Source organism: Netta rufina (genome assembly GCF_964035555.1).
Source record: "Netta rufina genome assembly, chromosome: 15".
Lineage (NCBI taxonomy): Eukaryota > Metazoa > Chordata > Aves > Anseriformes > Anatidae > Netta > Netta rufina.
Window position 1 is genome coordinate 5992269 of NC_140138.1, and position 67622 is coordinate 6059890.

At 53.3% G+C, this 67622-nt stretch overlaps 5 protein-coding genes across 6 annotated transcripts in view; 2 read left to right on the forward strand and 3 right to left on the reverse strand.

Annotated features, from left to right (window-relative positions):
* Positions 1-30488: 30488 nt before the first annotated feature.
* On the reverse strand, positions 30489-33827 carry NME3 (NME/NM23 nucleoside diphosphate kinase 3). Its single transcript, XM_084296070.1, has 5 exons — positions 33746-33827; positions 32979-33109; positions 32788-32889; positions 32451-32563; positions 30489-31590 (listed from the first exon to the last, which is right to left on the reverse strand). The coding sequence occupies exons 1-5, from the start codon at positions 33789-33791 to the stop codon at positions 31473-31475; spliced, it is 510 nt and encodes a 169-aa protein (XP_084152196.1). The 5' UTR covers positions 33792-33827; the 3' UTR covers positions 30489-31472.
* Positions 33828-42393: 8566 nt separating this feature from the next.
* SPSB3 (splA/ryanodine receptor domain and SOCS box containing 3) lies at positions 42394-48445 on the reverse strand. 2 transcript variants are annotated; one of them, XM_084296273.1, is made up of 7 exons: positions 48420-48445; positions 47833-47981; positions 45954-46131; positions 44968-45155; positions 44231-44333; positions 43573-43698; positions 42394-43405 (listed from the first exon to the last, which is right to left on the reverse strand). In XM_084296273.1, exons 2-7 carry the CDS (start codon positions 47959-47961, stop codon positions 43062-43064), a joined length of 1068 nt encoding a protein of 355 aa, XP_084152399.1. In that variant the 5' UTR covers positions 47962-47981; positions 48420-48445; the 3' UTR covers positions 42394-43061. The 2 variants fall into 2 exon arrangements, with proteins under 2 accessions (XP_084152399.1, XP_084152398.1); XM_084296272.1 differs by lacking the exon at positions 48420-48445 and adding an exon at positions 48113-48402.
* Positions 48446-48773: 328 nt separating this feature from the next.
* Positions 48774-52554, forward strand: NUBP2 (NUBP iron-sulfur cluster assembly factor 2, cytosolic). Its single transcript, XM_084296274.1, has 7 exons — positions 48774-48818; positions 49467-49585; positions 50167-50365; positions 50503-50657; positions 50902-51012; positions 51302-51371; positions 51685-52554. The coding sequence occupies exons 1-7, from the start codon at positions 48797-48799 to the stop codon at positions 51828-51830; spliced, it is 822 nt and encodes a 273-aa protein (XP_084152400.1). The 5' UTR covers positions 48774-48796; the 3' UTR covers positions 51831-52554.
* Positions 52555-53998: 1444 nt separating this feature from the next.
* IGFALS (insulin like growth factor binding protein acid labile subunit) lies at positions 53999-56062 on the reverse strand (the record flags this gene model as incomplete). The annotated part of the gene is made up of 1 exon (XM_084296148.1): positions 53999-56062. The coding sequence occupies one exon, from the start codon at positions 56060-56062 to the stop codon at positions 53999-54001; it is 2064 nt and encodes a 687-aa protein (XP_084152274.1).
* Positions 56063-61028: 4966 nt separating this feature from the next.
* The window catches only part of CCDC78 (coiled-coil domain containing 78), a gene marked incomplete at both ends in the record, with an annotated part of 12644 nt that continues 6050 nt past the window's right edge, over positions 61029-67622 (forward strand). Inside the window, 8 exons of the mRNA XM_084296149.1 lie at positions 61029-61106; positions 61342-61473; positions 61993-62079; positions 62297-62476; positions 65722-65895; positions 65984-66034; positions 66684-66772; positions 67165-67243. Coding sequence (XP_084152275.1) covers positions 61029-61106; positions 61342-61473; positions 61993-62079; positions 62297-62476; positions 65722-65895; positions 65984-66034; positions 66684-66772; positions 67165-67243 — 870 coding nt within the window. The remainder of the gene's footprint in view (positions 61107-61341; positions 61474-61992; positions 62080-62296; positions 62477-65721; positions 65896-65983; positions 66035-66683; positions 66773-67164; positions 67244-67622) is intronic.

Below are 67622 nucleotides of genomic sequence, written 5' to 3' on the forward strand. Positions count from 1 at the left end.
CCTCTGAACGTGGCTGCCAGGGCCCTGGGTCCTGGGCAAGAAACAGAGAGAAAGGGACGAGGCTGCCCAAGGGAACCCGCAGAAATCCCCAGCAGCCAGGCATGTTCCCAAGGACAGGGAGGTTTGAGAGCAGCTCTCCTGTGCCTCAGACTGCAGGGTGGCTCTGGGCACATCCCCACTCCCCAGGACACCCCCAGGATTGTCCCGTGGACCATGGTGACCGCGGTGAGCCTGCGGGCACAGCCAGGAGGAGGTGCGGGGAGGCACAAGCAGCCTCCCCGAGCAGAGCTCCGTGGGCCTCCCCTGCTGCCTCCACCAGAGCTGCTTGGGGAGCCCTGCCAGTTTGTTCCCGTCCACTTTCCAGCTGGCTCCGGGCACGGAGAGCTGCGTGTCTCCTGGGCAGGCAGCGCTGCCTGGCTGCCTGCGGCCAGCTCCGGGCTGGGGAAGAGCACCCTCTGCTGCTGCTCCGGCAGGCACCGCTGCAAGGCAGCACCCAGCTCCCAGTCTGGAAGAGGAGAGGAACTCCAAGGCCCTGGCTTGTCACCGGTTTAATAGGCACAGCAAAAGGAAGTTTATAAATCCGGTTTGCGTCCCTAAATGGATTTGCATTTGGCATCTCTTTCAGCAAGGGCAATGAAAACAGACTTTGATATCATACGCTATCATTTTACTAATAAAAACAGACCGCAGTTGCCAGATCCATCTGAGCATCTTAAATGCTCTTTGAATTAAAGAGACATTGCCAAATTTAAAGTGCATGTTCTTAGTCTAGAAACGAGCCTGCATCAAGTAAACACGAGTATACCAGCGGGGACGAAGGACGCAGGCTGAGCACACCCCGTGAGTCCCTACGCACATCGGAACGTGTACACAGCTGCTCGCACACATCCGTGTCTGGCTCCTGCTCTGCTTCTCCAGAAGGAGCATCCCCGGTTTGCTGCTCACGCCAGGCTCAGCTGCAACGAGGAACCTCCCAGGCTGCTCCCTCAGGCACCTGCCTGGGAGATCCCGGCTCGCACAGGAACCGGGAAGGCTGCAGGAGCTGGCGGCAGCCCTGCAGATCTCCAGGGGCTGCAGCCGGCCACGTGTGGAGCATCACACACCTCGCTGGGAGCCCACTCTGTTCCGGGCTGCTCCCACCTGCAGAAAAAGTGCCGGGTGAGATGGCCCCGGGGACCGGCCGGCAGCTGAGGAGAGCTCACAGCACTGAGCTGGGAGCACAGCAGAGCCCGCAGCTTTCAATCAGAGGGAACCAGTGCTTGGGTGGGAGCCAGCAGCTCCCCAGCCCCCCAGCAGCCCCTCCAGAAGGGCTCCCCGCCAGGAGCTCCCCAAAGCAGCAGCACGTGAGTGAGAACAGCCCCCGGGCTGCCTGGTGCAGGGCTCAGTGTCCCCACAGGGTGATGGCCACAGGATGGGGACCCTGCTCTTCAGAAGCGGGGATCAGCAGCTGGAATGGCCACAAAGCCTGTCTCTGCAGATTTCTGCCTCTGGGTCACGGGCTAATGCCAGCTAACAGCACAGGGAGTTATCAAATCAGCAGTTGTCGGAATGGATAAGTCTGATTGTTCTCCTCCCTCTTTGCCTAAACCTGTCTGCATACCTTCATGCCATGTTGACACAGTCTCCAAGGTTTGGAAAGACTCCTGCTTCCCCACACCAGGAGCTCAAACAGCCATTCGGAGGAGCCTCAGCCTCTCCTCAGCATCCCTGAGGATGCAGGTGGTCAGCTGCACCCCTTCTGGCTGTGTCCCCTGGGGAGCCAGGACCTCCCCTCTGGAGATGCCTGGCTCTCTCCATCCTAGGGCTCCCAGCCTCAGCTCCTCAAAAAGTGCCCTAAAATCAGGAGAGGTGACTCAGCCCCTTTCTCACCCATCGGGCAGCTGCTCAGGAATTTTCTGTCCTTTTCCTTTTCCTAAAGAAAAATGCAGTTGTGCCCAGCCACGCTTCGCAGCTCTGTGACCTTTAAGGCTGACTGTCTGCTGGGAAAGCAGGAAACAAACAGATTTGTTTGGTTCAGTTTGATCCGACTCAAAATATTTTTGGTTGTGGTCCTGATCCAAAGTGTTTCATCTCAGATCAGTTCCACATTAATCCGTAATTCCCTGGCAGGCTGCACTGCCAGCAGCGCGGTAGCTGGGATGCTGCTCCCTCCCGCGGCCCGAGAGCCCTGCAGCCGCTCCAAGCAGCTCAGGCCAGGTGTGCCACCAGGGACACAGCTCAGCAGGAGCATTTTCCAGAGCGTGTCGGGTCCTGGCTGTGGCACAGAGCCGCTCAGCACCCGCTCTCAGCCCCCAGGCAGCCCTTTGTGGCTCAGCAGGAGGCTCCTCTGAAGCAGCTCCTCGCTGCAAGCTTTTACTCGCTTCCCTCTGCCCTGGGACTGTCCAGTTTCTTTCCAGCAATTGATCCATCACCTTGTCTTCACCATGCCCCTGCCTGGCACATGTGTGGGCACAGGAGGACCCCGAGCCCTGCTTGGACGGACAAAAAACCACTTTGCTGAGCCGGTCTCATCAGCACAAGGCAGCTCATTGATCAGAGCACGGAGGCACAGGGCTGGAGGCCAGTGCTGCCAGCAGCAAAGCAAGGGCACCGTGTTGGGGCCAGCATCAAAGCAGAGCTGCAGAGAGGTTTTAGCTCTGTGTGCTTGTCCCACACTTCTCCCTGGGGCCATCCTGGCTGAAGGCAGCGTGCTCCCAGCACAGGAGGTGCTGGTGGAGCCAGGACCTGTGTGCGGGGCTGCTCCCAGCAGCTGTGGGTGGCACTGGGAAGAGCTGCTGTGACAAGGGGCGACTATGATGTCCCCCTCTTTCAGCCGTGGATGCCCTTGGGCCCAAATGGAAAGGGTTTGGGTAATGTAAGGATATCATCCTATCATCCTTCCCTGGGGCAGGATGTGTGCGCAGGTGTGCAGTCAAAAAACAAGGAAGGATCCCAATGAGCACCATGAACCTTTGTGGTCCAGCATGGCCTGCAGCCCACACGTGGGGCAGAGGGAAGGTGTTTCCTTCAGCAACACCCATACCTCAACAGCAACACCTCAGTGCCTCCATTTCCCATCGTTCTGCAAAATGCGTTCATGCACAGATCACTCTCAGCCTCAGGAGGCAGGGGTGCACACAGCCACCAAGTAAGACTTTCAGGTTGGTGCTGCAGCCAAAATCTTATGGTGTCTGGGTGTCCAGGCCTGCCCGGATGAGACAGTGAGCACATACCATCATCTCCAGCAGGCCGAGATCTCAGGAGCAGCTTTACGAAGGCCAACATCTGGAGGCTCAATACTGTGCTGCTCAGCCCCTGGACACATCCCCGCTGTCCTGCCTGCTTCTGAACCGCCCCTGCTCTCCAGGCCAGCTCCTCCACGGGAGCACAAGCAGCAGTGTTATGCCCCTGAATAATTTGTCCCCTGAGCACCCAGTTCCCTGAGCCCATCTCCTGTTAAAAGACTTGCTGCACGTCTCTTTGACTCAGGACTGCCAGCCACCCCTGTGAGCATCACACAGCTCCCGCGTGCCGTGGCACCTATCCATGTACACCCCCCGGTAGAGGGGCAATTCACACTTGGGAGGAGAGAAACCCAGATGGAAAAGCACTTGGCATGATTATGCCCACGTGCTCAAAATCACCTGCATTAATAACCTCTTCTCGGCGAGTGGGTGTCGGACAGGGGTGTCTCAGGGTGCTGGGCAGACAGTTCTGGAGTGTCAGAAAGGTGGAGATGCTGTGCTGGGGAGCCATGCCTCCTGCAGGCTCCGTGGAGGTTACAGCCCGCTCACTTGCTCATGCTTTCTGTATTCTGACTCCCTTTTAAAAATTTTGCAGTTCTTTGTCTAGAACCACCTTCGCTGCTCTCAGCGCTGAGCTTGCTTCCCAACTCAACTGTAACTTGCTTTGTTTTGTTCCGTTTATCTTTCCAAGGACACTTTGCCTGGTTTTCCTTATCTCGCCTGTTCTTCTTAGAGAGCCTTGAATCACACCAGAGCAGCCCCGCTGCTCACTGTTTTTGTGGTTTATAATGTGGTATTTGTGCTAACCGTCACCCACGCCAACTACAGACTGTCTGACCTGCCCTCTCCCTCTCTGAGTGCTGTGGGAAGGGCAGCTGGGCACACAGAAGGGAAGGGAACAGTGACCTCGCCTAATCCCATAGATCAGGCACAGTTTATTGACGTAGGATGAAGAACCAAAGCACAGTACCGTGCTGCAGGACTAGGCTAGCCTTCATCTTCTACTTTACTGCCACAAACAGAAACTCCACGTAGCCAGGAAAGCTGAGCAGTCCAGAAACAGTTTGGGTCACCTCTCCCATTGTGTCTGTCCTCTGCTGGTTGGAGTCCAGTGGGAAGTGTGCTCTGCAGTCTCAGGCCAGCTGCTGCAAATCAGCATCTGCTGACTGCTTCCAATGGCATAGAAATAGTTTACACCAAGGGAAGATCCTGTCCAGGAACCAGGAAGCATTGTTCTCATTACCTCGGCAATGCTTTCGGTTGCAAGCTATCCAACGGGGAATGGTGGAGCTGGCTGTTTTGGTCTGGTTTGCAACAGAAATGAAACTTATGCAATCACTCTATTTATGTCTGTTCATCCATCCCCAACAGCTCGGGAGCCTGCTGACCTGTTTCACCCAAATCTGACACAGAGTCCAAGAACCATAAAACACAGTGGATAACGCTGAGAAATGACCAAGAACACCAGGATGTGACGCAGAGAAGTAGCCCCCTTTCTTGGGAGAGCAGCGCCCAAGAAGGGCAGGTAGCATTAAGCACATCTAGGCCCCAGAACAGGAGGAAGGGCCACGATTTCCTCACCCTTTCAGGCAGGTTTCACAGATCACTTTTCTCCACTCAGAACACAATCCAGGGGAAACAACTGATGTCAGTGACTGACACTATAGCGCTTGAGCTGCTCAGAGGAAGAAGCACAAAAATAATACACGTTCACTATTTATCTAACACTGGCCAAGGGCAAAGTCAACAAACAGCCTTGGGATCTCTCAGGAGACTCGAAGCCAACAGTCCCAGCCTGCTCAGAATGGACACAGGACGCATTGACTTTGGCAGCGCTGGCTGCTGCATGCTGTCACATCAACAAACATCCCCGCACGGATATCTGAAGGAGGCGAACAGTCGTGGGATGCGGAGGGGGACGTTGTTTGCTAGGCAGAAACAAAGGAGAGAGAAAAATCAGTCTTATAAATAATACCACTCCATCTTACAATGTGCCCATTAATAAAGAAAAGGAGGAGCACGGCCGGGGGAGGCTGTCCCAGATGCTGCCCAGAAGATGCAGCAGTGCTGATGTGCTGTGCACAGCTAACAAGGTGGCACTGCTGATGTGCTCCCACCACCTTTGCTACTGCTCTGCAACTCAGTGTGGACCTCTGTGGTTGCTCCTCTCACAGAACACGGTCCCCTTGCTAGCTAGCACAGAGAGAGATGCAGCTCCGTGCCAGGCTGTGCCTGGAGAGCTAACCTGGGGCAGGGATCCTCCAAGAGGGTGCCTCCTCTCAGACACAGCCGCCTTCCCACTTTATGGCCCACAGGCAAGTCATCAGCAAAACACATTGGCCTGGTACAGTAGCTTACATGTGGCTCCTGGCAATGCTGCTACTGCAGGAAATCCACAAGCATGAAACTAGGGTTCACAGTGCAAATTCCACTTGCTTTGAGATGTGAGAAATCCGAAACAGTCCCTTCAGCTGCTTACATTGAGAAAGGAGACTTGTTTCCATCATCTCCAGAGAGAGAGGCTGCCTGAAATGCAATCAAGAAGCAAACGAGCAGCCCAGGCAGCAGGGAAAAGGCAGGCCATCAGCCTTGAAATGCACATCACAGCATAAAATTGATGACAGCTTGTGAAGGTCCCTCTGAATAGCAGCTGTGCCCTCCAATGTATCAACTGTTTGCCCTCAATCTGCTATCAACCATAAGCTTACTGAGAGTGCACTCTGAGTCATTAATAAAGACACTAAACGTTACTGGTCCCAGCATCAAAATAAGTGTCGAGTCCCTCTGCCTTTTCCACATCCTGTTTCTCAGTCCTCTGCCCCAGGAAGCAGCAAGTCCACACCTTGCTCAGCCTTCATTTAGCTGCTGAGATGCTCAGAGCCCCTTCTCTGCTCACTTCACATCTGCTAGCTCCAACACTGCTGAGCTTTTGGCTCTCCTCACTCCGTCCCTGCAAGCTCAGGCAATGCCTCAGTGGTCAGTGCAGCCCCTGCTTCCCCCCACCTTCAGGGTTTCCCTGTCAGGTTCCTCCACAAAGCACTACTCTGACATCAAGGAGGCTGCTCCCTGCCCAAGATGCTGCTGTTTCAGTGGATCCAGGGTGAAAAAGAAGGCAAAGCTGTGGCCCAATCCGTCTGGGGGGAATCAAGGGTGAAATTCCCCCCTTCCCCGAACAACTAAGCAGTGCATGAGCCACAGAACCATTTTAAGAGCAACAATGCCCCCTGCCTGTCTCCATCCCAGTGCTCTCTTTCCACTCCATTTTCTGGCTGCTAATTTAGACCTGATTTAGGTCTCTCCCTTCTCTCATACCACCGCCAGGACATGCAGCTCCAGGTTTAGGGGTGATGGAACTTCCAGGACTGAATTCTGCTTTGATGTGGTATGGAGGAAATGTGGCTCCAGCAAATTTTCATCTGTACAGCCCAAGCCAGGCCTCCCTCATGGACAAGCCAGGTCACTTTCAGAGAAGCATCCAAAAACTCATTTTCTTCTGTTTTCAATTGAACAATCCGTATCAGTAACTTCATCTTGCCTCTCCTTTAAACTCCTTCACCTCTTCCAAACTCCCACTGTGCCAGAGAGCGGATATTGCCCAGATCTTCCCATGGACCTGACTGGGGTGCTCCACATCTTCCGGCTTTCTCCGAGAGGAGGGAAAAAGCAAAGATAGAGAGGTGGGTCATGGTGATGAAGGAGGCCTGCTGGACAGGAAAAGGATGGACGTTTGTGGGGACGGGTGATATATTCCAAGCCATGTCCAGCACCCCCTGGAGGAGCTGGCTGCCCAAGTTCCCTTGGCCATGAAGAGGATGAGGACAGCCTTCCTTGGGGAGGCAGCCGTGTGTCTGCAGGGCAGGGCACGAGATCTGCCACAACTACTCTCTGGAGATACAAGAGGCTGGGTAGGATCACAGACATCCCCGACCCAGAGGAAGGCAGGCGCTGTAAACCTGGAACAAGAGGCTGAGAAGTGCAGCGCAGGAAGAGTTTGGGGCGATGAGTCAGAGGCTGAAGGCACACACAGGAACAGGCTATCACGCGGCAACCACTGACTGCGTCAGCAGTGCAGTCCATGTGCATTCGCTTAGTCCGTGCAAATCAGGTCATTTCAGCCAGCTCAGTGCGGTTCTGTCGCGTTGGCGAACTCGAGTTGGCTTGCAGGCGCCATGGATTAAGGGTGTGCACGCGGATGCCCCCCGCCGTCAGCTGATGTATGGCAGCAGATTCCTCCACGACAACTTGTCCGGTCTGTCCGCGCCTTCAGCTTCATGAGAAGCTTCATCAGCGGGACAGGGAGACCTGAACAAAAAGCACCCTGGGCTACGGCGAGGTAGCCAAGGAGGTCGGGGAAATCGGGTTACCAGCGGGGTTATGTTCAGCCTCCACAAGGACACGCTCCGTGCCATTTCTGCCTACCATCTTGGGCGTGCCTTCTCCAGCACCACAGCCTCCCATGTTCCTTTCCTAGGCTGGAGCCTGTTGGGCTTGGAAATGGCTGCTTGACAGAACTGCCTCGTTAGGAGGTTTCGCAACAAGCTCCCTGTGACTGTGTTAAGCGGCCTGCATCATCTGTTTTGACTTTGCTGGATTTGTCTGTGTTCAATATAGTTCTCGCAAGGGTCCCAGTTCAGCCCTCATTGACGTCAATGGGAGTCAGTCCATTCCCTTCAGTGAGAGCAAGAGCTGTCCCTTGGTGCTTGTATCTCGGCTGTTTCATTTCAATGCCCAGCTCCATACACCCTCCTACTTCAAACGATACCTTTCTCATCCCTTCAGCATGGCTGGCGGCTCTAGCCTGTCCCCTCCTGGCTGGCTGATGGGTCCTGTCCCGGACTCATTCCTCGTTCCAACACCACACCTCTCTCATCTGCTCTGCACCACTTACCTTGATTTTCTGAGCACCTCCAGCTCAGCTGGACCCTCAGCAATGTTTCCATTTCTTAATCACAGGCAAAGTTTTCTTGGTTGGCCTTTCCAACTGGACGATTTCATCCTCCTACAGGTAAGGAAGGTTTTCACTCCACTTAGCTTTATTTCTGCGTTGGCTCCTCGATGAGCAGCTCCCATCCTTAGATCTCTGTGTGGGTGACTATCAAAGAGGAAGGCTGAACTGTCACCAGAACTCCAAGCATCTGGTTTCAACACCTCACTCTGCTAAGGATCCCCGCTGAGATTTCAGACAAGCCGTTTCAATTCTTTGCTCTCTCCTGTAAGAGAGAATCGTGCTCTCCTCTCTCCAGTGGTTTTTCGTGGTGTGATGTCCTCGCGGTACTTTTGAGAGCACTACGAAAATTGCATGCAGAGAACTTCACGTCCCCAAGCCTTTCTGAGTTAGCACCATCGCTGCTTCTAAAACACTTCAAAAATGGGCAAACAAAGATGCAAAATATTAGCTGATCACTCACTAGATAAACCTTTCATCACATCTGTGGGCTGCCAGGAAAGAGCAGGAGAAAGCACGCCATGCATGCATTATTTCAAGCCTTTTCCTAGAGCACTCACTCCAGCAATGCTGGGGAGAGGATCCCGCACTCAGCAGCTCCATGGTGTGATCCAGTGTAGCCTTGCTTACATTCCCATGTTCATCCTGGAGCCAAACTGTCTGTCTGATTTACGTTATCCTAAGGGAGATCTTGAGTTAGTGGCAGCAAAGTTCTTCAAAGAAGACCCAGCTCATGGAACAAGGAAAAAGACAAGGAAAAATGGAACAACGGGAACTTTTCTCCATCCACACCCCAGCTGGGGTTGGCTGGAGGTGGCTCCAAGTACGCCGGTGGAGCCCAACACTGTGTGCTGCCACCATATCCCCCAGTGCCAGGGACATGCTCTCAGGCAAAGTGGGAGGCAGAGGGGCTGAACACAGCACCCCCACCTCCTCACGGCAGGCACGGTTTAAGAGAAGGGGATCGGTTTTATCAGTACCAGATATTCTGCTAGGAGGGGGTAGGCTTCCTGTGAGCTTCAGCAGAGAGGAAGGAACATGGCAAAGCATTCAAACAGCAGCTCCAGGGGAATGGTTTCAAGATGTGGCTCGGTCCCACTGATGGGCAACCCTGGCACACTCAGCTCTAGGAGCAATCGTATATCCCGCTGGATTTAGAGACGAGAAAGAGGAGAGACAACATTTCAAAGCTGATAGTGTCTGGGGCAGCCCTGCACATCATTTCCCCAGGAGCCTGTTACCTCTGCCCTGGGACAAGCCGCTCTGACTGCAGCACGGTGTGCTACAAAACCAGTGCTCGGGGCAGCTCCTGGGCAAACTGCAAGGAATGAAGTGTCAAAGCCAAGGCCAGCAAGCATTGCCCTCCCTCAGCACCCCACCTGCACAGCACACCAGAGGTGAGCAGGGCCTGAAGACATGCCCCAGTGCTGCTGTCCGGCTAAGGAGGAACCAGGGATGGGAGGAAGTGGAAGGAGGAGGGATGGAAAAGGTGAACGTGGGCTGCCAGAGCCTTCCTCAGGTGGGAGCTGGGCAGGAATGGCAGCGAACCCACTATTTACGAGGAGTAAAGTGTTACAGAGCACAGCTGGGCCTGGACTACCTTCACCAACACCACGGCCTGCCAAGCTCCTAATAAAACCCAACGCAGGTTGACTTGGGTTCTCCTGGTGCTCCGCAGCAGCAGCCGCCCCCTCCCAGCCCGGGGCCCACATGTGCAGTGAAGCAAGCACCTCCCCGGGACCTGGGGGCTTCCCACCCATGGCCACGGCCCAGAGGGGCAGCCCAGGAGCGGGTCCATGCCCCCGTGGCTCACCCTGCCCTCGGCAGCCCCACCTCGCCACACACACCTCCCTGCCCCGAACGGGGACGGAGTACGCCCGCAGTCTGTTGTTGTTGGTTTTGGCTCGGCGGTAGCAGGCTGCTTCCAGCAAGAGTGGTATGAATAATTGCCCAATTAACTGGAGGAACTTCCAGATGTGTGTTTGCTTTCATACCCATCCAGCCCCCCTCAATCCCACGTGCCTAATGCTGCGGAGAGCGGTGGGGGCGGGAGAGCCGAGGCTCTGCGGCAGCGCGGGCAGGGCGAGCCCGCTGCCTGGCTCAGCTCCCCTTTCCATCCCCACCTCCCTCCCTCTCCTTCAACGGGGAAATGGTCTTTTTTAACGACCCTGGGGAGAAGGAAATTTGCCCTGCCTGCCAGAGCTTGGTTATGCATGCCAAAAGCCAAGCAAGCAGAGAAGAAAGCTGATCCCATGTTATGATTTTTATCAGGTGCACACACAGTGAACCCTCTTAAGACAGGTATTTTTTGCATCCCTCCCGCCTCCCTTTCCCATCAAATAATCTCACACTCAGCAAAGGTTTTATTATCAGCCAAGCTGTTTTCACCCTGTGGGACATGCTGAAACATTTCAGGACAGCGGCTCTACTCTGCTGCCTGTGGAATCCAGTCCTAGCCCTGCCACCAGCCCACTTCTTGCCATGTCAGAAAGGGGAACCTCTGGGATTCCAGGAGAGATTTGACCAAACTTGGTAAACAGAACCAAGCCAAAAGGTGTCTCGGACGCTGCAGGTGATGGGAGCTTCCCACCATCCCTCGCTCACATGGAAAGCCCAAAGGGTGGCTTTCCCCTTTCCTCCAACTTCAGCACCTGAGGAGCAAAGCTCCAGCAAGCAGACACAAAAGCAACTCCAGAGCAAGCTGCTCCATCCGACAGTGCTCAGAACAAAGGGGCTGATTCACTCATGAGGATTCCATCTCTCCCCACTGCATAGTGCAGATGGAGATTAAAGGGCAAAATTACACCAGATGGCAAACTTCTAGACAGCTACTGTTTGGGGAAATGAATGCCATCCAAAACATGCGCTCTGCCCAACCGCAGCATGAGTGAAGCGGCTCCAGCTCAAGGCATTCTCCCAGCCCAAAACCTCAGCCCTGGGACCCTTCGGACAGGGTGGCCAGAAATAACAGCAGGAGGGTGATAACTGGAGTTGGAAGAGGCATTGCAGGCATCATGCAGATTCCTCGCATCACCAGACTCCCAAGGTTTTATCTTGCAAAGCTTTGGATGCAGCTAGCAGAGAGTGCCTGATACCCACACACCTCCCCAGCCAGAGGCAGAACACCCCTGTTAACACCAGCACACAGATGCACTGCCGTGGCCAAAGGCTCATAACAACTGCTTTTTCCCGCAACAGGCAAAGACAGAAGAAGGAAGACAAACTCACATATGTTTGTTCTACACAGTGTACAGACAGCCTGGCTCACTGTACACAAATACTTCTAAATGATGAATGATGACGTTTTCTCGAGAGAAGTTCAACAGGCAACATTAACTTTTTGGTAAGCAGCAAATAGCCTGGTGTCAAACACACTTTTCCGTGCTGAATCTCCATGGCACACATCGCAGGACCAGGGTGTAAGCTCCCACTCCTGACAAGTCTCTGGTCAGGCACAGAAAAGTCACTGCTGCTGGGAATGGCTTTCCCCTCACCCTCCTAGTTTGCTATTCAAATCCAGCCCACACACAGCACTGACGATTCGCTTGTCTCCTCTTCACAGCACCTTGCCTGGTCAAATCCAGGCATGGTGAACCAAAGTCTGGAGTGTTTGCTTCCAAGTATGAACCTCGTTACTAGAGAGCAGCTAAATTACTGGAGCACCATCCTCAGGAGGAGTTATTCGTGGCTCCTCTGCCTGACCTGCTGCATGTTGAGCAGCTTGAACAGGCTGGCATTTTTTATTCCACAAGAGGACAAGGCGTTGGAGCCCACAGGGCAAGGAGGAGGTGTCACGTGCCTTATGAAGATAAGGAAGGCAGGGCCTGGGATTCTGGCTGTGTGACTGCATGGGGCCAGAGAACGTAAAGATGAGGAATTGGATAAATGCCCAAAGGGAGAGAAAATTGGTTTTAGCTAAGGACAGTAAGGCCTTACGTCTGTCCCGAGTGCTGGCCTCTCAGCCAGGTCCAATATCCATGGGGCAGGGGTGCTGGGCCAGCCCGCAGGGTCCCTGTCAGAGGGCAGAGGAGGCTTTCAGGCTGTGCAGGATTTTGCAAAGGAGGAACAGCAGGCTTCCCCTCCGCAGCCATCTCCCTCCCACCGCCCCGCAGGGCTCTAAGTGGGCCATAAATGTTTTCAGCATGGCACTTTACCAAGCATACGCCATAAATTACAGTCCCGTGCCGATAATAAGTCAGGTAATAGCACCACTTTTTTGTCCTGCCAACTGCACAAAAGGTGGCAGAGGGGAGCAGGAAGGCGGGGGGACGCCTATTAGCACCAGGCTGGATTTTACATGCAATGGAAAGTGTTTGTTCAGCTGGAAGTGAGAACGGTCCTTAACCCAAGAGCACACGCTAATGAAAACAGAGTGTGCGGAGGGGGAGAGGGGCACCGGCACAGAGTGGCGATTCACGCTCCAGCACAGGTGCGAGGGCCACGAGGACGAGGCCCGGGGTCAGAGCACCCACCGAGCCTGCTTTTGCTCTGGCTTCATTTCACACCTTTTCGAAACGTTAATTGCAGGCTCTGCTTTGCCCTCGGGGGGAATGGAGACAGGCCTGAGAGCACCCAGCGCCGTGGGTTTTGGGGTGAAGCCCCCTTGCCAGGCAGAGTTAGGGACCTGCCCTGGCCACCAGGCTGGGACTGGGGGGCACCTGCTCCAGACTGGGCAATGCACCCTCTCCTCTTTCTTTCCCAGCGTGGGCCCAGCCTGTTCTCAGCTTTCCAGAAAGCAAAACCACGAGATCACAGCACTTGGTTTTGCACTTGTTTGCCCCAGGAAGTCTGCTGGGTCCCCACCGCTCCTGTTCCATCATGGTGGTGGAAATGCCCCCCAGGGCCGGGCACAGCCCAGCCGGCTGCTCGGGCATGGGATGTCAGCACCCAAGGAGCCTGGTGAACACCACTAAGTCCCCCGAGAAGCAGCAGAGGGGGCTGGTGCAGAGAGGTACGAGGTGAAGAAAGGCACCAAGACAACATCAAAGCCAGTGAGGGGCCTAAATCCAGCCAACACATATTTATCCATCCAGGTCTGCAGCATGTGCATCACCAACAGCCCCCGGACACTTCTGTGGTATAAACCCCTTTTCAGAAAGAACCAAACTCCTTCAAAATCATCCTCTCAGGGCAAACCCTGAGAAAACAGACAGGCATTCCCTGAGACCCCACAGGTCAGCAGGCAGGCACTCCACGGGTGGCTGAAAACTTGCAAGATCCCTCTGCAATGAATTTTCCTCCTCCAGCTACTAGAGGCAGGCAAGAGTGCCCAGCAGCTGGAGGCATCTCTGTGGGTCTGACACTGCAAGATATCTCGTGTAATAGATGTAGACAAAGCCACATGCTTAAAAGGCAATCATCAAGCATTTTGGAATACCTGAGGCAATACACTGAGGGTATGCCGTACTTTGCCACCCACAGCTATGTCCTGGTCCTCTCTTGGAGGGTGATTAAAGCCATCCAGGAGGGAGGCTGCTGAGCCCACCCTAACGAATCCCCTGTGCATACCAGAAGGACCGCCTAGGACCAAAAGCTGGCACTTCCCATGGCGTTTGTGCTATGACAGGATGAGCGCCTGTCCCCGGCAGGCAGGAGGTACCATAGCTGGGGAGAGGGAAGTGACAAAGAGTCGGGAAAAGCCAACTGCAATATGTCCAGCTAAACGCGAAGTACAGGGTGTGAGCCAGAGAAATAAGTGGCCACCCTCAAAACAGTTCCCCTGGACTTCTTGCTGAAACGTCCACCAGCACGTTCCTGATTTTGGTAGGTTTTAATCTTTGCCAGGAAGAACATCAGCAGATCATCCAGGGGGAGGGATCCAGATCTGGCTGCTGCAGATGGCTAAGAAGGTGATCACACCGCTGGGCAAGCATCCCAGCATCCTTTCTATGTGACACGCAAAGGATTCACTTAATTATCCCACGGTAATTCCCGGTTTTACCCACAGGAGGTCACACTCTGCCAGGCTTATCAGCTTTGGATGCAACCAGCCCTGTGCAAACAGCATCCCCGCGGGACCAGCAAAGCCAAAGCTTCAGTAGCCCAGCTCAGGGTTTGGCCAATCCCTTCTGCACGTCCTGGACTCCTCTGACAGTGCTCCAGCCACTCTCCTACCCCCTGTAAGGGTGCCAGCACCTCTCCAAAGCTGTTGCACACCCACGGGGACAGCTTTCCCACCTGATGGCCCATTCCACCTCCTCAGTGTTTCCTTGCTTTTTATTTTCATTTTCATTTTCCCTTTCCTTTTCCCCATCCAGCCATCCAGTCCCTCTGTTGCCACTGACAGAAAGACTCCATTACATCCACACGTGCCTAGACCGTAACCCTAGCATGGCTTCATAAGAAAATGAGGTATGTCCAACTGCATGCATTGCTGTTCAAATACATTCCAGGAAAATGAGTGGTGATGTGGAAGAGCATCACCATGCAAATAAATGGTTCAGCATCACCTCACCCATTTTTAGGCTTCAGAAACACAAAAGAAAAACACAATCAAGACACAAACTCATAGGAAACCCTGTTTCACTGAACATTGTACTCGTGGGACTATTCATTTTGTACCACATGAAAGTTCTCCAAAACTCAGGGGAGTTGTTGACTGGCAGCCCTATAACTCAGTATCTTTCATCAATCCCCAGAAAGCCTTTGCAGGCTCATTGCCCTTGGTGCAGTCACTGGATCTTGCTCTTTATTTGAGTTACTGCAGTGCTTGGAGCCCGAGCGTTCCTTGTTTTCTGTAAAAGCTGCCAGCAATGAACATCTTTCTCCAGGAACAAAAGTAGATGCGCTCAAACATGTTCCCCATCAGCATTCAGCCAGTCGAGCATGGTTTTCACCCACTCTCACGTAGCCACAGACAGCACAACAGCTTGGGAACAGGGCACTGAAGGTTATTCATGTGGCCGTGCAGTCTCCACGGCTTTAAGGCAGCTCACAGCACCCACCCTGTCCACACCATCTGCCATTTCTTCACCGTTTACCGCTCCACAGGCTGCTCTCCCCTTCACGCACACAGCGCTCCCCTTCTGACAGATCTCCCTGCGCTGACCTCAGCTCTGTGCCGGGCTCTGTCTGCTGGAATCCAGCCCCCTGTGGCACCTGGGTGACCGGAATGGTAAAACTATCAGGCAGTGCACAGACTTCGGTGACAAAAGTGTCCTCATTGTGCTCCTAAAATCTCTCTGAAATCACCACAGAACATCAGTAGATAAATCTGAAGAGAGCCTTCGATTACTTCTGGGTTTTGAGCACTGAGAGCAATTATTTGTCTAAAGGTTCAGCTCAAATCATCGTTTCTGCTTCAGCAGAGAAATTCCTCAAGCCCGGTGCATTTCCCTGTGCCGTGCTTCTCCAAAGCCTGCCGGTCCCCAGCCGGGTGCACGCCAGGAGCACACCTTCCCTCTCCCTGCCTCAGTTTCCCCCAAGAAGCACGGGAACACCAGCACTGCTTCACCTCAGAGGGGTGCTCTGAGCCCGCACACAGACTGCATGGGACACGTGCTGCTGTGACAAGATGCTATAAATACTGGGGACAGATGGAAGTTTTTCATCCTCCCACAAAATCTCTTCCAACACTGCCCACACGTCGCTGCTCCCACACCTCTCCAGCCAGTTTTGCCCTCTCCCAAACCTGCCTTCCTTCAGGTGGCTGGGGAAGGGTACATCGCCTGTCCCGTCCTGCCTGCTGGCGGAGGCTTTGGGGTCAGTGGGGGCAGAGGCTTTGGGGTAAGTAGGGGCAGCTCTCCCCCAGCACACTGTTCATCACCCAGCTGTGATCAACGCGGCTCCCCTTTGTGCCCAGCATTTTGTTGTCACCTCCAGGCCTTCTTCATGGCCCTTCATGCCTCCCGTCAGGCTGGACCCCTCTCGGGGAAGGGATTTGTTATCTGTTTGGCAAGAGCCTGCGTTACACCGCCGTGTACGTTTACAACGCCGTATAAAAGATTAGAACTTTATTGGTCACTTAAGCGTGCCGAGTTAATAATCTTTAACATGGTGGCTATTTATCCAGCCGTAAACAGCACGCGGCTGCCGAGCCAAGCCAAATAACCACCGCAGACATCCTCTGGCTTTGCAACAAGCTGGTTTCTGCCCCGGCCGTCGCAGCCTCAGTAAGAAAACAACTGTTCCAGGACCGAGCACGGAGCCACAGCGGGCCCAAAGTGCCCCCAAAGTAGCCCCAGGGCCGTGCTCCCTCACAGCGCTCCCACCTCTTCAGTGAGGAGCTGCGTGTGTGCACACACCCCATCCTGATGTGGGAGATGGCTGCAGGGATGCTGGGGCTGACAGAGCATTTCCCAACTGAATGCCAAGCTCGAGACCCCTTCCATAACTTAACCAGGAGCTGCTCAGCCCCCCTGTGCCAGCACACGGGCACACACCGGGGGCACAGCCTGTGGTTGCTGCTGCTCCCGGCCCCGGCAGTGTCAGAGGCACCGGGAGGGCCGGGGGCCTGCGGGTGTGATGAGGGGAAAGGGGGGGCTCTGTATGGAAACGCACTGCCTCCAAGCTGGGCTTGTGTCCAGCTCTGTAAGGAAGCTGGGGCATCTGAAAGCTTGTGTGGCGTAACAACAAGCCAAGTAGGATTGTCAGAGTGTCTGGGAACACTCAGAGAACAAAACTAACACAGATCGCATCTAGGTATCACCAGAAGAAAGAATTCCTTGTTAGAACCTCCTTCGTTACACAATCACTAGTAGTTAGGTGGTGTTGCCATAGGCATCTATCTTAAGATGGTTGCTTTGCAGAAGCAGCACTGAGAACTTGATTTGAAGGGCTCCAGCCACATTTTATATCAGCTCTTTGTTGCTTCCAAGCAATGCATTATACTTCTGTCCTTTGTAATTTGTAAAATAGCTGTGGATAATATTGCACAATAGCTAGCTATTGAGAGCCTTTGTACTGAATGGCTTTTCTTTCGTTAATATCTGAAAAAGTGTAGGTGTTTGTGCAGCTAGAATTTGAACATTAGGGGAAGAGCTTTCTGCTTCTCTTTTTTGCTGTTAATAATTAAATATTGCCAAGTAAAGTTTGTAGCAAGCTATCTGTGGACCTTCCACATTCAGGTGCTTCTGCTCATCCTAACTCTCCTTCCATTACAGCCCTTTGTTTCTCCCCTTGGGTGTTTTTCCATCTTCATTTTGTTAATCTGAAACCTTGAAACAGCCTCTCCTAATCAGCTTGATCAGCTGTGTCATTTGGGTTGTTAAAGTAACCTGAAAGGAGTTATGCCTGCACTGAAATTTTTGTATCCAGAAATTCAAGGCAGGCAAGCGTTAAAGCAAACCAGTCCACGCTGCTTGTGTCTTTTGCTGTCGCCAACATCACGTTATTGCGATCTGATAATACTGCCTGGGAATTTGTTTAGGTTGTAAGGGCCTCTGCTTCGGTGCTGAAGCTGGATGGAGTTAGTAACATGCAAATTATTGGCAACAGACTGTAGATTTTGGTCCTTGGTGTTGTAGCTCTTTATATAGCATTCTGCTCCACCCCTGAGGTTGGGGAGGCTGTTAGAGCTGCTTGTGTTAGGCTGTGTGGGTACGTGCTCCGAGGTAGGTGGGTATATGGTAACGCTTGGAATAGGTGAGCTGTGTTAGTGGCCTGAAAGAAGCATTGCTGGTCTCCTCTTATGGCTTTGATTTGTGACTGAGAATTAAAGAGCTAAAATTTGTTTTGGAAGTCTGATGTGTTCATCTGGGGGTGCCTTTATTTGCAGGTGTAAGTGGAATATTTGGATATGTTTGTATATCACGTAGCTTGGGGATGAGAGCTTGTAGTAGAGTTCATCTATGTAAAGCTGGTCATCAGCCAATTAGTTCCTTTGTACCTGACCAAGCAGTCACACAACCTGTCTCATATACAGATAGGCAGAGCTAATTGCACTATATTAATGTGTATGGGTGGGAGTATGTGCTGGAGGCATCCAGCTGTGGAGTCAGCTGTTTCTCTTAACAGATGTAAGCACTCTTCTTATCTCTGTTGTTCATGCACTTAGGCTTCACCGTATCTCATTTGTTCTCCTCTTGCTGAAACTTCTTGGGTCAAAGGACAGCTACCTGAGTTTTCAAACATTGCAAAAGACCAGGCGTTGTTGATTCCCACTGTCTCAGAGAAGGAGTTTGATAGCCTGACTGTTTTATCGTGCTTGGTATGGGCACAGCTCTGTTCTGTTACCAAATAGGTGTAACATCCGTGTGGCTACACCAGCGCTGGGTTATTTTGTTAGAGTTTTCCAGGAGAAAACAACTGAAGGAAGAAATAACGCACATAAAAAGATGCTCTCACGACTAGATTTTGCTGTCATTACAATTATGTTATTTCAAAATCTGCTAGGCTGAATATAATTCATTTGTAAAGAAAACTAATGTTTATCAGATTAATTCCAACTTTCTTACCTAATAGGACAAGAGCCTGGTCTAGTGACCATTATCAGCTTACTAAGCTGATTTGAACCTGTACTGCACTACGTATCTCCAGAATATAGTTATTTTGTTTCAGAACTGGGGATCTTAAACCTAAAAAGATAAATAGCGTAAGCTGTAGAGCTGGTGTTCTCAAGTCCCCTGCCCATGCAGAAACTGCCTGTGCCCTATGAGGAGAGATGCTCTTCAGAGATTACAGGAAGGACACCAAATTCTGTGTTAAACAGGCAATTTCATAGCTCAAAACACTGGGGAGCACTGCGGGAGAGCTGGGGCAGAGGAGAACAAGCAATAAACCACAAAGGGAACACTGGCTAAAAATATTTATTACAAAGGTGCCGCAAGCAGTAATCCTGCTTGTGGTGTGAGAGACTGAAATGAATTGTTTATGCTGTAAGCACTTTAATAGTATGGTTATTTAGCCGCTGTTCTCGTGAGGGTATTTGCCCCCTTGTTCTCTATACTCCGGAGGCAAATATGAAGGTTGGAAGCCATGCAGAAGTACAGGCAGATATCTTTTAGAAGTTACAGAGGTCATTGGTGTACTTGATGCATGTGAGTGCTGCCTGTCACATTCTTTTTAAATGGTTTGATTTCATTTCTTTTCCTCCTCATCAGCAGACGTGGCAGAAGGGAGCAAGTCAGAAGATCTATGCGAAGATAAATTCTGCAGTAAGGATTAATAAAATCCCTTCAGCCTGGGGGAGGGAGGGTTGTTAAGGCTATTGTTTTTCTGTTGTTTGTTTTTGCTATAATATCTCACTGTATAGAGGGAATGTTTGCTTTCTAATGTAGTTCCCCAAGGGGACAAGATTCCTGCTTTACATCTCAGTATGCCTGTAAGCCATCTCTTCCAGCTGAGAGACGAGCATTTGTGGATCCGTGCAGTGACATTTGGCAGAGCAGACATCAGATACTTTAAGTTCCTTTAAGTTTACTCAGAATGAGCATGTGGGTAAGGAACACCATCTACTGCAAGGCGACTCATCTGTCCTGTGCTCTGAGCCCTCAGCTGTCTTAATGGTCCTCTGACAAGGCTAGTCTTCCCAAAATTTTACCCACTAGTAAGACTAGAGATTAACAATCTACTATAATAGTAAAATTAAAATCTCAGCAACCAGTCTGTGGTTATAAAAGCCATTTGATTTTTAATGAAATAAGGTAGCACTAGCTTAGGATTCTGCAGTGATTGCTTTTACAGTATAAAATGCTGTGTCTGTACCTTTGCTGCTCCAGGACAAGTGTTCATGTTACTCTTGGGATTTTGGTAGCGTGTAACTTTTGAAATGCTGCAGAAATAAGAACAATATATTGCTTTATTTTGATATAAGTTCCCTGAAATGTAATTGTTGGCATTCTGCCCAAGATTAGATCCTCCTCTAATTCTAAAGTGTATTTGGAGCTGGTTTGGTGTTGGTGTCTAGGTTTTCCCTTGTGTGCCAGATAATCTAACTTTTGTTGTTTCTGAAGAGGGGTAATCCATCACCAGGGTACTAGATTATTGAAGCTTTTCTTTGGGGCAGTCTTGAGAAGAGGGAGAAGATACAGAGGTTCACAGAGCTGGAAGAGAACAGGTTCTTTATAAATTGACAGCTTTAATTTTGTAGTTTTCATAATGCTTATGTTACTGTAAATCAGCTCTTGTTTTCCAAGGGGAAACCTCTATGCCTTTAGCACTTGCTGCAGAAGATAATAAAGTAGTCTGATACGATAACGATTTCCTACTCCATTTTCAGCTGCCAGCTGAAATTGTGGGGCTGCAAAACTTACCCTGGAATAAACAAGTTCTGTTGATAGCTGCTGGTGTGCATGGCGTGCACCTCCCTCCTTGCTTACTACAAAGGCAAAGAAGACATGCAGCAATTTCTGTAGGCTCAGAGTAAGAATCATAACATCACAGATGGTTTGTGTTGGAAGGGACCTTAAAAATCATCTTATTCCAGTCTCCCTGCCATGGGAGCCACTAGACCAGGTTGCTCGAAGTTCTTTAGCTTTAGTGTATTATCCAGTCCCTAGGCAGGTATAAAGAATCAAGTGCCTTGAATATTCACAGAGCTAGTAAATCATAATCATTTTAAATCACGTCTTGCTATATGAGACTTCTTATTTTCATTGGGGAGATATTAACGGGGTAGTTATCGACATGGAAGATTACACAGCAGAGGAGGTAACTTGTAGGGACTTGTGTGTTTGATTAGCCCAGGGCAGCTCGTTCAGCTGCCCATCATCTACCTTTGGTTTCCTTTAAGCACTCTGACTGCTGGACTAAGGCTTTGTATGTTAATATATTACACTAGGATATCTTAAATCAACTTAAACACATTCTAGCATTTAAATTGATAGAAAAGTTATATTCTTGTAAGTTTCCACACCAATATTTGTAGTGCTTTGATTAAATTGCTTTCATTTCATTTTAAAGATGACATTGGGAATTGGGTCACTGGTCTATTACCTTGATAGACTTTAAATGGCACACTTCATATTTTGAAACTTCTGGTTTCAGAGTAAACTTCTTAAATGGGTAACACTTAATTCATTGTATCGAATAGATCTGCTGCTTACATCCAGTGTTTTGTTTTGTGTAAAGGAAAATTCTCCCCTTAGTTGGTCCTCATATCTGTAATGATATAGGCAGGCCAGAAGCTCTTGATCTATGTATTTGATAACATTTACTATCCAGTGTCCTCTTAAAATGCTCTGTTCTTTAGCATTTTGCACCCTTTGTGGAACCATTAAACCTTTTCTTCTCTTCCTTTTTTTTTTGCACAAGATTTTTTTTTTTTTTTTTTTTTCTTCAGACCTTTATGCTGTTTGTTTTGGGAGTGCTTGGGTTTTCTACCTCTATGGTATCTTCTATTAAGTACAGCTCATGGAATCAACAGTGATTGAGTATTAGAAGTGCTCGTGTTGTCCCAGGACAGGAGATGGGAACAAGGGGTTGCTGTTTTCTGTTGAAATGTTTGTAGATATAAGGCCTATACATTCTCTTAAATTTAAGCTACTGTCATTTATCAGGCCAGCATAGATTATCATGTTTCTGAACTTTTTATTATAATAAAATACATGCTTGATTAATCAGAGATAATTAAAAGTCCCTGTTTAAGAAGACAATGTTACCTGTGCTTTCACTTATAAATGAAAGCATGAGATTCTCAGGCAAACCTTCAGTGACTATGCTTCATCTGTAATGGTGACATCCACGGAGAAATCATCTAGATGCTTAAAATGATTTGCCCTGTACTCTTACCAGTGCTGTCAGACACTATCAGGTCTTCAGCAGTTTCTCAGGGAAATCAGAAGTGAGTACTCATTTTGTGTCAACAGGTTTCTAGACTTTGTCCCTAAAGAGCATGAAAAACAATGGGGAGCAAATATCTCAGCCCCTGTTGTGAGTGATAAACTAGTGTTAGAGCATTATGCAGGAGCAGAAACCCAGCTTATGCTGTGGACAGTGCCTGGAGCAATCCATGAAGAGATCAAACTGCATTTAACCTCATCAAAGCAATCCATTGAACTCTTGTGTACTCCACTGAAAAGGATCGTCAATTCAAAATGCATCAGCACAGTCCAAACTGCTTTCCTACGTGTGATGAGCTAACTGTGTTTGGCTTGTTCCAGTGCTGAATGGAGTGCTTAATTTTTAGCTCTGATATCTTCCTAAATGCTTTGCAGAATGGGAAGTAATTGAAGCTGTAAATGTCACAGGGGATGGCACTGTGATATCTGGTCTTGTTTCCAGATCCATGTATCAGAGATATCAAGGTATGCTGCTGTAAGCCTGGACTTGGAGAAAACCGCAGGATGCACCAAAGTACTGGGGAAGAAAGAGTGTCTGTTTGTCAGCATTACTTTCTTGCTGTATTGCTTTGTTCTTCTATCAGATTCATTGGTATATAAAGCAAAAATCTCAGATGTGATTCAGTATTGCTCAAGGATGGGAAATCATCTACTTAGGGTTTTGGATTTAATTTTCTTCAACCGGAGTGAGGACTAATGGCTAGAAATCTCAAGGAAGAAGATTCATCTGTTCATGTGCCTTCTGCATGTGTTAGTTTACTGAAGTTATAAAATAAAGTGAACTTGAGCCTTTTCTCTGGCTACATCACTACAGCATAAACAGGAGACAATATGCTGCAGGTCTGGGAGGTTAGCAGTAGTCTTTATTTGTTGTACAGCAAAAGAAAGTACTTGTTTCCTGTTAGCACATTATGAAAATGTGCCAAAATATCAGTTGTCAGTATCTAGCTGTTCTGTACAGTGCATAGCAAAGAGCTGTATCAGAGGTGTTTGAAAAGTCATCCCCGTTAAAATCAGTGCAATTGATAACATTTTCATCTTACCCATGCACAAAGTTTAGGTTTCATGTTATAAAGTAAGTACAGTAGATGCGTGTGAAGTATCCTAACAAGCTGTTAATCTGTCATACAACTTTGAGAAGGCAAAATTGTAAGATTGTTTAAATAGGATAGGGAACATGGTTTTCCTGATTACAATTTAAGGAACTTTCCTGTATTTATTAAAATCAGTACCAAGTAGTTTAATCTCAGGTTTTAATCAAAGCTGAAATCTATTTCTAAAAAGTTTAGAATATAAATATTTCACTGATGTGGATATATGTACTCTGGATTGGGAAGAAATATTGGTACTCCATGTTAGTTGTAATTCAGGTATTTCAGTGTGCTGATTCTTGCATTTGGGAAAGCAAAAATTGATTATTTTAGTGAACTGGAAGTAGAGTTGGTTAGTTTTGTGACTGAAATATTGAAATGCATCTTGCAAAATTTACTAGGTTGCTTTTGTAATGAAACCTATTAAAGTTGTCCCTAGCCATGTTAGCTTTAGCAATATTGTGACCTTATATTCCCCTCGATGAAGGGAAATCATAATTCAAATCGTTTATTTTCTGACTTATGCGTTTTTAGATGCTTTCATAGACTTTTTTTCAAAGGCAGTATCAGACTTTTGACTGTCACAATTTTCTTCATTGCTCTATAAAATTCAGTGCAGTTTTCAGACATCTTCTGAAAGTAGCCTACACAACAATGGGAAGAATTAAGGGGTGGAATGGAAAAATGTGGCTGGACTGGCAAGCTTATTTCTTAAAAATGTAGTCATTGACTTGAAGTTGTGCCAGTTCCAGTTCAATGGTCATTGCCTGGTTTTGAATTATAATGATTATTTTCTTCATAGTTTTAAACTTAACCTCGGAAAATCTTTTGTCTTTACTGCAGCCATTTTTGGTGTATTTTCAATATGCTTTTTTTCTACTTTTCACTTGTTTTTAATTTGCAGTTAACTGAAGAGCGAGAAACTCCATAATACACCAATAGATCCAACAATCTCAAACTCGTGTGGTGGTTGCTGCTAAAAAAGAATTAGTGCAGAACAGAACAACACCCTTACTGTTTTGTAGAAGTCAGTCAAAGTAGAAAGGAAAAGGGGAGACTCTCCAAAGGAAGCGTATGGAAATTTCAAGCTTTGCCATTGTCATGAGTAATGTAATTGGCTTTGCTAATTTTTAAAACCCTATTACAATTTTGTCTTAAGAAGTACTTGAAAGCATTCCAGTTCTCAGCAGTTGAGGCGCTGTTATCTAGAGATCCAGGCAGAGGATGCTGCTGCAACATGGTGCTAACTTTCCTAAAGTTACTTTACCAAGAGGGAAGGAGTAGTGTTGTAATAAAGAGATATAAATGAGTCTCAGTACCTGCAAGAAGTGGGTGGGACACAGCCCCTGACCAGCTTGCTCTTTGCTACTGGAAATGAGACAGTTTTTGTCTGCTTTTACCATCAACTCAGAGTTAAACTTTGCTCTTTATGTGGTTGCCAGAAGAGAAAACTTGTACAGAGGGGTGGATGGAGGAAGATTCAGAAGGAGTGGGAGGAGGAGACGACAAAGGCTGGCTATGAGTTTTCTGAAATTTCTTGGGCTCTTCTCCTTTGGCAAGTAAATACTCCCAGTTCAAGGCCTGCTGGCTTGCAGTAGCTTTTGACACACGGTCAGGAGCTATGCACCGTTACGCTGAAGCACACTAATTCTGTTGGTTTTGCAAGCAGTTAAGAGCTGGTCATGCTTTAGCGGCCTCAACAATGCCTGTTTGTTTTGCTATCATTTTTTTCTTGCAGCATTTAGAGCTTTAAGAAGCGCAAGCAGCCAGACCTACTTGCACAGCCAGCAGATTTCTCCCAGCCAGTGTGTTCAAAAGTTCTGCCAGTCTGACTTCCATCCCCTAGCCACTGACTTCAGTGAGCTTGCTGAGGAGCATGCACTCACTAAATTAGTTTCTGGAGAAACTTCCAGAGGGAAAGATGACGTGCAACCTTTAAATATGCCTGTGACTCTAAAGGATAGAAAATATCATATATGCATATGAATTCATAGCTATGAAATGCGTGAATGATAGAAAAGGCAAAGAGTAAGGACAGAGAAGAAAGTTTATAGGAAAAAAAGGACAGAAAAGTTGTAACTCTGAGTATCTTGTAAGTTCTTCCATAAGATAGACATTTTGATTAACCCTCCCTAATGTAAATGTAAGTGGTTCCCAAAAAGTGATGGCAGAAAGGGGAAGCTGTTTCATAGTGGAGACTACAGGATCGTAATGGTTTCCATACTGAAGTGACCATGAATTGTGTGGTTCAACTTCCTGCACTTCATTCCCTCCTAAATAGAAATGTATTCTTTCTCCACAAGGGTGTTATAGTAGAATTTCAATTAAAGATAAGTTTCCCTGTGTCTCCCAGGTAGAGAATGACAGGAAAAAAATGTTAACAGAGCTATGTTGACTCTGCAGTGGACTGGTATCTCACTGTGACTTCTTTGCAGATCCTGAAGATGTGCTCACAACCTTATTAAAGAGAAATGTAATTTTGGAGTTCCACCATGTGGTTCAAAAAAAAGTTAATTTTTAGCCATAATTTAACCCTATTTGAATTAAATGTATGGCTGTCCAAGCTAATGCTCATTGTATGTTTCTGAACTTCTCTGAACTTGAACCAGAACTTTTGTTTTATTTTTCTGTAGTAAAGTAGGAAGGATGAGTCATCTGTCTTAATGGTGTGTCTGCCTTGAGTTTCAAATCCTTTTAATGCACCTGTTATATATATAAAAAAAAAAAAAGGCCATGGTCTGTGCTAGTAAATGTCAAGTTCTATGCATTGTCCAGTCTGTTGATACAGGAATGACTAAAGGTTTTCTGGAAGCATTTCAGTAACTGTTTTTGTTGCTTTGACCTTTGCACGTAATGCCATAATTGTACAAATCAGTTTCACATGCCTGTTGCATTTTATAGGGCTCAGCTGCCTTTGCAGAGTCTGCAGTGTCAGTGGGGGTGTGCTCCCTAGCTTTAACCCAGCACTGAGAGCGCATTGACAGAGATGTTCCTGCAGTGGACTAACTTGTTGTCTGCTGTCACTGGTGTGTTTCAGTGGAAAACTAGAAGGGGAGAGGCAGTAAATGAAAGCTTATTCACGTATGGGCATTCATGGTTGCAGTCTTCTGGGACACAGGTGTGCCTTGAAGCCGGAGTCAGCTGGTAGATCATGTTAACAAGTGGTTTGAGGAACCAGAGGCTAGAACCTGATCTTTTAGCTCTCACTGCTCTTAAGAGTCTGGTGTGTTTTTAAAATGGTCTAATGTTGGTGATAGCAGGCCCTCTAGAGGGTGATTTTATCATAGAAAGGGATGCAAAATCAGAACCAGAAGTCCAGTGCAGTGCTCAAGAGGATTAAGAATCGCTGTCATGAAGCTGTTTTAAGTTGATGTGAGCCCGTAATGCCATCAGAAAGGGTGGTTCTGCCTTGTCACCTTTGCAGTGGCACTAACATTGACCTAGTTGACCCTACAGCTGTACATCTTGCATTCAAAATGGCAAGGAAGAATTGTACCACATCAACAAACTAGTCTCTGTGACTGTGACCACATGAGAGCCAGTACCAGCATAAAGGAGTAACTAGGAGCACATGGTTGTGTCTAGCAGGAGGTCAGCGTCTCTTTTTACTGGCTGCACAGTCTTGGAACAGTTTACGCTGCTCACGAAACTGCACAATTTCAGGGTAAATAACAGTTACTTCCCCAGAGAGTTAGGAATAGAGACTAGAAACTGGACAAGCTGTGGATATTTCTGAGTGGGATGTTTCTCTTCTGTAAGTGAGAAGTTAATTTAAAGGTCTTTGCTTCTGGCTCATCAATCAGATATTCCTGGCCTTTGAATCCTCGTGCATGACTTTCGGGGACCTGGTTAACAAGTACTGTCAGGCAGCACACAAGCTGATGCTGGCAGTGTCTGAGGATGTGTTAGAGGTATACTCTGGCAGCGGTGGCTCTTCGGAGAGCTGCCCATGGTATACATTGCTCGGGTCTTCGATGTGTTTCTGGTGGAGGGCTACAAAGTTCTCTATCGTGTTGCACTGGCTATTCTGAAATTCTTTCACAAAGTCAGAGCTGGGCAGCCCATGGAGTCTGACAGCGTACAGCAGGATATTCGGGCTTTTGTGAGAGACATCGCAAAGTCAGTGTCTCCAGAGAGGCTTCTGGAAAAAGCCTTTGCTATCCGCCTTTTCTCACGGAAGGAGATCCAGCTGCTGCAGATGGCCAATGAGAAGGCTTTGCAGCAGAAGGGCATCACAGTCAAACAGAAAAGGTAGGGGTCTCCCCACAGGTAGTCCGAGTGATCTCCACAAACCTGACATCCCGAGCTTTTCTCAGTCTGATGAACAGTCTGCTAGTCTTGCGTGCCTGGTGGGAGAGATGAAGAGCTCTGCTGGTGCATGCTGATACCTCTGCTGACTTTTTCTGTGGGGACTTGGTTAGAAAAAGTCATCAGCCCAAAAATTAAGCGTTGCTGGGATTGAACCAAGAAGTGTGATGAATTCATAATTACTTTTTAAAGGTATATGTTGATTGTAAATGTTGCATCTCAGAAGTGAGATCACAGGCTGATTTTAAAACAAAAGACATTTATTAAAGCTGGAAAAGCACTGGCAACTTACTGGGAAGAAAAGTACCCAATCAAATACGAAGATTCTTAAAATGAGATTATTAGTATAAAACATGAATTTCGTGCCGTCCAGTACTGTGAACTCAGGTGCTTCTTTACTGCAAGTAGGCAAACACTGTCTGAGGTGGGAATGTTTTCCTCACCTAGGGAGTTTATTTTATAATAGGGGAGAAATAACTAAGTCTTATTTGCAGTTTACTTTTAAAAGTAGTTTGACTGCAAACCTCCTGAAAATCAAGGGCATAGCAACCATAGGTAGGAGATGACTAGTTTTGTGACAGGTACACGTGCTATTTGAAATAATGATTTTGAAAGAACAATGAAAAAGGAAAGTGAGGATACCAATCCAGATGATGATTGCATTATCTCTTTTTCAGAAACAAGAGGAGGAAAAGCCTGCTGGGAGCAATGGACCAATGAAATCTTGGTCCGTTACAATAGGTAGCCTTAATAAAAGCTTAGCGAAGAGACCTCTGCATGTATATATCCTACAGCCAGTTATGTTGCTGAGTAAGTTACAGTAGTTGCAAATGGGTGTGTTCTGTGGTATTGAAATGGCCTTACCCAATTCTAGCCTACAAGATAACTTACGTGTTAGCTGAACTTCTTACATGTACATTGTATGCAGAAAGTTATCTCCATGAACCTTGCAGACTTCTCTGAGGGTTTATTTTTAGATTTACAATTTGGTTTACAACTAGCTTGTGCTTTACCTTGCTTTTCTCTTGGAAGAGACTGTTCTGCCAGTCTCAAATGTGCCAAGGCACTGAGCAACTGGAAGGTCACTTGGGTAGAATTCCGATCATTGCATTCAGGACTTGCAACAAGCAGTATGAACTCCTGTAGTTTGTGTATATTACCTTTCATTTGTGTACTGAAGTTCAGAAGAGTTGTAATATCCTTTTTGAGTATATTAGTATATCATAGTATATCAGTCAGCAACAGAGTGAGTTACACAGAAGGTCCAGCTGCACTGAATGTTGTAGAGGCATTCTCACTCAGAACAGTGGTGCCTTCAGAGCAAAATGTAGTAAATTTATACCCAAATAAGTCCAGTAGGAATTACCTCACCAGGCAGAGTTGCTAATGAAAAACTTCTATCATCTTTACTCTTGCGAACATACCTCTCATTCTCCATTGTCTGGGTGCTGCTGTGAACGAGGCTCAATTTGGATCCTGGTGTACACAGAAGTGAGCTTTTCTCCACTGCTCAGTAAGATTAAAGCTTTCTTGTCCAGATAGATGTGTTTGGCCTGTGCAAGTAGTTGATGAATTATTTTGCGATCAAATAACTCTGAGCAGGCAGCAAAAAGGGAAAAAATAAAAGGTGGAAGATAGAAAATAACTTGACCTGTTGTTTTTTTTTTTTTTTTTCGTTTTGCTTGGTGATTCAAATCAAACTGTACTTTGGTTCTTTCCAGGCTCCTTACATTCACTGTGTTGTGGATGTAGAAAATCACTGATCTGTCTTTCTTTGTCTTTCCTTTTACGTTCTTCTGTCAATTGCACACCTACTGCACCCCTCCTGTTTGCAGCATGGCATCTCCAAAAAGGTAGGCTCAAATACTCGGATCTTTGCACTTTGCTTGATTTTTCTGTCTTTGAATGGCTGCTAATTTTTTCTAATCCTGTCATTATTGCTAATGCTGGGGCAAGAGAAGCAAGGCAGCAATTACAGCATCAGATTGCTGCATAACATCTACTGAATACACTCTTGCAAAGTTAGTTCAAAGCACCTGCAGAGTCCTAAGATCAGGGGCGAATGGGCACAGCTGGTCAACACAGCATTTTTGTACAGCAGTACAAGTCTGTATTTTCCAGGACAGAAGAGCTTGATGTTAATGATGGGATTTAAGTTATCTCTGCACTGGAAGAAAATTGTGTGGGTGTTTTGTTTTTGTTTTTAAAAAAAAAAAAGGCAACTTCCTCAAAGTTATAAGGTACTGTTCCATGTCCAAGCCTGGTATGTGCTGATGCAGTTTACGTAAGACATGCTCAATTGTTTCCTACTTTGCAAGCTTTCCGCAACTAATTGGAAAGATGTTGGACTGAACCCAATTTGGCACATTCCTACAAGTGACTTGTCTCAATTTATACTACATTGTATTTACTTTTATGTGGGCAGTTTTTTCAGAGGCAAGATGACTTTTTGCTTGTGTGTCAGGAAGGTCAGAGTTACTCAGTCATACAGCATTAGTGGTTAATTAAGTCATTCTTCAAGTCTTGGCCTCCAAAGGCATTTCTTAAAGAACAAAAACTAATGGATTGTAACACCTGATAAGCAGAGAAAGAATAAAGACTGCCCTGTGATTAGTACCACAGACGGATGGGTCTAAATTAATGCTTTTGAGACAATCTTTTTGGCCTTGTTGCAGATGTCATTGGTTAACTTCAGTGAGAGATGCACACAAAGACTTCTGTTGGAAGCACTTTTTGATGAGAGAAAGTGGCACCATATGTGTTTTTTAGAGTCCTAAATAGGGTTAGGCTTGGTGTTATAGTTAGGGTTACGTTTAGGGTGGTTTGGAAAGAGAGAAGGTGCAGAGTCCTCTCACCTGCTGCCTGACTGCAGCCATCATCACAGGGTCTCTGTCCCATCAGGTACCAGAACAGCTGTTTGTCCTGCTCCAGAGGTGTTTAACTCCGTCACACAGGTTAATTCCAGCACCTTAACTCAATCACCTTCCTAAATGATTTCAGTATCTTGACAAACCGTGGCTGCTTCCCCATTAGCTGTTCCACCTGTGCATCTCCAGGGCACAGAATTGCCCCTAGCAGCATGTTTCATGAAGCTGTGTGGCACAGGGAACAAGCTCACATCCATGCTGGCAGCAGCCTAGAGCCTCCCCCTCCACCCTCCAAGTCCCCTGGGAAACAACTAGTGGAAGAGATGATGGGATTCTCCAGAGTTTATTATAAAAAAAAAAAAAAAAAAAGCACAACATGTGGATGACTTAAGGGAACAATCTCTAAGATGTTTAGAGCTGCTTGGAGAAGGCCCTGAAGGCAGGAGGAGCTCTGCCAGAGCAGAGCTGAGCTCAGAACATCTCAGCCTGCATGCAGCAAAGCCCTGGGAGCCTCGCTCCTTCAGGTTTCACCACGGCTGTTCTGCAGCACAACACACCAACAGTGTCCCTGCCCTTATGCTCTGGAAGGAGGCTCAGGGGGCCCAGAGAGTAAAGAAACAGGCAGTGGTGTGAAAAACAAATGGAACAGTGAGAAAAGATGGGACAGAGGAACACATTCATGTGGGTGGCTCTGAGGCTCTCCTGCAGCAGGTCCTAACATCGCCTCCTGACGCTCACAGGAGCCTGGCTGAGTCCTCAGAGCCTCATCCTCCTCCAGAGGCCACTTGCACCCTGCAGGCAGGGGACACGTGAAGTGAGGAGGGTTGCCGAGCGGGGTCAGCAGCCCCTGCACTGATCCCATGGCAGCTGAGTTCTTTAAAACCCTTTGGTGAGGAACCTCGCAGATGCAGGTGAGGACAGGGATCACATCACCCCTCAGTGACCAGCACACCTCTCCCTGTGGCCAGAATAGTGCATCCTGTGCCGGGCAGGGACAGGAACGGGGCCCAGCTTCTGCTTTCCACCAGTAAATCACCTTGAGCCTGGGGTTTTAGGATGCCATAGCAAGCAGAGCAGCTACACTAACTACTTAGTGCAGCAGATAGGAGGAAAAAAAAAAAAAAAACAGGTGCTATTGCAGTCAGCTGAAGTACTGAGTTCCAGTCAGAGAGCAGCTCCCAGAACCCTCCACACACACAGAAGAGAAACCCCACAGCAACACCACAGCAGAGCCCCCAGTCAGCCCCAGGGCCAGAAGGAAACACAGAAACATCCTGTGCCCGAGTGAGGTAGACCCCTGCTTCCCTCGGGCTCCCTCATCACTCGTAGATCCAGCGCTCGGCCGCGTCCTCCCAGCACGTCAGCTCCTCGGGGCGGAACCAGAGCGAGATCTCCTGCCGGGCACTCTCGACCGAGTCGCTGCCGTGAATCACGTTCCTGTGCGGGAAGAGAAAGGGCTCAGGCAGCACCACGCAGAGAGAGGCTGGGGAGGGGAGCTGCAGGGGGGAAGGTTTCACCCTGACCAATTTAACCCAGCCTGCTGAGCTGCTCACGTCACACAGTGCTCCTTGCCACCCCACAGCCCTCCTCCTTCCAGCTCCGCGGCTGCTCGTGAGGTGGGTCAGGCCACCTACATGTAGGAGCTGCCAGTTTCCGGCAGCCCTCTCTTCCGTAATAAATTATTTATGTGCTGCAAGTGGCTGTCAGTCTGGGGTTCACCTTGTTTTTACGTTAGCAATTGAAATTCTGCCTCCAGGCTTCCCCCTTCTTTCAGGGGGGATAGGTCCTGTGAAGCAGGTTTGGAATCGGACACCGGGGAGCAGGAACCTAACAGGAGGGTGAGATAAAAACTTCATCTACCATAGGCCAGGCTCAGCTGCAGCCACCAGAGGTCACCACTGGTGACTTTCCGGTGATGAAAACATGCCTGCAAAACCCCTGCTCGGCTTTGGGTTCAGACTCGGGTGCCTGGCAGAGCAGAGTGCCCTCAGGGTTGCCCTGCTCCCCTGGGAGATGACCAAGAGTGCTTTTCCCTTCCTCTTCGCAGCCTGGGTGCTGGAGGAGACACCAAGCAAACCCCTCCTCGTGCAGACAGATGAGGCCTCAGGAAGCATGAAGGACCCAAACCCAGACTCCTCCCTTCTGGCAGAGCCAGCCCGGGAGGCAGAGGTCAGCGTGTCCTGGCTGCTGTCCCTCTGCAAGCAGTCACGGCGGTGACGGTGGTGATCTGAGCACAGAAAGGGGAGCGCTGTCCCGGAGTGCACCAAAACACCCAGGGCACAAGAAGCCGGGCTCACCTCCCAACATCAACGCAGAAGTCTCCTCGGATGGTGCCGGGCAGGGATTCAGCCGGGTTAGTCTCCCCGATCATCATTCGAGCCATCTTGACCACATCCAGGCCCTGCCAGACCTACGTGACAGCACACAGCCAGCTCACACAGCTCCCCTGGCACCTCCGACCACCCGCTCCCGAAATCTGCCGTCTGACCCCCGAGGGGACGGCCCACCGGGGGTCTCTCAGCGAGCTGCCTTCCCAAATCACTTCTTGAAGACCACCGGCGTTGCCTTGTGGGTTCAGTTCGCCGCAGAGGACACCCCATCAGGATCAGCACGGCTCCACCGGCCAGCACTCACCATCGCGACCACGGGCCCCGAGCTCATGTACTTCACCAGCCGCCCGTAGAAGGGTCGGTCCCGCAGGGCCACGTAGTGCTCCTTCAGCAGCTCCTCCGAGGCCTGGGCACGGGGAGCCCACGGTCAGCACCCAGCATGAGCAGGGCTCGGGGTGAGCGGGGCACACCATGGGGCACCGGGGCAGCGCTCACCTGCAGCAGCTTCAGCCCCAGCAGCCTGAAGCCCTTCCTCTCGAAGCGCCGGATGATTTCCCCGACCAGCTGCCGCTGGACGCCGTCCGGCTTGATGGCCACGAAGGTGCGCTCCGTGACACCGGGACGGGCTGCGGGTGGCCGGGGGGGCAGCTGGGACCGGGATGGAGACTGGGACCGGGACCGCGACCCAGCCCCTTCCCTTCCCCTCACCCTTACCTTTGCCATCCTCTTCCCTTCCTTTCCCCTCACCACCCCCTTCCCCTCCCTTCACCCTTCCTCTCCTCACTCTCTTCCTTTTCCCTTTCTCCTCCCCTCCCTCTCCTCATCCCCCTGGTCCCCATCCCTGTTGCCATCCCAGGTCCCGGTCCCCGTCCCTGCCTCTGTCCTTGTCCTGGCGTTCCGGTCCCAGTCCCCATCCCCCGGTCCCGGTCACCGTCTCCGTCCCCGTCCCATCCCGGTCCCCGTTCCGGTCCCGGCCCCAGTCCCGTCCCCGTCCCCATCCCCCGTCCCCCTCCCCCGTTCCTATCTCGTCCCGGTCCTGGTCCCCATCCCTGTCCCCACACCCGTCCTCATCCCCATCCCGGTTCCATCCCCGTCCCCCGGTCCCTGTTCCGGCCACGTCCCCGCTCCCCGTCCTGATCCCCGTCCCTATCCCGATCCCCGTCGCCCGGTCCCAGTCCCCGTCGCCCTCCCAGTCCCATCCGGTCCCCGTCCCAGTCCCGGTCCCCGTCCCGGTCCCGGTCCCACCCCGTCCCGGTGCCCACCGCCGTGCAGGAGGCTGGCGAGCAGGGCTAGCAGCAGGCAGATCATGGCGCCGGCTCCGCTCCCCGCCGCCCCCCTCCCGAGGCCGGTCCCGCCCCGTCCCCGCCGCTGCCCCCGCGGAACGATCGTGCTGCGGCTGCGGGATTTTTATTTTTTTTATTTATTTATTTATTTTGCCGGGTTTTGTGGGTTTGCAGCAATTCGTGGGGTTTTGCCTCGAGCTCTGTGGTTCTTACCCGAGGACGGCAGCCTCCCCCCCCCGCCCCGTGCTCCTGCAGTGCCGTTGGGCTGTGCTCGGGCTGTACAAAATGTGCTCGTGTACAAAATGTCCTGGGTTGTGGGGGATGCAGCCGGTGCTGGGGGGGCTGCGCTGCTCCCCGTGCTCCAGAAGAGCGTTTTTGTGGCCTTTTTCCCCAGGGAAAGGCTCCTGGCATAACGCACAGCCCCCGAGGGGAAATGCTGCGGGATCTTTGCTTTTAAAATCCCAAAATCGCAGAATCACCGAGGTTGGAATGACCTCCAAGATCACCCAGTCCAACCTCTGAGCTACCACTAACCAGTCCTCCACTAAACCATATCACTGAGCTCTAAATGTCTGTTAAAGACCTCCAGGGATGGTGACTCAGCCACTTCCCTGGGCAGCCCATTCATGGTCTTTTGGGGGTTGTTTTGTTTTGTTTTGTTTTGCATTATTAGCCTCCCTCCAAACAGCATGTTCTTAACCCTTCCCTTGCACTCTTTGAAACAGTTGTGCTATTTTCTTGAAACATCTCAAATTCAGTCTAGGACAGGCACCTGTCCAAGGAAACAGTGCAAGCAGTTAGTGTGATGAGGTTACAGGCAGCTGTAAGGAAGGCAGGCAGTGGGTGGTGTCCACTCACGTTAGCTACATCTGATGCTCATCACAGAGCTGGTAATTAAGAGCACGTTCTCCATGCTCATGAACTCTCTCTTTTTCTCATGTCAGGGTTGTTGATTGTTCTTTCCTTCTCCACAGGTCTCCTCAAAGATCCTGGCTCAGACGTTTGGATCAAGGTTTTAAGTTCCTTGGACTGTAAATATTCTTTTGAGCCTCAGGCCATTCCCTGCAGCATAACCTGGAGAAGAAACACAGCAAGCACTCTGTCTGCTCCGGTGAGTCTCTCTCGGCTTCTCTGGGGTAAATGCAATCTGGCAACAGACGTGCTGTGGGGAAAAGGCTTTGACTTGGCTTCCTAGGCAGGATACTGGCGTCGTCAGCCTCAGAAATGCTGATTGCTGGTGACCACAGTTAGCTCGGGGAGCGGAGATGGGACTGATTCTCATTCAGGTTATTCCAAAGCCGATAGCTTTTCAACATCTACACCTGATTGTTTCAGGCAGGTCTGGGGAATCTGTAGCAAGCAAAAATGAGTCCTCCACAAGTCATTCATACGGAGGTTTATTTAGGAGGGCAGCAGCTTTTCCAGAGCAGATGCTGTGCATGGCGTGCTGCCACAGGCAGCAGCTGCACGGCTGGAAAAGGCTGGGCAAATTTGCTCTAGGGCCCCCAGTTTAGAAAGCCTTGTGACTGTTCCCTGAATCCTGCTCGCTGGGAACCTGGAAGCTGGCAGGTGCCTGCTGGTACCAATTACAGTGCCCATTTCAGCTTGGTTTTGGCAGGTACTGTGTAAACAGTATCTGCGTGGCAGCAGCAGAGGCAGAGGTAGGCTGTTCTTGTCCTCACCCCCACCACAAGAATTTCAGGCAGAGGCAGAATTGTATTTTGGCTGTTTCTGGACAAAACATTGCAGATGCTGTGGTCATACAATAGATCACAATATCTGTACCTACGTTATCTGTAGCCACATAACTGCACGTGGTGCAGACAGAGCCCGTTTTGTCTCTTCAGCTTCATGGCAGTTTCTGCAGCTGTCACTGCTTTCCTCCCCAGGTGGTTATTGCACCTTCAGTGATCTGCTTGTGTGGGGAGGTTTTTTACTTTTCGGTTCAGCCATGGTCTTCCACCAGTGTAGTACTGACACAGCATGGGCACTGCCTGGGTGGAGACTTGCTGCCTGCCTTCTCTCTGGACACCTGCTTGTGTTGGAAATGATTTCTTCTTCTTTAGGATGACTCCACTGTGAAGACTGAAGAGGAGAAGGAGATGCTGGTGTTAGTGGAGCTGGAAGATTTTCTAAAGCGCCGCCTTTCCCTAACCCAGTTGATCCAGATCTCTGAGCCAGACCTATACAAAGCACTCTGCAGCAGCCATTTGGCCAAAGAACCACGTAAGGGGAGGGAGCATTCACCCAAAACTGCCATTGCTCCACCCTGAAACAAAGCTGTGTTAGAGATGCAGTGGTTTGGAATGAGAGAACCGGGGGGGAGAAGCAGTATCTGAGTGTGGCAGCAGGTCTTTAGGGATGATGTGCAGTCCTTTAAACCCAAGCCAGGATGCTGCTTTTTTAAGAGGAAGACTGGGCAGGCCAGACTTGCCTTTCCTTGTGTTTAGCTTTTCCATCATCATGGTGCTCGTAGAAGATGCGCTTGAAGGAATCAATCCAAGTACACAGCCCTTGGAACCGCTTGCGTTTCGAAGCAGGGAGGCTCGTGGTGGGTTCTCATTCACGTGCAGTCACACAGCGTTTGGGGTGTCTGCCCAGGCAGCCTGTGCTTCTGCCCTGAGAAGTTCAGCAGCCGTCCAGCCCAGCCCAAGACCAGGGAAGGAAAGGAAAGGCTAGACTAGGCGGTGTCTGAGAGGAGGTCAGCGCTAACGCCCCAGGAGAGAGGTGAGCAGAATGCTGGCAGATGTGGCGTGCAGCCTGTGCCGACAGGCAACGCTCCCAGTGAGGATTTGCTCCTGAGGAGTCCCCTGCTGGACATGGGGAGGGCTTATTTCAGGGCTTATTTCAGAGAGGAAGGCTGCTGCACACTCGGGTGTGATTTGTCTTGCTTCAGAGTTTTGTCGATGCCCCAGCAGGGAGTCAGCCTGATCTGAACCAAGCATTGCCTTTGGCCAGAGCAAAGTTCGTGCTCAGGGGGGCTGGGGCTTGGGTTTTGTAGTCTTGTAAATCCATCCACATCCACAGCGGACTCTGAGGATCTCGTAGTGAGAAGGTGTTTGCAGGTAAGGCTACTCCGTACCAGGTGGAGGGCTGCAGTGATACGGCTCTTGCTGAATTACACCACAGCCCCTCTTGGTGCACGGGGCCCTTCTGTTCTCAGCATGCTGTGCAGCTCATGCAGAGGGAGGTTCAGTGCCTGAAGCCCTTTTCTTGTACCTCGAATGTCTCATTTGTTTGTTGCTCCCAGTGCCTGAGTCCTTCCTGTCTGTGTGCGTGCACAGCAGAGGAATCCCCTCTCTGTGGTGACACTGTGATCACCCAGAGCTTCCCCACATCGATGCAGCCACAGTAGCTAGGTCTGCCCTGTCCTCTTTCCCAGGGAGTATTTCCCAGGGAGAGCTCTTGCCTCACCACCTCCTGGGCTCTTTCTCACTTAAGCCAGTGAGGATAAATTTAACCAAGAGTGTTATTTCTTTAAAAAAAAAAAAAAAAAAAAAAAAAAAAAAACAGCTGTGGCCTGTTGAGTTCTGCCACCAAAGGAACCAAGCAGTGCTCACCCTGCTTTTGGATCTCACCTTCTCCTCTCGTAGCCACATCCTTCCAGCTCACAGCCGGAGGGGCTGTGCACAGCCTGCAGAGCCGTGTCCGTGTGCCTGCAGGAGCAGCGCTGCCTCTCAGGGGAGCTTTGTCTCCACCTGTAAGTCAGGCTGGGAGGTGGCAAACGTGAGCGCGTTAAGTCTGGCCTCTTCCTCTTCATCAGTCAGCAGCCTGAGGCGTGAATCCGCAGCACGTGGCTGGGAGCTGTGTGTCTTGCTTACAGGTGTTACCGGGAACGGAGCCCTGCAAAGCAACATCCCGGATCCCAGCCCAGCCATGAGCTGTCCGTGACTCAGCGGGAGGTACTGGAGGTAAAACTTCTCATGCTCCTTGATGTTTTGTCTTCCTCGTGGTTGAACTGTATGGAAAAGGCTCCCACTGGGGTGCCCTTCTGTGTAAGGAATGCTCTGCCAGGAGAGGTGGGGGCTGGCTTGGATCAAGTTGCCTCCACGTGCACCCTCAGAGCCTGTTGTTCCTGGGATCCTGGTTCAGAGCTGACCCAGCCTTCCCTCCCCAGTCCCACCAGCAGCTGCCAGGTTCGCTGTGGGTTCTCACTCAGGTCCCTGCCTTGCAAAACTTGTGTCCCGCAGCAGAGCAGAAGCGCTCCTCGTGATGCCACAGCAGTCACAAACTAGGTCAGATGGGATCTAACTCTTGCTCGATATCCCTTGAGGTAAATTCCTGCCCTGCCTGACTCTGCCCCAAAAGGGGCGATGACCCGCTGGCTTACTGAGAGCTAAGAAGGATGAGCAGGCTTTGCTGTGCTGTGTAAACAGGGCTCAACCAAACACTCAGCGCTGCCTCCCTCCCCTTCCAGCCCTGCTGAGGGACGTGGTACTACCCTGGGCTTCCCTTGCTTCTGCCTCTGGGTCCCTTGGGTGGCCAGGGCCATGCCAGCACTGCTGGGTGAAGTATCAGTGTGCGTTTGAAGGAGGCTGAGGGTCTCAGGTTGTCCTGGCCCACCTGAGCCTGTCTTTTTCCCATTGCTTGGTCTTACGGCATCGCTTCTCCTCCAGGCACTGGTGGTGCTCCAGCTGTGGGGTAACACTGATGTACTCTTCCTAGGCACGTGGCAGGAATTCGGCAAACACGTTTCTGCACTGACGAAGGTGATAGCGAAACGCCCGTACGAGTGAGTCGTGTTACTGGATTTGGTCGAGTCCCAGGCCCGGAGCTTTGGAAAATGTCAGCAGAAGCTACAGAAATGCTTACCTGTGACTGCCAGTGTGTCTGGGTCAGGGTAAGGGCTTGGACTAGATCATTTTCAGTCCTCTATGCTGATGAAAATCACCCCGCTGTCACGGTGAGTGTAGTTGTGATTCAGCACTAAGAATAGAGGGAAAAGAAGAGCCTCAGGAAAACCTTTTCACCCAAGTGTTCTGAAGCTTTCCAGGGAAGGAAGGAAATGGTGAGGAATAAATATTAGTCCTGAACACAGGGAGGGTTTAGAAGGAAGCCAACTGCCTAATGCTAGGATCTGGGATCTGCAGGCACGTTCTGAGCACACACTGTCCCCTGGTCCTGCTCTCAGCACTCTGTCTGTCTGCAGGAGGCAGCAGGAGATGCACGAGTTGCCTTTCTGCACTGCAGGACCTCAGGCAGCAGGGTGCGAGTGGAGGAGGATGGCACGGGACTGTGGCAGGTGTGGGAGAGACAAATCCAGCAGTGTAATAGGGTCAGCCCTGCAACAGCAGCAGCGGTAGCAGAAGCACATCCCTCCCCAAGCCTCCTGGTACAGGTAAGCCCTCAAACCCCTTGGTGTCCTGTTATAACTTGCTGTGTGGAAGGTGATGGTAGGGAGGGGTGCCACAGGTTTCCTTGCTTAAAGGTCCTTGTGGATGGAGCAAGCAAGTCCTGAGTTTGTAACCAGCTCTCCAGAAAAGAGAGGATTGTGTCCAGACAGTGTTCAACTTAAGCCATGGTTTTGTTGCAGCAGTAGCTGAAACAAAAGCTACGTTTCAGCTGCTCGTTAGCCCTTCCAGGCCTCTTTCTGCCTTCATCTTACCTAGAGGGACCAGCTTCATGCATCTTTCTTTGCATTTTTGCTTGGCTATCTATTTGGCTGCATATCCCAGCAAATGCAGCCGAGCGTCTGCTGTATACAACCCATTCCCCTTGCCCAGCAGTCTGTCCATCAGCTTTTCTTGCTTTTATTTGAAATGGGCACTGTCACAGGTGGCTGCCATTAGCTGGACAGCTCCAAATCCCTTCTAGCAGAACACGCGTGTTGCCCCTACAGACCACAAGGCACCTGAGCTGTCACCAGCAGCATGCCCACACTTCCCTTGCTCTTCTGTTCGTCTCATCCTTCAGGGAGCTGATTTAGCTCACTCAATTCTCCCTCTTCCTCCTGCCCTTAGCTTCCTGCTGGTTTGTGAGATAGCTGTCAGTGAGGTGCTGGGGGAGCAGGATTGGACGAGGGTGTTGTGTGACTCTTCCAACAGCAACTTAGCCCATTTATAAAGACATTTGTTTTGTCAGCGCGTGCTCGTTTCCATTTTGTGTGCGCATTAATCACTTAAGCTCTTTCCATCAGATCAGGAACTGTGACAGAACTTTTTTTTTAAGTCTCACATAGTCAAATATCCTCTTCTACTTCCCCTGGAGCTTTGATCTCTGTCCCTAGCATACCCTCTTCAGAAGAAGTGGCTTTACAGCAATCTCATTGTACAGCAGAGGGGCAACATACAACTCGGTGTGCGTGCGGCCTGTTTGCAGGTCTCGATTCTTCTGAGTTTCATCCCCTGACCCTTGTGTGTCTGGCTGAAGGCTCAGTCGGGGCTCCTCAGTGCAGTGATGGGCTTGAGCCTTGCGGTGGAGATGGGAGTATTCGCTCAGAACATCCTCGTTAACTGTTTCCTTCTCTTCTGCACTTGAAGGCCTACGAAGAGCACAGCGATGATGAGAGGCTCCTTCTGCTGAGAGACATCCCAGTGACATCAAACGTCGGTGTGCAGGACCGCCGCCTTGGGACAGACTTACCCACCACGTCTACCTCTTCCACTGACCCCAACCTTGTCCTGGACCTGATGGCACAGTGGGACCGTGGGCTGCCTTGGACAGCCCCGTCCTTTTTATCTGCAAAAACTCAGCAGTCGTGGAGCTGCTGCTGGCATGGCCGTGCAGCTGGGAGCCCGGCCAGTGGAAGCAGCTGATTCTGTTTCAGAACAGCGACTTGCACATCAATAAATGTCTTGTTACAGATGCTTTCTTCAGCCTCTTGGCTCTCCTTTCCTCTTTTAGCTGCCCTAGCTTTAATATCCCTCTGGCTGGAAAGCAGGCTGGCTCCTTCGAGAGTTGAGGCGTGTTTGGAGCAGGAGCTGGGTCTGAAAGTGGTGGTGAGCTGTCCCTGAGCAGCACAGGGTCAGCTCCTCTGCCGAGACAGCCATGGGGTAAGTCTGTCCCATGCTGCCTGTCAGGTGTGGTGCTGAATGAGCTCAATATTTTGTGCCCTTGTCTCCTGACTTTTAATGCCCTGCTCCCTGCTGTTCCTTATCAAGGTCGGACCTCCTGTTACTCTAGGTCCTTCTTGTGGCCTCCTCAGGCAGGTGGATCCTGCTGGACTTGCTTTTAGGAAAATGACCACCAGCCACCAGAGCTAGCTGGCCAGAGAGGAACCACATCCTAGGGTAACACGGAGCTTGAAGCGGGGCAGGGGAGTTTGTTGGCTGAGCTCCCAACACAAGGAAATACCACATAAGCTCCAGAAAACTCCACACAGACTGGTGAGCTACGATGGGATTCTCCTTTCCCAAAGCAAAAATTCTGCTTCTCACTCGGAAATAGCTGCAGCTGAGATGGGGGACCCCAAACTGAGGTTTTGGTAATGCTGACTGGGGCCTTCCATAGTGACATGGAACCCCCCGAGCTTCTTCCCATGCAGCACAGCTCGCCAGCTCAAACCAGCAGCAACCGGTGCTGTGAAAGTGGGAGGGCACCCTCAGAAGAAAGTTCCTCTGTGCCAGTGATTCTTCTGTCTCCATCTGCTAAGGCTTGAATTAGTTCCTGCAAGGAGAAATCCAGCAAGGCAGTTTTTTCTGGCTGGAGCACGACTACAGATGGATTGACAGAGAGCCTGCCCTGCTTAATTACAGCTCGCGTTCAAAGCCTGTAACCAGAGACGCCAGAGCCATCTTTGTTTAAAGATTCATGATGCGGGAAGGAAAGGCACAGTCGTGGGGAATAAATGCAGGCGGAGCAAAAGGCTGTGCACGAGGCTTTTGCAGGTCTACAACAACCAGGAGAAAAGGCTGCAAGTGGCTACTTGTGTTCACAGCAGCAACGCTGGGAGGCTGCTGACTGATAAAGTCCCTGGAGCCCAGCTGTCCTGACAGCGTGGCAGAAACCTGGCAAGAAGTGCTCAAGTACCTGACCCCTCACCGTGCTGCTCGCTCCCAGTGCTCGTGGCCTAATCTGCAAGGAGCCACTAAAGCACTTTTCCCTCCTCTTTCCTGTCTAAAATCTTAGAGCAGCTGAAGTGCAAAAAAAAAAAAGCAGGAAGGCTCTGCTGCGTGCCACTTGCTGGCAGCAGTACCAGGCCACTACTGGATTATTTCTGTTCCAGGCTCCGATCCAGCATTTCTCTCCAGCACGTAGGAGAAGGGGCCTGCTGCAGGCAGCACGCAGGTCTTGGTCAGCGCCTGCCCTGCACACACAAGCTGCTCTGACTTTCAGGCTCTGGGGTGGGCATTTGGGGTTTTCTGGCCATAATCTGTCAGAACACACTTCTTACCAAACGCTGCAGCCCTCCCTTCCTGTCTGCAGCCACAGGCGTCAGCATGGCTCTGCTGGAGCTCCATCGAGGCCAGGCTGTGGTGGTCCAGTGAGAAGTGCAAGAACCCTCAGCAAGGCAGAGGCGAGGTAATCTCCACCTCCTTCACCTCATCTAGACCTCACAAACAAGTGTTGTATTTAAAATATCCCCTCCGGGCTACTGGCTTTGCTAGCGTGGCTATTTTTGTCAACCACATTCAGAATCGTGCCTTTAAGGGCCATCAGAGGAATGAAAGGCAGTTTATACTTTTTTTTATTACAGTTTAATACAGTCTTTGATACAGGAGAAGCAGCAGTAGCCAACATGCAAAGCAATTAAAGTCATGGGGGGGGCTCAAGAATGATCACTAACAGCTCAACTCTTTTAAGTAATTGCTCTTTCACAAGTGGCACAGATTCATCCCTAGGAGCCCGCTTCCCTAAGTGCTGCCGTTCGATCATGCCCCACAGTGTGATGAATCCATGGCGGATACCAAACCAACACACAACGGTTAGGCGGAGGGGGACTGCTCTTTGATTTCGTCTTTTGATGAATCAAGTCAGTTATTTGACTAGGGTTTGCTAGAAGTATGCTTTGAGACCGGGAGGCCACCTTAAATCTTGTCTCTGCTGACAGCCTGCAGCGAGGAGGCTTCCTTCAGGACGAGGTGATGGCTTTGATACCGAGCCAGAAGATTAACCCAAGGTACTTGGCTGCAGTTTACCTGTTCCACAGAGCTGAGACCTCTTAGTCAGCAGGTATTTTCAACGCAAGTGACGGATGTTTAGGCTAAAGATTTCAACCAGAGTAAGAGAAATCTTCACAAACAAGTAGAAACGGATGTCCCCGTGAAGAATGAGGTGCGTCAGGCCTGGCCTGCCCTTGCAGGCGGCGGAACAAAACGCCACCCGACTCCCTCAGAGCAGTTCGTCTGAAGAGACACTATGTCCTCCTGCACCTCTTCCTTTGGCAGGCCTCTGCATCCGAGCCACAGGAGCTATCTGAGTCGCTTCCTGACGATGAGGAGGAAGGCTTTGATGTGCTATAGTTCATGCTTAAGACCCACCCCAGTTTGTTGTGTAGCACTTGCTTGAGTCCTGGTGGCAACGGCAGCACCTCCAGCGTGTCCACGTAGTTGGGCAGGAGCTGGCGCAGGCGGTAACAGCAGAGGTACTGGAGAGACGTGCAGCTGGCGCAGGAGCGGATCACCTTCATGCTGCTCTTGGCTGCCGTCGAGCACACCATGGGGTAAAACTTCTTGTTCTGCAGCTTCGTAGCTGCAACCCCTGCAGGGGACAGCGTCAGGGAGGCTTCACGTTAGTTTTGACTTGCTTTGCCAGTATTTTCCCTTGCAGCTCAGCTGCAGCCAAACTTTTGAGTTCAGCTAAAGCTGCAGCACTCCAACCCATTCCCCTCTGCGCCTGAAGGCCACCACGGCTGCCCTTGCTCTTACCTATGCACTTGCGGTTTTTGAAGAACGTGAGTGTCCCGTGCCACGTGTCCAAATGCACCCCGATGATAGAGCCCTGGCCAAACCTCGAGGAGAAGTTTGTCTTGTCACCCTTGTGATGCAGCAGTCCTTAAAACGACACACCTTGCAGTCAATAGAAAGTCTGCGCTCCGCAGATTCGCCCCAATTCTCACACGCTTCACTGCAAGCTCCCTCTGGCACAGCCTGTCAGTGCCCACCAAAGCCCTCCGTCCCCTAACCACTCACTGACTGCCCTCCTCCTCAGGGTGTGTGATGGGAAGAGGGAAGCTGAGCTTCTGGAATACCAAAGCCTGGGCAGCAGCACTGAAACCTGCCTCAGTGATATTCAACCTGCAGCCAGAGGCCCTGGAAATTCACACGCTGGTTCTAAGGGGTCTGCAAAACGCAGGTACAGTTTGCTGCCCTGAGAGCTGGGAGCAGGAAGCAGCCTGTCCCACGCAACGCGGTGCTTAGGCAAGCCCCACAGGTGTGCAGCAGCACTGGGGAAGTGAACAGGCAGCAGCTCATTATAGTTAACTACGTGATTCACAGGCCAGGTGGCCTTTTTGGCTGCAATCCCATTCAGGCCACTGAATTCCTGAACCTGTTGCTGGCTTCCCGGCTGCCCTGCCCGTGTCACCTGTGTAGGAGAGTCCCCAGCTGTCCTCGTCCTTGCCCAGCAGGCTGCAGAAGGTGTGGCGGTACTTGTCCAGGTTCACATCCGATGTCCCAATTCCCACCATCTGGGAGGAAGAGCACAGGCTTAGCACCTGCAGGGGCACCGGGTCTCCCCTCCTTTATTGGCACAGCCCCACAGGTTGGGAATTTGGGTGAAGCTAGGCCAGGGGTGTCAGATCTCCCCTGAAGGGTTTGGCTGGTGCTCAGTGCTCGGGGGCCAGCACGAGGAGCAGCCTGAGCAGTGCTAGGGGAGCTAACGGGGCCGTGGCTCCCACATTAATGGTGGGGAGCGAGGTCGGGCCCTGGTCACAAGCCACACGAGTGGTGGTCACGGCAGGGCACCCATCCCAGCCCTGCAGGAGGCAAGTTCCAGGCCCGGGGGCAGGAAACGACTCAGCAGCACTCAGCAGAGCCCTGCTGCTAACCACAGCCCGCCCGGACACTGCCCCGTGCTGAGGCCTGACCTGCGTCTTCACTGAGTTTATCGGTGGTGATCGACCAGTGGTGTGAAAGGGAAGCAAGAAAATCAGGTTCTGGTCCTAATTACTGTGGTCTCACCTAAAACCATTTACCCTCCCAGCCTCAATTTCCTTACTGCTAAGCGAGGACACCCAGGTGAGCTGCTGGAGGAAGCCTGCTGCCCTGCTCAGCGCACACCGGGCTTTTCTGCACGCCTGTGAGCAGCCTGGCTCCACGTACCATGTCCGTGCCATAGACTGGAGAGGTCATCTTGATCTCCCAGAAGTGCTGCCCGTCTGCCAGCTCCTTGTTGCCCCGGATGGCCGCGGTGCCGCAGCTGTACTCCATGTGGAAGTTCACCTTGCGGTTGTCGCAGGTCAGCAGCGTGGCCGTCGACTTGTTCAGGTCATCCCACACCCAGTCAAAATCTGTTCGGGAAGGACAGAGGGGACAAGGATGGGCAAAGGCCTGCAGGGAGCTATTTCCCAGCCAAAGCACAGACGGACAGTTGTTTTGAGGGCCTGTCAAGATTTACTTTTTTTTTTTTTTTAAAACTGTTTAAGAGGCTAAATCCTAAGCTGTGCACACGGGAGAATTATTTGAGGGCTGAACTGTTCTGCAGTGCCCCAGTGGGGATGGTTCAGTGCTGTCTCCTGCCTGACACTGCCAGTTCCTGTTCTGGCTAGCACAAAGCTCCACAGACCTCCTTTCCTCTGAGGGAATCACACTCACTTCTCGATGGCTCACAGGGCTAGGGTCAAAGTGTGATTACAACAGCAGTTCTGCTGTGCCATGGATTTTCTCGGCCAGCCCAGGCCCACCTTCTCTCTCTCTACCTTTCTGCCTGCTCTGAGAAAGCCGCACCGTGCACCCGGGCGCCCTGCCAGCTCTACCAGGGATCAGCATTAACGGGCTGGAACCACAGGAGCTGACTCCACTGGCGGCCTCGGCTGGATTTGAAAGTCTCCAGAGGTGAACCCTGATGCGTTAACAAGTTGAGCGCCCAGCTCTTGGAATGCCGCAGGACGCACGTGCCTGTAATCTTCCTAAAGCCTACGTGGCCTTGAGATGTAAACAAAGGAGCAGCGGGTGCTGGAACACAGATAAGGGCCCCGTGGAGAAGCAAAGATCCACGCAGAGGCGCAGTCCGTGCCCCCAGGCCAGGACCGCACCCACCTCGAACCCCAAAGGACTCCAGCGGGTGGTCTGGGACCCCCTTCCCTTACACTCATCCTCCTCGCCGCACTGGCAGTCCTTGACGCGGTGCAGGGCGTGCAGGCTGGAGCAGTAGGGAGCCTCGCTCTGGTTCTCGCAGTTGCAGTAGGACTCCCCCGTCACGGGGATGGCGCTCGGGATGGAGGGCGAGAGGGAGGAGAACTCCGGCTCCGAATCCGAGTCGCTGTGCTGCGGGGACAGGCAGAGGAACGTCACTGCCCCGCGTCCCCGGGGTCAGAGCCAGGCTGCTCAGAGAGGGCTCCCTGGGGACGTCCCCGGGCTCGTGGCAGTGGCAGCACGGCTGCGTTGTGCCCCTGCCGTGTAGGAAGGCAAAGGGGCTGAGCCACCCTGATCACACTGCTTCAGGACCTGCTGCTCTGTGCCCCCGCAGCTTCCAGGGGCAGGGAGGTGAGCAGCACCACAGTCCACACACAAATTTTTGAGCAAATTGCCAGCCAAGGAACCCCAAAAAAGAGCAGATGCATAACACACGGCTGGGCACAGACCCCGTACATCTCCACAGGGCTCTGCACCTCGCTGCCAAACCAGGGAAGAGCCAGGCTGCTGGGAACTGCTGCCCCGGAGAGAGGAGGGAAGGGGACAGGAGGCCAGGCAGGGGAGAGGGCCGAAGAGAGGAGCAGCAGGCAGGCAGTGAGGCTGCAGCTCCTCACACCAGTGCTGCGGACAGGCCCACGGGGAACGTGGTGAAGGATTGAAAGGCTTTTGTTTACTTTCAGACACAAACACAAAATCCTGATGTACCATTCCTCCACGCCAAGAGACCCCGGAGCGTCCCGGCACCAGACAACATAAGAGGAAGGGCCCCGCCTCGCCCCGCAGGTTACAAGAGGCTTGGTGTTTCCTAACGGGGTCTCTTACTACAGATCTCAGCGAATTACTCCGGGCTTACTAACTTGTCAGACATCCCTGCTCGTTAGTCACTCCCTCAGCAGCTGGCAAAACCCACGGTGGATTTTGTCATCAGTATTTAAAGACAACAGTCCCTTAAACTCAGGGTGTTGTAGCTGCGTAAGACAGTGGGGCTTGAAATGACTCGAGTTTAATTATCTGCTGCTCACCCCCTCCTTCCCCGGCCTGCTTGATTTGTTTTTCATTGGCCTTTCCTGACTCAGCTACCTAGAAGCCTGACTGCAGAAGCACGAAGCTGTGCTGACATTTTCTGGGAGTGCAGTGCCTGGATTTGGGCCCCATGCTCTAGCAGTGGCCTTGCAGTGCTTCAGCCAGGCTTCCAGCTCCCTGTATTCCCAGTGCTGCACAGGCTGTGCAGGGAGCTCAGCTCACGCACTCAAGAACTGGGGAAAAGCAGGAAGGACTGGGGAAAACCGTGAAGGATGGCTGAGGCAAATCCACCTCACTTTGAGACTGTAATTGCACAGACTGAAGCAGTCCCCCAACAGCAGCTGCACAACGACCAGAAGTAAGAACAGGGAAGTACAGGGAGCCACACTGGAGAATGGATGCAGTTTAAATGCATGTTGAGATCACTAAATGAATATTTTAAAAGTATTGTATATATTCTTTATTTCCCTACATATGCATGCTTTACGTGCTTTTAAAAACTGTTTAATTCAGTATGAGTCGGTTTCCTGGCCTGACCAGCCAGAAAACACAGAGCTGTGGTGCACAATCATGAAGCTCCCTGAGCGCTGCCTTGGGGAGAGGCACTGGGAGCCCCCTGCTACAGCTTGGAGGCAGCAACCACCTCCATCTCACCAGCCTGCTGGTATAATTTATCAGGAGTATTTCCTGATTTTGGCCAGCTGCGTGCTGCAGCACCAGCTGCCCGCTTACACGGCCCTTGGGTGTCGGGATGGAGGGAGAGGGAAGCTCCCCTTGGCGTGCCGTGCCGCGGCCCCAGCACCCTCCTACCTGCCCATCCGAGTCGTAGCCCCAGCCTCGCGCTCCGCTAGCCAAAGCCACCGCCCGGCTGTCGGCCTCGTGGCGCACCCCGCTCAGCACGAAGTGCCAGGCCCGGCTGCTCCGCGTGCGGCGAGCCATGGCGTTCCGGGACAGATAGGCTGCAGGGGACGGAGGAGAAAAAAGGGGCCATGAGGATAGGCGCGGTGCCAGCGCCCCTCTGCCACCCCACAGCACCCGGCCCCTGCTCTTTGCCTGGCCTCCCCCAGGGGCACAGCCCCAGGGCTCCCACCTCGCCCAACCCCCGCTGACGGCTCCCAAGCACGGATGAGGCCGCTGAGGGAGGCGGGGGGGGAACCGCACGGCCCGGCCCGGCCCTGCCCCAGGCCCAGGCCCTGCCTCAGGCCCTGCCCCAGGCCCAGGCCTAGGCCGGGCCCCCCCCAGCCCCCCGCAGCCGCTGGGCCTCAGCGCCTGGGGCCTGGCCGAGGCCTCGGGCCCGCTCCGGCGCCCCCGGGGCTCCCCCAGCGGGGGGCGGCCGCCACCGGGCCCCGCTCCCGCAGCGCCCCGGGCCCCCCCCGCCGCCTCCGGCCCCGACCTACTTTCCCCTCCCGGCACATAAACAATCCGCTCCCGGGCCCGCCCCTCCCCCGCGCCCATTGGTTCATCCCCTCGCCTCGCCGCCCTACGGTTGGTGCGTAGAGCCGTCGCTCAAGGCACTGGGTGAAGGGAAGGTGGGAGGAGCCCGCACGAAGCTCGATATTACTGGCTGTGCCGCGCGTCAATCATCGCGGAGGAGAGCTATTGGGTGGAGGCCGGCGAGGGGAAAGCGCGGAGCCTATTGGTCGGGCGCCAAGCTGAGGGGCGGGGTGGAACTGCGAGCGCGGGTTGCTATTGGGGGAGGCGCCTGCCAGTCGGAGGGAGGCGGGGCTTCCGCGGCGGAAGACGGAAGCGGGCGGCGCTGTGCGGCAGCGGCAGCATGGAGGGGGCGGCGGCGGGCGGTGAGCGCCGGGACCGGGACCGGGACCGGGACCGGGACCGGGACCGGGACCGCGACCGCGACCGCGACCGCGACCGCGACCGGGCCTTGGCTCCCCGCGTACCGGAGCCTGGCGGGCCCCGGTGCGGGGCTGCCGCTGGCACCCGGCCCCGCGCCGCCTCTCCCGGTGCCCCCCCGGTCCCCTTCGGGCCCTTCCCGGTTGCCCCCGGTCCCCTCCCGAGCCCCCCACGTCCCCCCCGTTCCCTTCCCGGCCCCCTTCGGTTCCCCCCCAGTTTCCCCCGGTCCCCTCCAGGTCCCCCCGGTGCCCCCCGGTCCCCCCCCGCCGTTACCCCGCGTGCAGGCCCGGATGAGCTCCGCCGTGCTCCCCGCGGGCTCCATGCTGGCGGCCCCTCAGCAGCGCTGCCCGCGGTACCGGAGCTGCGTTCCCCGCCCGGCCCCTCCCGGTGCCCGGCCCCGGCAGGAAGCGCCGAGGGGCTGAGCTCACCCCGGGGCCCCGCGGCTGCTCGTGGCCGCGCTGCCGCAGCGCTGAGGTCATCGGGGCCGGGCCGGGCCCTCTCCAAACCCGGCCCCTGCCCCTGCAGCACCGTGGGGACGGCTCCGCGCTGCCGCCCCTGACCCCTCGGTCCTTTCTTTTTTCCCCCTCTCCCAGAGCAAAGCAACCTGTCCGGCGTGCGGCACGTCGTGCTGGTGCTCTCCGGGAAGGGCGGCGTGGGGAAGAGCACCGTGGCCACGCAGCTGGCCCTGGCGCTGCGGCAGGCTGGCAGGAAGGTGAGCGAGTGGCTGGGCTCTGACTTCTCCTTCCCAACATCCAGCCCAGCCTGGCTTTCCTCGTCCTTTCCATACTCTATGTGAGCAGCACAAGGATGCTCTGCTAAGGATCTGGGTTTTCCTGATCCTGAAAAGCCCAGCAGAGGTTTTTTTTTTCCTCCTTTGTCCAAGAGGCTGACAGGATCCAAGGCTTTTTTTTTTTTTTTCCAGTGTTGTTTTCCAAACTGGGGTACTGGGAAATGATTTCCTTGTTTGTGCTGTGACACAGCCCCCTGTGGAATGAGGCGGGCTGGCTGTCAGCACAGCAAGGACAAAGGGGAGCTGCGAGCACAAGGCAGCTGAGTTCCAGCAGGGCTTCTTAAAGGCTGTGTGGAGCCACTGCCTGTTAGCTTCTGGCAGGTCCCTGCCATAAATACATCTCCAAAGTGTCTGTAAATATCCAGGAGGTGCTTCCTTGGAGGGAAAGAGACTGGGAGGGCAGTCAGAACGCAAAGCAGCCCTTTGAAACTTTGCTTCAAACCTGCTGCTGAGCTGGGGCCGTGCTCAGGTCTGTCTGAAGGGCTCTGCCTCGTCGCCCGCAGGTGGGGATCCTGGACGTGGACCTGTGCGGCCCCAGCATACCCCGCATGTTCAGGGTGCAGGACAGCGACGTGCACCAGTGCGACAGCGGCTGGGTGCCGGTCTTCGTGGACCAGGAGAAGAGCATCTCACTCATGTCCATCGGCTTCCTGCTGGAGAAGCCGGACGACGCCGTGGTGTGGAGAGGCCCCAAGAAAAACGGTACGGTCGGTTCTTGCTGCCTCCAGAGCTCGGGGAGATCAGCAAAGCCTCTCGGGGGTGCTGCTGGCTCCTGCTCTGCAGGGCTGTCTCCCCAGGTGAGTTCCGTCTCTCAGGCAGGGTGCCCTTTATTCCTGCAGCTTTGATAAAGCAGTTTGTTGCCGACGTGGCCTGGGGGGACCTGGATTTCCTCATCGTGGACACGCCGCCGGGCACCTCTGACGAGCACATCTCCACAGTGGAGGCCCTGCGGCCCTACAAGCCCCTTGGAGCAATCCTAGTCACAACGCCCCAGGTAGGACAACCCGCTGGAGCCCTTGGGCATGGCTGATGGCGGGGTTTGCACCCCAAATAACGCCGTCACCCATCCTCCAGCACAGCCCCTGTGTGCAGCTCCTGTAGTGAAGGGCTTGGCCCGAGTTATGGCCAGCAACATCTCCAAATTCCCTCCTCGCCTGTGCCACAAACCACGCACGTGCCTGTTCCAGAGCCACCTCTGGAGGGACAGACACCTCTAACCACCCCCGCTGTCCCCGCAGGAGGTGGCTGTGGGGGACGTGAGGCGAGAGCTGACCTTCTGTAAGAAGACGGGCCTGCGAGTGCTGGGCATCGTGGAGAACATGAGCGGCTTCGTCTGCCCGCACTGCTCGGTGGGTTTGTTGGTGCTGCCGGGCCCTTGGGGGCTCCTGGGCGTTTGGGGGCATCGCACGCCGCGGTGATGGGATCAGTGAAACGCCACGGGGGTGGTGCTGTGAGCCTGGGGGACAAAAAGCTGCTGGGGGAGCTGTGGAAAAGAAGCCATGGGCTCTGCTATCCTACAAAAAGCTGGGGAAGGGCAGGGGCGAGGGCAGCGCCCTGCGGCAGGAAGGTGGAGGGGAGCTGGTGCTGCGCAGGGCTCTGTGCTGGGTGCGTGACTCGCTGCTGTTTCTCCTCCTGCAGGAGTGCACAAACGTCTTTTCCAAAGGGGGAGGCGAGGAGCTGGCCAAGTACGCCGGAGTCCCCTTTCTGGGTGAGTGGCCCCTGGAGCAGAGCCCTTCTCATCGGGGGTGACGCCCGCGTGGTGCTGTGGGGGTACTGGGGCGGGTGGGCTGGGCCCTGGGAGCCCCTGGGGCTGGTCAGAGATGAGGTGCAGTTCTTGGTTTTCTCCTCGGCCATCCACAGAGCAGAGGGAGGTGAGAAGCAGCTGCTGAAGGGCTTGGTGCAGGCAGTGCCTGGCCTGCTGCCCCGGAGATGCCTCTGGCAGGGCTATTTCTTCACCCTGACTCCATCCTTTGCCCTGGGGTGAGCCAGCAGTCACTCTCCCCTTTCCTTCTCTCCCACAGGCTCCGTTCCCCTGGACCCCCAACTTAGCCAGAGCTTGGAGGAAGGCCGAGACTTCATCCGGGAGTTTCCCAAGAGCTCCGCCTTCCCCGCCTTGGTCCACATTGCCCAGCAGGTCTTGGACAGCGCATCGCAGCCGAGCTCCTGAGGAGGGTTTGGGGCTGGACTCTCGCCTGGCCCGGCAGCGCCATCAGCAGCCCGTGCTGGTGGGGAAGAGAAGAGGCTGCAGAAGCTGTTTAATTAACCATGAGGCTCTGTCAGTGGGGGATGATGGAGGGAGGGGGGCTCACAGCATCGGTGCCGCTTATGGCAACCCAAAAAGGGAAGTGATGCTCCACCTCCCCGCGTCCGAAGAGCCCCTGCGTGGGTGTTTGTGCTCACACGCCGCCTTCCTCTGCGACCAGCTGTTGTCCAGGTACTTGTGGAGCCTCTTCCCGCAGCACCTCACTCGCTGCGGTGCTGCTGACGATGACTGAACGCAGCTCCAGTGGGGAGCATCATCAGCTGGGGTGGCTGCTCCCTTGCTGAGCCCAAATGGCAAAAATAATCTGTGTCATAGCTCCTCGTGCTGCTGCCTTCTGCTTTCCTCGCGTGACACACCACGGTACCTGGTTCAGTGGCTGGCCAGTCAGTGTTGGACGCTGTGCTGAGGGCCTGAGCCCAGCCAGCCCGCTCTGAAACCTCACTGTTGGTACGTGAAGTGCCTCTGAGGGCACGGGATGTGCTTCACGTGAGGAGGTGTCCTTAGGAGATCTGGTACCCTTCTGAAGCCTGCATCCTACCGTACTGGAAACAAAGTCTTTTTTGGGTTTATCGTGACTCAGGAATATTTTTAAAAGTTCCAGACAGTAAACAGTTTTCTTAAAATTCAAGTCTGTGACTTCTGTTCTTCTACAACTTTGTGCCTTGCCATAGCCGAGTCTTGGTGTTAAGAGCACTTCAGGTAGACCTAGGTATCTCCTGCGTTTCCTTGGTGGGGTTCAGCTGTGTCTTTCCTCCTCCATGCCAGCTTCTGGATCCTGCCAGTCCCTTGTCTGGTTGAAAACTGGCCCCTGCAGTCCTCTGCGGCATCCTTGCCACAGCCGTTCTCTACACCCCTGGCACAGGTGGGGCTCCTCCAGCTCCTGGTGGCTCCCAGCTCACTGCTCTGGCCGTGCTGTCTCCCGAGCATCTGTCCCTGCTCGTGCTGCACCCACCGTTAGGACTCGCACCGGGTTAGGCTTCCCCAATTGCACCTTTCCTGGAAGCCTTGCCTGACCTTTGCTCGCTGATCCAGGATTTGGAGAGCGGGGCTGTTCCCTCGGCCGGACACCTCCTGGCCCGTGACACCCGTGTGCCCCTGCCCTGTCCTGCACTAAACCCACTGCGTCCTCGTGGCTCTCAGCATGCAGGGAGCTGGTGGCAGCGATCCTCACAGCGCAGGAGGAGCCTGCAGTGCAAATCCTGCTCCACAGCAACGTTGTGTGGAAGGGATTGGAACCGTGGCTGCTGGCTGCACACGCAGTTGGGGATTTTGGGCCACTGAGCCCGGTCCTGGTCCTTCCTTCAAGGCCGCTCATCCTGCAGAAAGCTCGCTGCAAGCCCCGCTGGGCTCTGGGGACGTGGGGAGCCTGCAGCTCCCGGGCTGAGCTGGGCTGCCTGCAAGCCCCGAGAGGCTCTGATAAGAAGCCCTGGCTGGGTGCGGCACGTGCTTTGGAAAAAACATACTTACAAGACGGGTTGCAATAGCTCCAAAGGTTTATTTGTCTGCTTGCGATTTATCGGGTAAGTGACGCGTGTGTGTGGCTTTCTGTACCCCGCCTGCATCGGCCGTGGCAAGGGGCTCTCAAAGCGAGCCCTCCGCCCCCTTCCCCAAGCCGACAGGGGAGCTCAACGGGGAATTTGGGATTTCTGTTTTACCCTCAAACCTACCCTACGGGGGCGGAGGTGACCCCGTGGGCTGGGTTCTAGTGCTGATTTTCTGACACACGGGGTCCTGCTGGTGGATGGGGCTGGAGGGGGAGATGCTGGGGGCCCTGGGTGAGGTGTGGGGGCTCGGGGAGGTTGGGTGCTGCCCACCGGTGGGGACAGGGTGAAGCCACCCGACCTCCCGCTTTGTGTCAGGAGCGTGCTTTGCTCTGTCCTGGCGATGGGTGCTGGTCTCTAAACACCTCCAGACTCAAAGACTTTGGTTCGTGGAGCCGGTGCCTGTCCCCCCCCCCTCGCCTTCCCCAGGTCCAGGACACACGGACGGGGCCGGGCTGACCGCGGGCAGCGGTGGAGCCGTCGCTCCCGGCACTGCCCCGGTGAGCCCGGCACGGCGGGGACGGGCGCGTGTCAGCAGTGGGCAAAGCTGTCCTCACTGGTGTCGCGGAGGTCCAGGCCTGCGAGGCCAGGGGGGTGGCGGCAGGTGAGGTTGTTGTAGGTGTAGACGGGGACGTGGGAGTCGTCCCCCTCGGCCACGGACTGCACGAAGCGCGGGACCACCGCGGGGTGCCGCAGGGAGAAGTCCCGCAGCCCCTTCAGCGAGCAGTTGCAGTGCCAGTTGTTCCCCCCCAGCCACAGCTGCTCCAGGGCGAAGGAAGGGCAGAGGAAGCCCACCGAAAAGGTCTCCAGGGAGTTGTTGCTCAGGCTGAGGTACCGCAGGTTGGCCAGGGGGGAGATGACGGCGTTGTCCAGCGTCTCCAGCTGGTTATGGGAGAGGTCGAGCCAGAAAAGTCTCTGGAGCGGGCTGAAGGCGTCCTGGGAGACGTCCAGGAGCTGGTTGGAGGAGAGGAAGAGGTACTCCAGGTTGCTCAGACCCACGAAGAGCTGGGAGGAGAGGTGGCTCAGCCTGTTGTGCTTCAGGTCGAGCTCCAGGAGCTCGTGCAGTTCGCTGAAGCTCCGGTCCTCAATGACGGCGACGGCGTTGTGCTGCAGGAAGAGGCGCCGCAGGCTGGAGAGGCCGGAGAAGGTGCCGGCCCTGATCCTGCCGAGGCAGCTGTGCTCCAGGTGGAGGCTGTGCAGCTTGGTGACCCCCTTGAAGACGAAGTCGGGCAGGGCCTTGATGCAGTTGGCAGACAGGTGCATCACCGCCACGTTGTACAGCCCCAGGAAGGCCCCGACCCTGATGTCCTGCAGCTGGTTGTTGTTGAGGCTCAGCACCTCCAGCTGGCCCAGCCCCTCGAAGGTCCTTTCGGCCAGGCTCCGGATCCTGTTGTGGCCCAGCTGCAGCTCCTCCAGGAACTGGAGGTCTTTGAAAGTCCTGGGCCGCAGGCTGCTGATGGAGTTGGTGGACAAGCGTAGGACGTGCAGGCTCAGGAGGCCCAGAAACGTGTCCTCAAAGAGCGAGACGAGGCGGTTGTGGGACAGATCCAGCCACCGGAGGGACTTCATGCCCATGAAGGCGCGGGGTGCGATGGCGTTGATCTGGTTGTGGTTCAGGTAAAGCTTCTGCAGCTTCTGCAGCTTGACGAAGATGTTGATTTTGATGCCCTTGAGCGCGTTCCCGCTCAGGTCCAGCTCCTTCAGCTCCGTAAGGCTGCAGAAGAGCTGGTGCTGCAGGTAGGGGAGCTTGTTCCCCGCCAGGATCAGCTCCCTCAGGTTGGGCAGGTCGTGGAAAACCTTGTCGGGCAGCACAACCAGCGAGTTCCAGCCCAGGTTCAGGTACCACAGGTTGGAGAGCCCGGCAAACAGCCCTTCCTCCACCTTGCTGAAGAAGTTGTTGTTGAGGCTGAGGGAGACGAGGTTCTGGGTGTGCAGGAAGGTGTGGGGCGCCAAGTGCTTGAGGCGGTTGCGCTCGAGGTGGAGGTGGTAGAGGCTGCGCAGCCCGTGGAAGGCGTGCTGCTCCACGGCGGCCAGCTGGCTGCTCTGCAGGTCCAGGAAGTCCAGCCCCGAGAGGTTCCTGAAGGCCGCGGCCGGCAGCTGGGTGAAGTTGTTGCCGTCCAGCCAGAGGGCTTTGGCGTTGGCGGGGACGTCCTCGGGGAGCTGCGTCAGGTTGCGGCCGCTGCAGAAGACGTTGAGCTCCTCGCTGTAGTCGTCCAGGCTGCAGGCACAGGGGCTGGGGCAGCGCAGGGGCTCCGCGGGCTCCTTGGGGACGTCCCCATCGTGGGGCTGGGACGCGGCGGCCAACAGCAGGGCCAGGGGCAGCAGGAGCGGGGCCCTGCCCGCTGCGGGGCACGGAGGGAAGGGAAACCGTGAGCGGGGCGAGCGCGGGGTAGAGACCCCCGCGTGCAGGGCGATGGGTGCCAGAGGGGATGACGTGGGGCTGGGGGACCTGAGCGCCTTGGGCTGTGCCACCGTGGTGTGGCACACGTCACCTAGCAGCACCACGGGGCAGGGATGCCTGCTGGCACCGGTGTCCCGCAGGGGATGGCAGCCTCTGGTGTCCCCCTGCCCAGGGGCTGGCTGGTCCCAGCCCATGCGTGTGCAGTGCTGTGTCCCGAGTCCCCCCCCATGCCCTCCTGGGTCTCTGTCCCTACTATGTCACAGCAGTGGCTTCTTCCTTCCCCCAGAAAGGCCAGCAACAGCGCTTCTCGTCCCCTCGCCTCCTTCCTCCCCAAATTCACAGAGAGGGCTCTGCGTCACCGCGCCCCAGAAGGCGCAGGAGCTCCCCGCCTGAGTATTGAGCAGCAGAAAGCGAGGGGGGATAAAAAAGTTACCGGCAGCCACCCGGCAAAGTCCCGGCAGGGTTTGGCCTCTCCCCCCCCGGCGCCCCCTCGCCCTGCCCGGCTCCCTGTGCCTTACCTCTGCCTGCGCTCATGGTGGCGGGCGGCTCCGTGCGCGCTCCCGGCCCCGCGCAGGGATGGAGCAACCACCTTGACGCCCGTCCAGCGCCCGCCGCTGGCCTTAACCCTGCCGCTGCTGGGCTCGGCCACGGCCGGAGAGAGAAGGGACAGGCACAGGGCTTCTCCCCCTGCTCCGTGGCGGTGTTTGTCCCAGCTGCAGGGGCACACGGAGACGTCTGCGGGAGCGCCGAGCCCAGGAGCCGAGGTGAAACGCCGGGAGATGGTCCTGGGGGATGATGCTCCTGCTGGGGATGGGGTTTGGGTGGGAGGTGAGGAGAGGCAGAAGGACGAGGGCACCTCGTGGGGTGGCTGCAGCTGTGCCCCAGGCTCCTGTAGGGTTCCCACCGGGTGGCACCGGCCCTTTGCTGAGGGTGCTGGTGGGGTGAGCACGGCGCCAGACCCGTGTCCCGGTGGCCGTGCTGGGGGCACAAAGGGCACTCAGCGTGGGCTGTCCCCACAGCCCGGGCACTGCGGTGTGGTGCAGCGTATGCGGAGGCCACCAGAAGGGCTCGCTCCTTCCTTCACGTAGGGGGTTTCGTGCTGGGGGTTTCCCATCAATGTCCCTTCCCCATAGTGCTGGAGGGAATGGAAAATGCTCCAGTGTGAGCTTTTCTCCTCGTCAGGGTCCTGGTTTGCACCCCCGTGATGCCCAAACTCCCCAGCTCTGCGTGTCCGTGCGGAGAGCCGAGGGCTGGCAGCGGGAAGCCAAGGCAGCCCCGAGCCCGCGAGGTCCCCGTGGGTGCTGGTGGCAGCGCTCCCCTGCCGGAGCCGCCTGGCAGCTCCCCAGGTCCGTGGGGAAGCTCTGACCCCGTCCTGTATCCCAGGTCATTTTCCCCACCTGCCTGCGTCCAATGTGGCTTCCGAAGAATTCTTTACCAATTTCCAGGAAAAAAAAAAAAAAAAAAAAAAAAAGGTCGCTGGTGCCCAAGCTGGAGGAGCCCCGTTGGCTCCCTGGTATCAGCCACCCGATGAACCCAGGGAAAAGCCCCCGCTCGCCCTTCAGCTCCTGCAGCTCGCCTCGTGCCAGTCCCTGGGGACGAGGACGGGGACGATGCGGGGACAGTGATGCTGTGCAGCCGGGCTGGCGGGGGGTCTGTCCCTGCTGCCACCTCTCCATCCCCACAGAGCACACCTTGTCCTCCCCTGGCTCGCAGGGGACTTCTCAGGTCCCCGTTCTTTAATTTTGGCAGAGGTTTGAAACGGTGGAAAACCAGGGAGCGTGCCCATGGGAACAAGTGTCAGGGTGAGCGAGCGAGGGATGCCGGCGGTTCTTTGCTCAACGCGATCGAACTTTGCAGCCCGGCTCAATGAGAAATGTTTTCCCAGTTTCTTTTTGGCCCGCAGCAGCGCTCTCCTCCCCCTCTATTTTAATCTTCTATTCTGGGAAATTATAGATCCGAAGGGAGAAGCGGGCGATGGAGACCAGCGCCCCCACCGCCAGGCGCTAAGCACATATTGACACAAGGCGTAATCAATGGGGGAGCCACAAACAGCTGAACCAGCACGGCCCCGCCGGCCAAAACCCACAAAACCCACGGGGTAAATGTTAAAAGTGAGCGACCCGCAGCCGCTGGGAAGGTGACGCTGGGCTCAGAAAGCCTCTCGCTGGGCAAACAGCAAACAAACGGCGATGGGGAAAGCAGCAGCCCCTTTCCCACGCTGTCCTCAGGCCCTCGTCTCCCAAATCCTCTCGGGATGCTCGGAACTCCGGGGCCGGAGGGGCTCGGTGACACCGTGGGGACTTTGAAGGGGGTCCCCGCTGCCACAGCCTCCTCCTGCCGGCACCGCGGCCCTCGGTGTGCTCAGGCAGGACCAAAGTCCTGCCCTGGTTGCCATGGAGAGGGCTGTAAGGGTATTAGGGAGAGCAGCAAAATCACCAAAAAAACACTTTCGGACCTATTTCAGCTCTCAGGAGTCGTTGCCCACCCCCAGCCCCCTTCCCTGCCCACCCTGGGGTCCCAGCCCGTGGTGGGACGCTGCAGCCTGGGGCGTGCAGGCCCATACTGGTGGCACTGGTGGGGCACTGGTGGCACTGGTGGGGCACTGGGGGCACTGGGAGGTGCTGGGGGCACAGGAGGGGCTGCGCGACCCCCCTGCCACCGCCACCCCTCCGGCCTCCGGCCGCCAGGGGGCGCAACAACAACACCGCCTCCACCCGGAAGTGCCCGCGCCCGTTGCTATGGAGACGCGGCGCGGCCTGGCCAGGCCCGGCCCTGCCCGGCGGGAGGAGGCCGCGGGAGGCCCCGAGCCCGGTGCCCGGTGCTCGGTGCCCGGAGCCCTCCCGGCGCACCCCGTGCTGCAAGGGCCGGCCGGGGTGGGGACCGGCGGTGTGGTGTCCGAGGCCTGCCCCAGTTCCCCCTTGAGCTGTTTTAGAGCCACGTCCAGGTGCAGGCTTGCTGGACCTCCTGCGTGTGCCCGCACTCTGGAGCGAAGGGAAAACTCGGCGCAGAGTTACCATGTGTGCACTTTGTGGGTTAATAAAGCACGTCTGGGTTATATGGGTTTGTTGTCATTCTTTATTTGGTGGTTGGTTTTCACTGGACACAGGCTTTGGGTCGCAATGACAGAGCGAAGCCAGCCGTGCCTGCCCCTCTGCCACCGGTGCTGTGAGGACAGCATTTGTCCTTCACCTTTCCAAACCAGGGGAAAAAACATCGCTGCTGTGTCTGGTGTGGGCGCAGCACCCAGCACTGAGGTGGCTTTGCTCCAAGCTGGGCCCGCCAGCCAGCGTAGGTCCATAAATAACACCGTGTGTTATTTAATTATCCTCACCGTGCCGTGACGAGCCAAGCGAAGGCTGGCAGGTGGAGCAGGCGCCCCTCGGGAGCCAGCCTGCTGCGTGTCCCTGCGCCAGCGTGGGCCCCGGCCACACGTGGGCCCCCGCCTGTGCCGGGGCATTGCGGCCCCGCTCCTCTCCCCGGCGTGCCCGAGCGCCCGCTGCCTGCTTCCCAGCGCTCTGGCGCTGTGGGCGTGTGTGAATTTGGCTTTCTGCTCAGCAGTGGGTGTGAAGAGACTGTGAATTCTCATCCCCGCTTTCATTACCTTAATAAAATTACTTCGGGGCTATTCTGTTCTTTTGCAGAAAAATAAGATGTTAGCCTGCATGTTTTGTTAGTTTCTCCTTCCCCTAAGCCCCCAGAGGGCTCTGCTGCTGGGTCACACATCCGCAGCCATTCATGAAATCCACTTTGAGGTGCTAGAGGATCTTTGACAGCAGCCAGGACCAGATGCCACTGGTGAGGAGCTGGTGAACGATGCTTGGCATCATGCTTGTATCAGGATGGGCCCTCTCCCTCGGCCATAAATTTAGCTTAGCTACTAACAAGTTATTCAGAGCTGTGGTCTTTATGAATGTTGTATCATCAACGCTTTTCTTAAGAGACAAATTCTTACCTAAACTCGCCTGCTCTACAGAAATAGAGATAATAAGCCTGAAATTAGATGAAAAAACAGCATTTGTTTTACCCCCTGACTGCCATTCCCCAAGTTTTTCCAGCATTACCACTGTGCCTTACACTCTCTGTAACCCTTGCTTGTGTGTCAGGGGCTCTGTTCAAGCACTTTTAGCTTTGCGCACCCTTGGGAGATATCCCAGTTGTGCCTGGAAGGTTGCCAGCTGGATTCGGCGATGCAGTGCAGACCAGAACAGTCCAGGTTTAGCCCTGTCTGGGCCCATCAGGGTCCAGCGCGCCTCTAACCATGAGCGAACATTGACAAATGGGCTGCTGCAAATTCCTCCGAGTCTGCAGCAAGTCAAAGTTCAGCAGCGGCTGTAAGGGAAGCAGCTCCTCCTCAGGGAGCTGCTAACACTGCTCGATTTAGGGAGCTTCTTCCTGTGTCCTGGGCTGTCGTTCTCAGCACACAGATAGCTTTTGTAGCAGTTTCTTTCAGTGTGTGTTTTGCTTTAAAATTTGCATTTTTCAGCATTCCATCTTGCTGATAAATTTGGGAAGGTCTTCCCTGTCACCAGCTGTAGCTCGGTCAGAGCTGAAAAATCCTGATCCCCTTTGGGCAGTTCATTGGCCTTTCATAATTGTGTGCTGTCCTTCCTAGGTGATACGAGAGAGACAAGTAGTGTATAGATAAGAAAAAAATGCAGGGAAGCAAGCTGATGCTAGATGCTACAGGACAGTCTCCGGACAGATGGCTGGCTTAAAGGCCTGAGTTGTGAAACTGAGATCCAGATCTGAAATCCTGTTAAGATCCCTGTGGATCCCTGTGGATCCCTGTGGACGGAAGCCATCCCTGCAGAGTGGCTTTGGCTTTGGAGTGAATACAAACAAAGCAGCATCTCCTCACTGGCAGCATTACCTTGCTGGTGGTGTCTGCTAAGCTCCTCACTTGAGTATCTGACCCGTGCTGTCTTAGGAACACAGATACCTCCTGACCCCTGTCATTTCTTCTGCTCTAACAGCCCCGGGGCTGGCTGCAATACTTGGCTCCACCTCAGATCGAGGTGGATGCTGCACCCTCTAGCAACCAAAGTTGATAGCAACATCGCTTGTGCTGGACCTAGAGGGGAAAGTCGCTGCCGCAGAGATCCTTAGGCCCTGCCTTTGCTCTTCAGTCTCCCTAGCCTGTGAGCACTGAGTCTCATGCACATGGATTTTGGAAGCGTTGCAGAGAAGGAGAGTGTAAATGCTCTGACAGAGCAGGTGCAGCATCTCGCTAACAAAAATGTGAGTATGAAGGTCTGCGGCCCCTTCCTGGGTCACTGGACCAGTGCTCTGCAAATGAAATCCTAACCACAGGAGGAAAATGGCAGCTGAAAATCCCATCTGCTATCTGTTAAAGCTCTGAGAAGCTGCATTTCCTTGCTGGATATGCTGTGCTCTTCTCTTCCATCAGCACAGTGACAGGAGAGGAGAGCTCTGCTCTCTGGCACTGGCTGTTGGAGCTGTTTTGTGTCTCTAGGTGCAGCTGCAGGATAGGAATGAGAGGCTGTACATGGGGCCTGGAGACCTGCAGGAGAGGATGGGGACGCTGGCTGGCTCCAAACCAGATTTGTCAGCCAGAATGGTCTTCAGTGAAGAGGAAAAACTGAAGGTAAAAGAGATACTTGGGGAGTTGGAGAGAACTGAGCCGTGAAGCTGTATGAGCCCAATAGATCTGCAGTGAAAAATCTGGTGGGAAATGCTGGGGCCTCTTTCCAGAGGTGTATGTGTTTCCAAACCCAGGCTCCTCCGTTTGCTCCCTGGAGGTGTTTAGGCTGGAATAAGCTCGGATTGACTGTGGTCTCACTGGCTTCCCACACCTCTTCCTTCTGAAAGAGGCCAGGACCTCAGGATTGATTCTCCTTAGCTTTTCCTCTTTGAGGACTGTGTCTTTGCCTTTTTATTTGGTGTGTCTGTGGGACAGGATGCTTCAGTGGCAAAAAGCCGCAGCGCTGGGAGCTGATCTCGGCTCTCAGCAGTGTTCCTCTTCTGCTAGTGCTCAGGTAAAAGGTGCAACTGTGGGTCCTTTCAGCACCTCTGGGCTCTAATTCCCTGTTGCAACCTGTTGAGATAATGTGCTGGCCTCAGAGTCAGTCCATTACCTTTTTATAATGTCCTTTCTATCTCCTAGATTTCCAAAGAACTCATTGATCTCCAGATTGAGACAAACAAAATGAAGGAGCAGTATGAGACAGAGAACTTTGAACTGAAAAATATGGTATGCAAAAGGTTTCAGCTCTGCCAGATACCTTTATCCAGGATCTTTTCTTGTTTGGCACACTCGCTTTTCTTTAGCTAGAGTAGTGAATTACCCCCATTGCCCAGATACTTGAGAAATTCATGTGAAACTCATCTCCCTTCATGCTAGAGCCTGTTTGAACAAATAAATGCTTTATTATAGCTGCTGGTCTAATTCTGCTGCCCCCCCCCTGCAGATCTTGTCCCTGGAGAACCGTGTGCTGGAGCTGGAGCTCCGCAGTGAGAAAGTCACCGGGGAGCGGGACGCCTTGCGGGACCGGCTGCGCACGCTGGAGACCAGCCGTAAGGAGCTGGCGGACGAGTACATCATTCTGAAGAGCAATTACCTGGCCCTGGGCAAAGAGCTCGACCAGGAGGTGAGACAGCTTTGGTGTTCCCCACTCCACCCCACAACTTCCCAATCTAAAGTTGTCTTTGGGTTGCTTACCAAGCCAGGAGCAGCGCTGTGCCCATGCTGCCCTGTGACTGCGCTCCTGTTAGCGGAGTCTTCCCTTTTCCCCTTACCCCACATCCCCATCCCTACCCATGCAAAGAGAAGGGCGTTGCAGGTCTGGTCTGGGTGCACGTTTCAGGTCCCTCTGGACTGCCAACACACTTTGTTTCCCTTTTTTCTGCATGGCTTGCACAGGCTGCACGGGAACGGATTTGTAGTCTGTCTCATCTCACTTGGTGGCAGGAAGGGGCCTAGAAGTTTTTGAAGTTGACAAGTTTATAAAACCACAAAATATAATCAAGTTTCTGATTGTCCCTTAAAATATAGTGATTTTCCTGGTGACTATTAAATTAGTGATGATTAACTAAAGTCTTTTGCATCCCAGAATTGTGCATTGCTTTGGCAAGAATAGCTACTGTAATAGACCTTCCCCACTTCCCTCCCTCTCCCCCCTCCCACTTCTCCTTCTCTTTGAATTGGATCGGATGACTGACACACTCCTGCCTCCCTCCTCAGCAGATATTTCAGCTGGTTCAGCCAAGTGACCTAGTTTACCGTGCTGGCCCTGTGATGGGAGGATGTGGGGCACGCTAGTTTATACAGGATTGACACGAAATGTCACCCCACAACGGGCAAAGCCCCACCAAGTGCATTTGTCCCTGTCTGTCCAGTCTGTCTGTATGATGAGCATCAGGTAGAGCTCAAGTAGAGGAGGATACAAGGTCACAACCATCCGGTTGCCGATCAATGAATTAGGGACTTGTGAAGTTACCCGTTCACACGGACGTGGCAGTGAGTGGGGTATGGCTCCCAGCCGGCTCCAGCTGGGAAGTGAAAAGCCAGTTTCAACTCCTCTGTGGCACCTTGCAGCTGGGATGCACACAGGGTGCACGCACGTGCTATTATTTGTCATAAGCTGAGAAACTGCTCATGAGAAAGCCAGCTCGGCTGCTCGCAAGGTGCAAACCCACCCTCCAGCCCCTGCTGCCCCAGGAGCACGAGGCAGAGTGCATGCCACTGCCTGCCAGCACACTGCCGAGACAGAGCTCACGGAGCTCCTCGGCTCACGGAGGAGTAGCTCAGCATTCAGCCATCTCTGTGGCTTCTCGTCCCCAAGGGGGTGCAGTGTGTTAGTCAAAAATCGGATTTTCAGGCTGCTGACATCCCGGAATGATGGTTTTAAGGGGTTAGCGGTAATAACGCGCTGTTTTCACGTGGATTCTGGAGCGTTTCAGAGAAAAGCGAGGCACGTGGAGTAAGGTACATGCTCGGATAGCAGCCTGGAGCGGTGGAGCAGGGATCAGAAGCCAAGGGTGAAATCCTCGGGTGTAATTGGTAGGGTGAGGACTTTACCCCGGTGTCTTGGCTCTGACTGCTGAATATCCCTGCCTGAAGCGAAAGAGACTCCAACTTGGCAGCCTGGGGCTTGTGGCAGCATGGGCCTCTTGCTCATTATTTTCCCAGTGCGGACTTTCCCAAAGGAAATGGCAAAAGCAGCCTGCGGTTCTGCCCCCTCCCCTTCCCCGGAGCTCTTCGCGGGACACAATGAACCTTTTACACATTCCCAATTACAAGTGCTACTTGTGACCTTGCCAATATGTTGTCATGGCTGCTTGGCGCAGAAGCAGCTCCGCGAGCTCATTCATGGTCCCTTGTAGGGAACAGTTAGAGTCTCTGAATTGTTACAGCCCCCATTGTACGCCGTGATTCACAAATCGCCCTGGGTCTGTCCCAGGCGCAGGAGAGCGGCCGCGTTGGCCTTTCCCGTCCCTGGGGAAGTGCCTTGCAGGAGATGCCAGCCCGACACTTTGTGCCTGTTTTCTAACACGCTGTAAATTCTTCCTTTTCAGGACCCTGACCTTTCCTCAACTCTCCGTTTCCTCCTGCTCTTTTGTTCGGGGGGCTCGCAGGGCCCACAGCGGTGCTACAAAGCGAGGCCGGCGCGGGGAACCCGAGCAGCCCCGGACCAGTCCCATGCCGGGGTTTTCCCTGGAGCGGGGCCAGGACTCGGAGCACATGGGAGGCAGAGAAGCCCATCACAAACCTGGGACTGCCTCTTTCTTTGGCTGGCCAAAAAAAAAAAAAAAAAGAAAAAAAAAAAAAAGAAAAAAAAAAAAGAAAAAGCAAAAGCTGGTACTTCTGCGCTTGTGTGACCCCCTCTGATCAAATTGTCGGCTCTGACAGCTGCAGATGGATCGGTTTCGGTTGGGGAACGAGCAGCCTGTCTCTGCGTAGCTGTCAGTTTTCACAGCTGTATATCTCACCTCTTTGTCAGCCTCTTTTCTCCTCTCCTCTCTCCCTCAGCCCACCCTGTGCTATCTTTTGATAAGCTATTCTCTACACGGATGACTCAGATGACCTCTGCCTCCCATCCTCCCGATTCACTGCCATGGTAACAATTACTCAAGCTTGTCCCCAGTCATAAACTCCATCAAAGCTTTGTTATCTACATAGAAACCCTCCCGTGAGACATGAATTCCCCCAGTGTTCCTTCCAGATCACCTGTAACAGAGCCTTTCTCATTCAGATCCTCTTTATCTTTTGGAAATGTGTCACTTCACACCAGTGCTGCTTTGAATCTCGCTGCCTACACGGTGCTGTGGGCTGGCTGCTTCTGGAGGTATGCATTCAGACAAAACTGGAATTAGCTGGGTGGCGTCAGCCGAGATGGATGGATATTTGGCCATTCTCCCTTACATTATGTAGTCCGGAGGCATTGTTTGGGGAAAGACATGCCTAACGTGTTGGGAAGCTGTGCGGAGAGTAGAGTCGGGGTAAGGAGGGAGCTGTAGGTCAGGATGGAGCGGTGTTGGCAGAGCTGTGCCCAGGGCCGGGCTGGCATCAGGGTGTGCTGGCACCACGATCCCTATCTGAACGTGAGCGTGAGGGCGAGACGGGCAGGGGGAGTGAGGTTACGCGTGGATAACGCTGCGTGCCGTGCCTGGCGCCTGGCGGTGATGCTCGCCCTGCATCTCCTTGAGAATCAGAAAATCACTGATATCCCTGGACATATGAGAGGGAACTAAAAATAAAACTTGCTTTCAGGAGGGGATGTGAGTGCCTGCTTTGTGTACACACCAGGAGCAGTGGGTACGTGCTGAACAAACAGCGCGCGGAGCTGGAGAGGCAGGATTTCAGATGCTCTTTCCTTCTTGCTTGACCTGGCAGGTCTTGAAGAATGAAGAGCTCAGCCTAGAGCTGCTCAACCTGGCCAATGCCAAGAGCACCCTTCCTGGCACAGGGAGCTACCACCACCTCTCTCACGCCACAGCTGATGAGCCCTCTGCTGAGCCGGGAAGAGTGCGAGCAGTGGCGCGCCGTGTCTCTGCTCAGAAGGTGAAGGTAAGGACCTCTCTGCCCCGTCCCCAGTCTGAGCTCCTTGGAGAACAGGGGTCTAAAGGTACCTTCTTCTGTCTCTTCTTCAAATCAGCCAGAAGATGCACTTGCCTCTGAACACAAGCAGCAAAACCTGGAAAAAAATGTGAGTGTGTGGGTTCTGCTGTGGGGCCCTTGGGGAAGCAGAGGGGGGAATTTATTTGGAGTGTGGCTGGCAGCTCCTGGTACTAACTTGCGTTTTGTGGATGGGTTAGTGCCTTGGTTTATTTTCTTTTCTTTAAGCCATGCAGTTGAGATCAGAATAACTCCTGCCTCGTGCAGGGCAACATGTGGTTCCCTCAGTCAGTGCCCACTGGAGAGAAGAGGCAGGAGTTTAAAATCAACAAGTGCAGGGGATGCTTGGTTATTTTCTTCTTGCTGATGCTTGAAATAGATGAGGGTGATAAGCACCCAAAAATGAGAGCACAAGAGATATTTCCTGCCTTGTTTCCATCTGCAGCCTGTGTGGTACCAGCTTGGGCTCCACCACCAGCTCCTGATGAGAATCTGACTGTCAGAGTGAGAATCTCACTTGGAGGAGCGACACGTGTGCCCCTCCACGTGCCCTTTCTCCGGATCAAATGTCATTTCTGGCGTGCTGCAGAGCACTGGTCACTAAACCCATCCTTTCCCCTGTGTTTCCCATATCAGCTGGATTTGGGCTAGCTGGAGGCTCTCCTCACCTTCTCCCTCTTGAAGAATCCTTCTGTTTATGTCAGCCCTCAATCTCATCTTCCTGTTCGCTTGTCCCTCAGTTGCTTGGAAACCAGGATCGCATAAAAGTGGAGATTGAAAATCTGAAGAAAACCTATGATTCGCAGCAGCAGAAGCTGGAAGAGCAAGTGTGAGTGTTTGAGGCACACGCATCCTTCTCTTACCCAGCTGGGCGTTTTGGGGTCTCACTGCAGCTGGATGTGATCCTGGCAAACAGGAGTGGAGGCAGCCTCCCTTTGGTGGGGTACAGGGTGGCAAATGACTGTTATAAGCGAGGCCTGGAAGTAAAAGCTGATGTTTTTGAGGATCTTAAGAGCGTTAGATGTCTCCTTAAAAGTCTGTTTAGGTACACAACTGGCCTTGAAAATCCATGGTCAATGTGTGGCAGAGCTGCTCAATGTGTAAGCAGCTGCTTAGAGATTTCTGTCATTAGTAGTGGTTTCCTTCTCAAAGCTGGAGGTATTGGGCCTGCAGAGACATTTGGGGGTTTGAAATAAACGTGCCTTCTCCCTGTGTGCACAGGATCACCGTGGGGAAGGAGCTGCAGGAGGCGAAGCGAGCAATTCGGGACACCCAGCGCAAACTGGCGGAGCAGTCAGCAGTAAGGGCAGGCTCCTTCCCTTCCCCTCCCGTGGCTGGGACACGAGGAGCAGTGAGCGTAACCCGGAGCTAGCGGTGGGGCGGGTGGCTGGCACCGAGGAGCTCCGGCATCTCTCCCTCTCCGGGGAGTTCATCACACCAAGGTGCTCCTCCCTGCACAGGGCGTGCAACGCACCTGGTGGGATGTGCTGCTTGCTTGGGGTGGGAGGAATTTTGTTCACTGATGTTTCAAAAGAGCTGGAGAAGCCACTTGCAGGGGACTGCAAATGATAAAAGGTAGCAGAGGGATATAGAGTAAACGTTGCTGGTACACTCCTGTGGGAAAACCCAGGCCCTTCCCAACCTCCCTGCTGTAGGGAAACTGAAGTCCCCGTTCCCTA

What these genes read in the sequence shown, in the direction of transcription:
- NUBP2 (XM_084296274.1), top strand. Translation starts at nt 48,797, where the DNA reads ATGGAGGGGGCGGCGGCGGGCG. An exon ending in TCCTAGTCACAACGCCCCAG is followed by an intron (nt 50,658 to 50,901) that starts GTAGGACAACCC and finishes CTGTCCCCGCAG; the next exon opens with GAGGTGGCTGTGGGGGACGT. An exon ending in CGCCGGAGTCCCCTTTCTGG is followed by an intron (nt 51,372 to 51,684) that starts GTGAGTGGCCCC and finishes TCTCTCCCACAG; the next exon opens with GCTCCGTTCCCCTGGACCCC.
- SPSB3 (XM_084296273.1), bottom strand. Translation starts at nt 47,961, where the DNA reads ATGGCTCGCCGCACGCGGAGCAGCCGGGCCTGGCACTTCGTGCTGAGC. An exon ending in CAGTCTATGGCACGGACATG is followed by an intron (nt 44,334 to 44,967) that starts GTACGTGGAGCC and finishes TCTTCCTCCCAG; the next exon opens with ATGGTGGGAATTGGGACATC. An exon ending in CTGGGGACTCTCCTACACAG is followed by an intron (nt 43,699 to 44,230) that starts GTGACACGGGCA and finishes TGTCGTTTTAAG; the next exon opens with GACTGCTGCATCACAAGGGT.
- NME3 (XM_084296070.1), bottom strand. Translation starts at nt 33,791, where the DNA reads ATGATCTGCCTGCTGCTAGCCCTGCTCGCCAGCCTCCTGCACGGCG. An exon ending in CGGGGCCCGTGGTCGCGATG is followed by an intron (nt 32,564 to 32,787) that starts GTGAGTGCTGGC and finishes GCTGTCACGTAG; the next exon opens with GTCTGGCAGGGCCTGGATGT. An exon ending in TTCTGCGTTGATGTTGGGAG is followed by an intron (nt 31,591 to 32,450) that starts GTGAGCCCGGCT and finishes CTTCCCGCACAG; the next exon opens with GAACGTGATTCACGGCAGCG.